The sequence below is a fragment of the Pinus tabuliformis genome, chromosome 5_2 (genome assembly GCF_031772625.1).
Source record: "Pinus tabuliformis cultivar Carrire ecotype Pingquan chromosome 5_2, CPIR1, whole genome shotgun sequence".
NCBI lineage: Eukaryota > Viridiplantae > Streptophyta > Pinopsida > Pinales > Pinaceae > Pinus > Pinus tabuliformis.
Genome location: NC_142306.1, coordinates 24,256,851 through 24,317,798, shown reverse-complemented (window position 1 = coordinate 24,317,798; position 60,948 = coordinate 24,256,851). Strand labels below are relative to the sequence as shown.

Sequence of the window (60,948 nt, the reverse complement as noted above, 5' to 3'; positions counted from 1 at the left end):
TTCCGCACTACTGCTAAGACATGTGTGTTACAAGTTCTCTTCCCATATGCACAAGAATGCATACAAGAGTTAGTTGATGCTTGATTGGATTCCATGGCTTGGACTCCATGTCAGTTAGCCCATAGTAAATAAGTAACCCGCTAATACCATTTTAATTCGTAATCTGAATATGCAATCTAATGCCATTTCATGAAGTTGATTCTATGACAACAAGCTGGATGGCTTCATAGTACCTTCATAGTACTACGTGATAATTAGTCGATCATAGTTGAGAGCCAGTAGTCACCAAGAAATCCACGTTGTCATTGCTGAGAGTCCCTTTAGAGTACTCGTCATATCCATGCCCAATCAAAGTTGATTAGATAAGTTCCCTTGCTCTATGAAGAAGGGCAAGATCTGTGAAACATTTCAATCCAACATACCCAATAATAGATAGAAGAGAAGTGTTACCCATCTCACAACTGATTTCAGACATTCATTGGAGAGCCATAGCAAAGAAAGCTAGCTCAACAGGCTTTCACAATGGCACTACCCATGATCCTTTCACAGGAGGGAGACTCTTTACCAGTTGCCGAGACCCTCCCCATAGGCATGCCAAGAAGTTGCACAGTTCGAAGTTAACAGGAAGGAGCTCAATAATATATGATATTGCATATCTGCGTTGAACTTGTCCATAGGATAGCGCCCTCCGGGTCCTTCTCATTTCACGATCCACACCACCCATTCTAAGTTATGGACCTTACTCCATGGTGGAACTAAGTGCATGGACTAAGCTTGTGTCTGTAAGGCTAATTGCCATGGCACACCTGGAAAGCTTTGACTCTTATGATATGATGGGGCTGGTACTAAGGAGGCTATTTTAGAACTAAGTAAGGCTAATAAGGAAGACTAAGTAAGTAAGGCTGATCTCTCTTTCTTATCCTACCCAACAAGAGGAAGGATATTCCCCGAGTTTACAACAAATGGAGACTGCTGAGACATAAGGAGATGAGAAGTTTTATTGGATTATTTCTTTCTCTTCTACTTTCACCCAGGGGGAGTAAGGAGAGTCGGGGTAGGTACACATCCTTTCACAGTGGGGCACCAGTGGGGCCATGGGAAGAAGCGAAAAATGAGATAGGCATTGTTGGATTGTCTCAAGAAGTTCCACATTAGCACCATCCATTCCCTAAATAAACAACCAGTTGAATCCCCATCCATGTTTGTTTGTTGTGGGGACACCCAAATATTTCAAAACCTTACTTATAGATCAAAGATCACTATCACTTGCATGATGATGATTAGGAGACCCATGCTTGATCAACCCAAAGAAGCACACTAACATTACAGAACACTGTTCCTACTTTGACTAATTAACACTGAACGGGACGAAACAATGTGGTGACTATTCCACCTAGCAGTAATGGGAATGGTAGTCACCTGGAGAGAGTGAAAGAATGAATCAATTCAATATGATCCTTTATAATGACAGTTATACAAGGGATAGAGCCTAAGTAGAGTTGATATGCTTAGAGCTACCATGAAATGGATACTGTTTTTTTCACACCACTAGATGGCGTATTTGCATACCAGGAAAGGGAAAGAGAAAGCTTCGTAGCATAGCCGAAGCACATGTCTATTTCTATATATCTTTGAGATAACATCGACAGTCGAGCCTACTGTAGCATCCTAGAGTTCAGGCGCTTTGCTGAAACTTGATTGAAATGACATATATAAGAAAGTGTTGGACTTCCGCTAATGTAAGAGGGCATTTCCCTACTGGAATGTGAGCCATTTTTTCATGCATAATGACATATGCCCATAGCAGCATTTTCTGGTGTCATTTCGACTATCGAGTCATGCCATAATGAAATATATAATACACTACGATCTGACAAAGAGAAGATGCGTAAGCAGGCTCGACCAATGGGAGAGGACATCATGACTAATCGAATCATCCCATAGTAGTATGGGGCCTTTGCTTCCTTCCCTCCTGGGCCCTTTTCCGACTCTTAGAAATGGCCTCCCTACTCCCTGAGCCCAGCGGAACCAGCCTACTCTTGCACTGATCTAACCTATGGAGGATGCATAAGCAGGCTCGAATGTTAAGGCAGCCATCACTAAAAATTGTCTGTGATTCCAGTATTTTATATATGTAATTACGCAACCTAATTTGAGGACCGGAGGGGCTCGACCATAAGGGAGAGGAACTTTAGTTGCTTGACCCTCGGGAGAGGAGTGAAAGAACTCACCCAACCTAAGAAGGTGAGGTAATATCGATCACAGAATAACCTATCTCATTAGTCCAATGAGGAACTTTAGTTGCTCGACTGATAAGGCCGCCATCACCGGCAATGTGAGGTAACTAACTCTAGGCTAAAAGGCCACCATCAGCTTGACTAATAAGGCCTCCATCGTGAGCCTGTCAAACTCTCAACCAACACCATCGATTGATCAAAGTGTGTTGGGCCTTACTAATAAGAAAAAGGATGTGATGTTGGGCCGCCATAAAACCTGAGCTTGCTCCCCCTTCAAATTTGGTCGGCCTTCGCTTGCTCCCCCTTCAAATTAAGGCCACCCTACAAGGCAAGGCCTGAGATGGATGGTAGAAATATCTCCAGGTTGGTCGATATTGAAAGGCCTAAGACCACCTTCTCTGATTACGCTTCCCTGATTGAGTTGGGGTACCGCAACATATATAAGAGATTGAAGTCATTCCTCTACTAGAAAGGGTCATTCCACCACTAGAATGTTAGCCATTTCTTCTTACACAATGACATATATACTAGGGTTGATGGTTGTCTTTGCACTATTGAGAAATGTATGAAATGACATATATAAGAGAGTGACGGCATATCTCTCCCTCTCTCACTCACATCTATCTGGTCTGGTCCTTATCTCACTTGCATCTCATCTGGTATGACTGGATGAAAATGACATGGAAATAGATCGACCATAATGACATATATAATGAATGTCACTCTCTCTAGTCTCGAAGTCACCTCTAAGTCATGAAATCTCAGGTTGGGAAAACCACAAGGAGGGCAATCTTAGGTTGGAAAAACCACAATGAAATCTCTCATGAATGACTGGAATCACTGGTCGAAAGGACATATATTTTTCGTAGGTGTTTCGAGCAAGAGCCAATGGAACAATTGATCATACCAGGTCGGTTGAGATCTCAGTCCTGGCATCTATTGCTCCCCTTTCATTCTATCCTAGTTGGTCGATATTGAAAGTCCTGAGCTTTCTCCCCTTTCAAATGAAGGGGGGCCTGAGCTTTCTCCCCCTTCTAATTTGGTCGGCCTTCACCCCCTTCAAATGAAGGCCACCCTACAAGGCAAGGCCTGAGAAAGGAAATCTCTCATGAATGACTAGAATCACTGGTTGAAATCACATACATAAGAGTAGGTTTTTCGAGAAAGAGCCAATGGAACAATTGATCATACCAGGCTAGAAGTCCCAAGAGTATATCAGGGTTCAAGTCGGTCGATATATCAGACCTGGCATCTATTGCTACCTTTTAAATATATCAGGGGCCCTGAGCTTTCTCCCCTTCTCATTTGGTCTATCATTTGGTTGGCCTTCGCCCCCTTCAAAGTGAGGCCACCCTACAAGGCAAGGCCTGAGCAAGGAAATCTCTCATGAATGACTGGAATCACTGGTCTAAATCACATATATAAGAGTAGGCATCTCCCTCCTTCCCTCCCTTTTCCCACTCATTGAAGGGATGGAGTCACTCACTATTCATATGGTGAGGAGTTGGTACCCACCAAGCCAAGTGATTCATCTAGAAAATCGTGTTTCATATAGAATATCTCGTCGAAATTTCGCTAATAAACTCAGTCATTTCACTGCTGAAAAATGATCCACTTCGATTAGATATTTCCATCATTTTTCTATGGTCATTTGAGGGCTGAAATGACATATATAATGAGTGTTTCCTCCAGCTGGAAAGAGAGTATATGGATCGAATATGATTGATCGATTCATGGCAGGCATGGGCATTTTGTAAGTGTGAAAGATGCTTCCCTGGCACAGAGCATTTTAATTCAGTGCCCTGCGAGGACCTTGGACATAGCGTCAAAGTAGCACTTCCATTTTTCCACCTACCTGGAGAGATTGAAAGGGGAGAATTCCGTTATCTCTATCTTGAAACAAAGGGGAGCGAGGGTGACTCGAATAGCTCATGTCGATGAGCCAGGCTTGACAAGATCATTTCGGGATGGAAATCCATGTTATTCTCTCTTGAAAGCCTACCCCTAGCATTCTATATACCTGAAATAGAAGCGAGACTTGAATGGGGGATCGACCATAATGACATATATAATAGATGCTATTAATATCTCTCCTTTCCCCAGAGGGACAAGCGGCTTCGCACCTTCTTTTCCTCCCTTCTTGGGAACGATGCATTAAAGAATCACTTCCTTCGACATCAAAACAAGTTTGGTTCATCGAACCACAACATACGTGGGTGCAAAAGAAAAGATGGATGGCACCTATCCTAATTTTTGGTCTAGCCTAAAGCACCCAGCGGACACCAAAATGGGCAGGATTATTGCACAAGCCCATGCTTCATGGGTGGGATAGCAAAGACATAGTCCCGCGAACGTGAGATGGGCCCTGCACGTCCACACATCAGTTGCCTTCATTCACAACCTGTTGTACCTCTTCACCCGGCTCGCCCTCCATTCATTCAGGAAACACCCTCACCATGTTACCTTACCCAACATTATCGTTCAGCGCAACGGTTCTTTCGTTCGGGGAGCACACATGCACCCGTGTTGCCTCTCGCCCGAAATCTCATTCATGGTTTCGACCTCCCTTTGTTTGGTGAGCCGCACATAGTACCACCTACACAAACTCCCATTCACGTCCTCCGATTCAACCACCCTTCGTTCAGCTGATGCCCTCATCATGTCATCTTGCATGAACCACCAACTAGCCATTCAGCCCTGCACGAATGCCCTACCCAGTTCACCTGTCGTTCAACCCTACATGAAGGCCCTACCCATTTTGCCTGTTGTTAAGGCCTACATGAACACCCTACCCAGTTCACCCATCTTTCAGCTCTGCATGAATGCCTTCGCTTGTTCTGCCTGTCATGCGTGAACATCTGCACTATAGAACTTTCACACTTCTTCACACTTATCACTTAGCTTGTCCATGTGATCTGCGTCCAAGTTCTTTGGTTGAATCACTCCTCTCCAACTCGTCCTCCATTTATTTATACGCTTGAATGCCCATCGTTCAAATGCCCAGGCAACCTGCCCATCAAATGCTCTTCCATAAGCTTTTCTCCATTTTAACACATTGGCCAACCCACATATTGTGTGGCCACCCCCATCGAATGTTGGCTTGCCCGTTGGCTCGCCTGCTCCTTGGGTTGCCAGGGACCGCTCATATGATATATACATACCATGCTCAACACTTCACATTTTTCACTCGCGTGACCTTCCACCGTGGCCGCAACTCGCACATCCATGTACCCTATAGCTCGTGGTCCTCACACGCCCAAATGAGTTTACATAGATGCCCTCGCCCAACCCACCATGTAACGCCCACAAGCTATGGTTGGTGGATGGGCGAGGGTGCACCGGGTGAGGCGCAAACAAGTGAGTCAAGCCACAGGTCGCATGAAGTGAAATGGAGGAAATGCAAAGTATTTTTGTGGAGGTTTGTTTATATCATGTGGGTGGTCTAGGGCAACCCGACGAGCGAGCAAGCTGATGGGTGAACCAACACACGATGGGCAGCCGAACATTGTAAATGAGTAGGCCAATGGGCAAACATGGAGCAAAGGTCGGCCGAATGCCCAAACGATGAGCAGGTGGGCATATAAATAAGTGAAGGAGAGTTTGTGGAGGCATCACTTCAATCAACAAAGAAGTCACTTGGACAAGCTAAGTCTGCGGCACAGGTGCGAAGTTCTGTGGTGTGGATGTGCCCGCATGAAAGGGCAGAACAGGCGCAGGTATCATCCAAACCAGGTGAACTAAATAGGCGTTCGTACGGAGCTGAACGACGGGCGAACCGGGTAGGGCATTCGTGTAAGGCTGAACGACGAGCAAACCGAGTAGGGCGTCTGTGCAGGGTTGAACGACGGGCGAACTGGGTAGGGCGTTCGTGTAGGGCTGAATGCCTAGTTGGTGGTTTGTGTAGGATGACATGGTGAGGGCGTCAGCTGAACAAAGGGTGATTGAACTGGAGGTCGTGAACAAGAGTTTGTGTAGGTGGTACTACGTACAGTCGACCAAACAAAGGGCGATCGAAACCATGATTGAGAGTTCGGGTGAGCGGTGACACAGGTGCATGTGTGCCCACCAAATGAAGGAACAGTTGGGTTGAACGATAATTTCAGGCTGGGTAACATGGTGAGGGATTTTTCCTGAACAAACAGAGAGTGAGTCGAGTGAAGAAGTGCGACTGGTTGTGAATGAAAGTGACTGATGTGCGGACGTGTCGGGTAGCCATGCACGGTGACACGGGTGGGTGCCCAAGTTGGGAAAAAGGCATGATGAGCTAAACGAGCATGTTCAAGGGTAAAAAAAGATTTGGACAAAACGTGCAGTGACCATTCAGAGGTGCCGATGAGGCTGGGCAATTGAGTTTTTCGAAGTTGAAAAATTGGCTAAGTGTAAATTTGGGGTTTCCTCCAAGATTTAACTTGCACATGAAATTTATGTATATTGATATATGGGCAGACCGAGATCAGGGAGTTGTCCCTCCCTTTATATTTTTGTGCAATTATTCATGTTACTGTTGTTATGATGAATGTTCATGGTTTTCATCGTGTATAGAGGATAAACTAATACTTGGTAACGAAAAATAAACTAAGTACGAATGTTAGGCATAGTGCACATCATAAATATTGGTGAAAAGAAAGTGGTCAGTGGTGTCGTACCTCTCTATAGTGCTATTGGAAGAGTACCGCCAGTGTAGGGGCATGACAGGTGGTATCAGATCTGGTGAACTAAATCAAGGAGTTGATTCTACGAAAGGTCGAAGACTTGAAGTTAAAGTTTTGCAGGTGACAAGTGGTATATCAGGGTGATTCAGGTGAATGATGAATGGTCTATACTAGATCACAAAGAAGGAAAGTGGATAGTAGAGATGGTAGACAGGCCTATGGCAGGTGAATCTATCCACAATGTAGGTGAAGCTTTCTGATACAAGTTTTTGGAACAGATGAGTAGATGGAGTTCTGAATGGGCTTCGATGAAGTCCTAGAACATGATGATTTGGGAAGGCTGTTCGAAGATCAAAGAAGAACTTGAAGAACTCAAGGACCAATATGAGGATGTGAAGATATGACAACGATGGAGGATGAACTTGAAAGTGTTCAAGTTGGACCAGGATCATGTAGTTTGCAGAAATTGGTGGATTAGGATACTCACATGGAGGAGCCTCATGATGATGTAAGTACTATTTACACTTGTGTTTTAGTTGAGCATTTGGTAGATGAACCATATGCAGGGAAGAGCAAAATCAATTTTCCAATGCAAGAGAGGATCTTACCATGGATGTCTACAATGATACCTTGTATGGAGAAGTAAGGACCATTGATTGTTGCCAGACTTGTTGGGTTTGTTTGTGGCCTTATGGTAGAAGGTGTAAAGTCCCGTGACAAGGGAGGAACATGATGATCATTGCGGAAACATAGGTCATTCTTTAGCCACATGGAGAATTGGCTAAGTGCCCACATGACTCAGGGATAGATTGGAGGAGGGCACGCACTTGAGTATGGTAATATTTGGGTGGACTTCTCATGGCCGTGACCAAGAGGAATTCTTGGTGGAACCTTTAGTGGGGGAGCTATGGTGGAAGAGACTCATGTGATGATGATATGGTTGGGACCAAATTCACTAGACCAAAGTTTGTAGGCTTGGATGCAGATGACCGATTATTGTGATGGGTCTACTTAGTTGGAAAACATGGGCAACTTGAGTCATGGACATCAAGTTGAAGACATGGATCATGGCAGCCTTATGCAAAGACATTATGTAGTGCACCTGTAGTGGTGTCATTTATAGGCATCCAATGAGGAGTGCCAAGGCAGGGATGTTGTGTAGGTGGATTTGCCAGTGTGACATGTAGATTTTTTGTTTATGAGACGACGGAGAGGTTGTGCACTTTTGTACAACAAGGCCATGGATTTTGTTGGATTTGTTAGTAGACTATGGAGCATTCCTACTACATGGAAAGCTGAGGCATCTTGTAGAGACCTTTGTGCCAAAAAATGTATGCTTGTTGGATGTTGGTTGGATATGAATCATGGAGCTCATGATGACATGAGGTTGTGACTTTTGGAGACTTCATAGAAGATGGACTTAGAGGATCTGATGCATTGAGGAGCTAAGGTCAAGTACTTTGATGTGGGATGGGGTGCATTCTTTTGAGTACATGTATGGGTGTGCTTGAAAGAATGACTTGATGTGGAGGATTGATACAAGATAATTTGGAGTGATAGAGTTGCAGTGATGATGATGCCTTGGTGACAACACTTTGGCATGGGTTGAGTTGAGAATTAATCACTTTTAACACATGGGAGTTCATTGATCTATGATCATGGGAAGCACATGGACAACATGTTGCAGATGAGATGAGGACTGCTTCATGGACCTGAGCATGGCTTACACTTATATGAAGATGGATTCTTGATTGAATTGATGATGTGATAGGATGTTTTGAGAAATTATTGATGATGGCGTGAGGATGTGCATTCTCATGGTTTTAGCATGATAGTTGGACTGATCACCCGACTAGTTCAAGTCAAGGGGGCTATAGCGCGTGCAGAGATATGTTAGCATTGTGTTGGAGTATCATGGTAGAAATTCACACAATGATGATACATGATGAGGTTTACATGATATGTTGTAGGATGCATGTAGCTTGAGATGGGGGAGGGGCAGCCTTCCACAGTGGAAGCAACATGTGGAGATTGCGATAGATGTGGTTGATGATCATGGATTGAGGAGACATTCCTATGTATGACATACAGATGGGGAATATGCCTTCGTATGGATATCTTGGTGATGGATGGTTGCCGGGATGAGAGATTGTCGAGGACAACAATGATTTCAAGTGGGGGAGAATGTAACACCCACGGGCTATGGTTGGTAGACGGGCGAGGGTGCATCGGGCGAGGGCGCAGATGAGTGAGTCAAGCCGCAGGTCACACGAAGCAAAATGGAGGAAATGAGAAGTATTTCGGTGGAGGTATGTTTATATCATGTGGGTGGTACAAAGCGACCTGACGAGTGGGTGAGTTGATAGGCGAACCAACACGCGATGGGTGGTCGAACATTGTAAACGAGCGGGTCGACGGTAGTAAAACGTGGATAGGCCGATGGGTGGACATGGAAGGAAGGTTGGCTGAATGCCCAAACGATGAGCAGGCGGGTGTATAAATAAGTGAAGGCGAGTTGGTGGAGAGGCATCACTTCATCTAATGAAGAAGCCACTTGGACGAGCTAAGTCTGCAGCAGAGGTGCGAAGTTCTGCGGTGCGGATGTGCCCACATGATGGGCAGAAAAAGTGCAGGTATCATGCAAACCAGGCGAACTGAATAGGCATTCGAGTGGAGCTGAATGACAGGTGAACCAGGTAGGGAATTTGTGTTGGGCTGAATGACGGGCGAACCGGGTAGAGTATCCATGCAGGGCTGAACGACGGGCGAACTGGGTAGGGCATTCATGCAGGGTTGAATGACCGGTTGGTGGTTCATGCAGAATGACATGGTGAGGGTGTCAGCTGAATGAATGGTGATTGAATTAGAGGTCCTGAACGAGAGTTTGTGTAGGTGGTACTACGTGCGGCCCACCGAACGAAGGGAGGTCGAAACCGTGAACAAGAGTGCGAGTGAGCAGCTACACGGGTGCGTGTGAGCCTGAAGGAACGGTTGGGCTGAACGATAATGTTGGGTAGGGTAACATGGTGAGGGTTTTTTCTGAACAAACGAAGAGCGAGTCAGGTGAAGAAGTGCAATGGGTTGTGAATGAAGGTGACCGATGTGCAGATGTTCCAGGTAGGCATGCACAGTGACACGGGTGGGTGCCTAAGTTGGGAAAACAGAGCTATGAGCTGAATGAGCACATTCAGGGGTAAACAAAGAGTTGGGTAGAATGTACAACAACCGTTCGGAGGTGCGGATGAGGTTGGGCAACTGAGTTTGCCGAAGTTGAAAAATTGGCTAAGTGTAAATTTGGGGTTTCCTCCAAGATTTGACTTGTACATGAAATTTATATATATATTGATATATGGGCATACTCACATAGGGGAGTTTCCCCTCCCTTTATACTATTGTGTAATTGTTCATGTTATTGTTGTTATGATGAATGTTCATGGTTTTCATCATGTATAAAGGATAAACTAATACTTGGTAATGAAAAATAAAATAAGTACAAATGTTAGGTGTAGTCCATGATCATAAGTATTGGTGAAAAGAAAGTGGTCAGTGGTGCCACACCTCACTATATTGCGGTTGGAAGAGTACCACCAGTGTAGGGGCATGTTATGCCCAAATGAGTTTACATGGATGCCCTCAAATGACCCACCCGAACGACCTGCCCAAAAAAGTTTACATGGACACCCTCAAATGACTTGCCTAAACGAGTTGACACAAACGCCCTCAAACAAATTGCCTGAACGAGTTTACATGGGTGCCCACATGACTGAATGAAGGCATAAGGGAGAGATAGGAAAACAAGCTACATGAACATGCACAAAACCCACCCCGGGTCACAACTTAGCATTTTTGATACGGGCTCATGTGCCTGGGTGTGTCGTCACACTCAACAACCCGCTCGAACGAGTTTACACAAATTCCATCGCCCAACCCACCCGACAAGCACGAACAAGTTTACATGGTTGCCCTACTCTGACTTTCCTGACGAGTTTCCCCAGATGCCCTCAAAGGACTCACCCAAAAGAGTTAACATGGGTGCCCACACGACCAAAATGAAGGTACAAGGGAGAGTCAAGAAAACGAGCAGTACGAACATGCACAAAGCCCACCCTGGGTCACAACTTAGCATTTTTGATACATGCTCATGTGGCCGAGCACACCCTCACACTGAATGACCCGACCGAACGAGTTTACAGACACCCTCACCCAATCCACCCGAAAAAGCTTACACGGATGCCCTCACTCAACCCGCTTGAATGAGTTTACACGGACGTCGTCAAACGACCTACCCAAATGACCCAACTAAACGAGTTGACACGAATGCCCTCAAATGAACTGCCCGAACGAGTTTACATGGGTGCCCACATGACCGAAACAAAGGGACAAGGGAGAGTCAGCAAAATGAGTTGCATGAACATGCACAAAGCCCACCCCGGGTCAAAACTTATCATTTTTGATATGGGCTCGTTTGCCTAGGCGTACCCTCACACTGAATGACCCGACTGAATGAGTTTACATGAACACCCTCGTTCGACCCACCCGAATGAGTTTACATGGATGCCCTTGCACAACCCACCCAAACGAGTTTAGATGAACGCCCTCGCCTAACCCACCTGAACGAGTTTACACAGATGCCCTAAAACAACCCTCCCAAATGACCCACTCGAACAAGTTGACATGGACGCCCTCAAACGACCCGCCCGAATGAGTTTACATGGGCTCCCACATGACTGAAACAAAGGGACAAGGGAGAGCCGGGCAAACGAGCTGAACGAACATGCACAAAGCACACCCCAAGTCACAACTTAGCATTTTTGATACGGGCTCGTGTGCCTGCGTGTGCCCTCACAATGAACGACCTAACGAAATGAGTTTACATTGACACCCTCACCCAACCTGCCCGAACGAGTTTACACGGATGCCCTCACTCTACCCACCCGAATGACCCACCCAAATGAGTTTACACCAATTCCCTCACCCAACCCGAATGACCTACCTTAACGAGTTTACAAGGATGCCCTCAAACGACCGACTTGAATGAGTTTACACAGACGCCCTCAAACGACCCGCCTGAACAAGTTTACATGGACGCCCTCAAATGACCCGCCTAAACGACCCACCCAAACGAGTTGACACGTATGCCCTCAAACGACCCGCTCGAATGAGTTTACATGGATTGCCACACGACTGAAATGAAGGGATAAGGGAGAGCCAAGAAAATGAGCTGCATGAACGTGCACAAAGCCCACCTTGGGTCACAACTTACCATTTTTGATACGGGCTCATGTGCTTGGACATGCCATCACACTGAACGACCTGACCAAATGAGTTTACATGGATGCCCTCACCTGACCCGCTTGAACGAGTTTACATGGACACCCTTGCCTAACCCGCCTGAATGAGTTTACACGAACACACTCAAAGCACCCGCTCGAATAACCTGCCTAAATGAGTTTACATGGACACCCTCAAATGACTCGCCTGAACAACACACCCACACAAGTTTACACGGATGCCCTCAAATGACCTGCCCAAACAAGTTTACATGGGTGCTCACATGAGTGAAATGAATGCACAAGGGAGAGCCAGAAAAACAAGCTACACGAATGTGCACAAAGCCCACCCCAGGTCACAACTTAGCATTTTTGATATGGGCTCCTGTAATCGGGTTCACCCTCACACTAAATAACCTGCCCAATTGAGTTTACACGAACGCCCTCCCCCGACCTACCTGAATGAGTTTACATGGATGCCCTCAAATGACCTGGCTGAACGAGTTAACACGGATGGCCTCAAATGACCACCCGAATGAGTTGACATGGACACCTTCAAACAACCCATCCAAACGAGTTTACACAGACGCCCTCAAACAACATGCCCAAACAAGTTTACACGAATGCCCTCGAACGACCCGTCTGAATGAGTTTACACGGATGCCCTCAAATGACCCACCCAAACAATTTTACATGGACACCCTCAAACGACCCACCGGAATGAGTTTACATGTGTGCCCACACTACCGAAACGAAGGCACAAGGGAGAGTCGAGCAAATAAGCTACACGAACGTGCAAAAATCCCACCTCGGGTCACAACATAGCATTTTTTATATGAGTTCATGTGCTGGGGTGCACACTCACACTAAATGACATGACCGAATGAGTTTACAAAAGCACCCTCAAACAACCTTCCTGAATGATTTTACATGGAAAACAACCTGCTTGAACAAGTTTACATGGCAAAGGACTCACCTGAACAAGTTTACATGGCCGCCCTCAAACGACCTCCACGAACGAGTTTACACAGTTGCCCTCAAATGACCCGCCTAAATGAGTTTACACGGATGCCCTCAAACAACTCGCCTGAATGAGTTTACATAGTCGCCTTCAAATGACCCGCCCGAACGAGTTTACATGGGCACCCTCAAACGACCTGCCCGAACAAGTTTACATAGCCGCCCTCAAATAACTTGCCCGAATGGGTTTACATGGCCAACGACCTTCCCAAACAAGTTTACATGAGTGTCGTCAAACGCCCCGCCCAAATAGGCTTACATGGCAAACGACCCACCTGAACGAGTTTACATAGCAAATGACCCTCCCAAACGATTTTGCATGGAAAATGACCCTCCCAAATGAGTTTACATGGGTGCCCTCAAATGACCTGACCAAATGATTTTACATGGCAAACGACTCACCCGAACGAGTTTACACGGGTGACCTCAAATGACCTGCCATAATGAGTTTACAAGAAAAACGACCTCCCTGAAAGTGTTTACGTGGGTAAATGACCCACCCGAATGAGTTTACACGGGCAAACGAACTACCCAAATGAGTTTACATGGCAAACGACCCACCCGAATGAGTTTACATGGACACCAACACCCAACCGAAATGAAGGCACACGGGAGAGTCGAGCAAACAGGCTGCATGAACATGCACAAAGCCCACCCTCGGTCATAGCTTAGAATTTTTTATATGGACACATGTGCCATGGGTGCCCTCATATGACACGACATGACCCAACCCGACCTGACCCACCTCAATGCATTTTCACGGGCACCCACACACGACATGTCTTGACCCACCTGAATGAAATTTGGGGTTTCCATGGGTGCACGACCCGAACACAGGCACAAGGGAGCATCGAGAAATAGTCCGCATGAACATGTAGAAGGCACACGGGGGGTCATGACTTAGCATTTTTGGCACTGCCACGTGTGCCCAAGCACCCATGCATGGCACGACCTGACCCGCCCAAACAAAATTTGGGGTTTCCATGGGCGCACAACCTGAACGAAGGCACGAAGGAGCATCGGGCAAATGGTTCGCATGAACGTGTAGAAGGCACATGGGCAGTCACATATTGTAATTTTTTGCATGGCCACATGTTCCTGAGCACCCACACATGGCATGACATGACCCAATCCAACTCGTCCAAACGTGTTTGCACGGGCACCCACATATGACATGACTCGACCCACCCGAACGAAAGTCAAGGTTTCCATGTGTGCATGGCCGGAACGAAATTTGGGGTTTCTATGGGTGCATGACTCGAACGAAGGCATGAGATAGCATCAGGCAAATCGCTGCATAAATGTGTATAAGACCCACAGGTGGTGACGACATAGAATTTTCGACACGACCACGTGTGCCCAGGCACCCAGACATGACATGACATGACCCGACCTGCCCTGGGTGAGCTGAACTGACCCTACCAAATGAAATTTCAGGTTTCCATGGGTGCACGACCTAAACAAAGGCATGAGGGAGGGTCAAGCAAATGATCTACACAAACATGCAGAAGACACATAGGTGGTCACAACTTAGCATTTTCGACATGACAACATATGCCCGGGCATCCACACATGGCACGACACGGAACGACCCGACCCGCCCGAATGAAATTTGTGGTTTGAATGGGCGCACGACCCAAATTAAGGCACGAGGGTAGGAATATCTTTGACTTTAATACACAAATATACCTGGTGTAACATGCCCTTAAGGTCTTCAACATTTTATTTTGACTCTTCGACTCACCTATAACACTTTAACATGTGCTAAGCCTATTTCAATGAGCAAGAAACTCAATGATATATATATATATATATATATATATATATATATATATATATATATTTCTTTTCTTGAATAAATACAAATACCAGAAGTGCATTTATGAAGACCGAACCCAGTTACACTTTCTTCAACACCCCCTCTTAACTAGGGAGGTATTCATAAATCATTACAAGGTGTTTGGCTATTTTTCACTCTTGAATAATTCACATAAGAGAAACCGGATTGGCAACCCATCCGTTATAGCATCATATTAGCCAACATTGTTCATAGAAAGGCCTTGACTAATAGTTTTATCTCTCATAATATCATAGCATAATGTTGGCAAGGCCAATCGCTTATAAACACCTTACTCATTGTCTCTCAAGGTACATACCCACCCAGGTGTTCCCTGAGTATGACTTTCTAGGACAATTCTTGTCTTGGGTTCCCAGCCCTCAAATAATATCACTCCTCTTGCCTACTCTTGTCTTGGATTCCCTACACATCCTCAAAGAGCATCAAATGCCAAATGATTACCCAAGCCTCCCATTCTTTCTTGCCAAGTGAAGACAAGAATGTTGTGTCTATCTCTTCCCCTTGATTGAGGAAGACATGCTCAAGTTTCCTCTGACAAGGAACTTGCCCAAGCTCCTATAGTTGGGAATTTGTTAGAACTCCCTCTTAGCTAGGGACTTGTCCATTCATCAACAACATCTTCTTTGTGGGTCCTTTAGCTACTTGATCTCCTTCTTTCTTTCGATGTCATGAAGTCTTTGTTTGAACTTCTTCTTTGCAGGGTACCAGCCATTTATCACTTTCACTCCTGGTTTGTCATGTCATTGCTCCCTTCATGGAAAGTGGCCTTCTTGATATATATCAGGTCCTTTTTTTCATCTAGCTACTCCTTTGTCATCTTGTCTGTCCTTCATAATAATTATCACGTGGATTATTAGTTGTGCTTGCTTGTTCCCATCGTTTGATTTAGTGGCCCTTCATGACTTCATCGTGATATTGCTTCAACATCAAATGGTGCTTTTGTTGGATGGCTTCTTCATAATGACATATTTGTAGAGTTGAGTCGGTTATCTACACCTTACTATCTCCAAGGCCTTCATAGGTGTCAAGGGTCCTTTGATATTTTTCTTCCTTTGTCAGAGTTGTCATGACTTCTTTCGAGAGACGTTGAGGAATCTTGTCAAATAGTGATTCTTTGTGACCACTATGTTCTTCACATGCTCGATCTCTTTCTTCATTTACTTCTTCTTGGATTGATTAGTCAACCACCTTATACTCCTTATGAGGGCACTTCTTCATTTTGACCTTTACTCCATTGTAGTACATGCCTCCAATCATATCTTTGGCGAAAGAGATCCTTTTATTCTTAATCATGATTTTATAACTTTTCCCATGACCCAATATATATGATGACATGACTTAATATTTGATTCATACATACCTCATCTTGATTATTCTTTTATCATCTAGGCTTTATTTGATAGTCCTCCTCGATTGGTGTAGCCTTTCTTGCTTCATCTTCTCTCACTTGTATATCATCCTTTCTTGAATCCCATAAATGGGACTCCCAATGAGACATCTACCCCCTTATGTACGAACCTTATTTTAAAGATTCTATCAAAGGATCTTGAAGACCCTTACCTTGCAAATGTTTCTTCCTTTGATCATGGAGACCTTCTAATAATTTTGATTATGATCAATCATTTTTTCATTGTTGATGAGACCCTATAATAGTTATGCTCCTTCTATGTGAATATCTTGAGCTATATCTACACCATGCTCCTGTATTCTAGAAGATATCTTTAACCATGCAATCTGTTCTATTTATACATGCTCCTATACTACTCAAAACTTTGAAAGAAGACTTTAACCAAAGAGGTTGACTTAGTCATAGGAGGATCTTCCTTATTTTGCTTCTTGTTGTCTTCTTTCACTTCTTGAGTTACATGAGCTTCTTCCCTTTTTCTATTGTTGTTGTTAAATCATTGGACTTTGGACATGTAGTGGTCCCAACCAATTTGTTACTTTCCTTGCAAAAAGACATAGAAGTATACTCAGAAGGGGACACATACTTACTTGATAGAGTTTGAGATGTAGTGGACTTGCTTTCTTCTTTAAGACTTGATGGCTTTCCCTCCTTAGATCTTGATGTTCTTCAAGTTGCTTTCTTCAAATGAACTTTCTTGATGACTTGACTCGTAGTGCCTTTCATTTTTCAAGACGGTGTAGCTTTATGTGGGTCCAACTTTGATTTGTTCTTCTTGTTGGTGCCTTTATACAAGGTGTTTCCCCTTGCTTCGTAGTCATCCATGAAGAATTATAGATGGTAGACCTTCTTGTCCTTGATGTGATTGAGACTTCTTGGTGTGATGCTTCAACCTTGCAGATGTTCTTGAGATTCTATTTCCTTGATGTGTCACCGTAGCTCTGATACCGCGTTGAAGAATCTGGGGCAATGGGGTATATCAGGATTCTTCTAGACTTGATAAAAATTTGTGAAGCTCTTTTACAATTTATCTTGTTATCTTAATCTTCTTCTCTTGTTATTAACACATGTGTGTTTTCTTCATCAAACTAGTGCCTAAAACATAAGAACAAGAACACAAGATGTTGGCTCTCTGCCATGGGAAAAACTCTCTCTCTCAAAGAGGAAAAACCTTTCGTAAATTTATCTTATTGAAGCTTCTTATTGGTCATTGTGAAGCCCTAGACCCTTAACAAGAATATCCTCCAAGCACAAGTCAAGTCCTTCCTCCTCTCTGCACTTCGTTTCTCTGGCACTTCGTTCCCCGGCATTGTCTCCTTCTTCCAACTTTTGATAATCCTTGATGGACTAGCTCTAGAAGAGACTCCAACCTTTGATCCTTAGCGAGATACTTTACTAATGAAGAAACCTTCATTCTCTTGACCAACTGAGCATTTTTCTTGATGTGAGGTTGCAGAATCGATGTACACCAAATTTACTATACCTGGGGTGATTTCCATTGTGACTAGACATGGAAACCCAAAATTTCCTACACTTGGGAGGATTTCGACAAGGGAGGACATGGAATCCCTAGGTTCCCCACAATTTGGTGAATTTTGCCGAGGAGGGACTGGGAGACCCCATGTCGCACTCCTATCCTAGTGGTAGTATTTCAACTACACATAAGCAGGTGCGGCACCACCGTACTTTTTCCTTTTACCAATACTTGAGTACACGGTCTGCGCCTACTTCAACACTTAGTCAATTTTACAATAAGTGTTCTTAACAATGCAATGAAAATAACTTACCATCAATTTATCTTCTTCAATTATTCTTTCAACCTATCATGTCTTGTGGTCGTGTTTCACTTCCCGCGGCCTGCACAACACAACTCCCCACCTAAACTGCAAACCCGTCCGCCCGAATTTCCATTCCGCGGTGCCCATATTATGCCCATCAGTGCAATCCATAGTGAGGGCACATGGCCCGCACCTAGTGCAGCCTGCCTGCCCAGTCGGTAACCTACCCCGCTCTGCCTGTCCACACTACCAAGCCTTACCTACCTACTGTAATTAGCCCGCCGGTGCGACTCTCTTACCTGCGTCCTTCTCTTCCTTCTGTTTTCGCCCAACTCCTTCCTTTGCACTTGTTCTGCGGTGTGGAAGTTTGAGTTCGATGTCTCTTCATCGAATTCCATCCTCCTTACTTATACACATCCTTTTTCCCAAGGGCCGTGTCTCTCGGGGATAACAAGGATCGGCTCCATCAACATGCATGCTCGGTCGAACTGCAACATAACCTTGAAACACCCCATTCCAATGAACCGCTGCGTCCCTTCATGTGCATCATCACACCCATCGGTCGGCTCCAGCACATATCCAATTACACCCTTCTCTGCACGTCGCACACCTGCCCGTATCCTAACTCATCCGCACATGGTCACCTCTTTCATCTGGGCACCCAACAAGGGTTGCTTGCATCCCTTCCGCTGGTGACTCACCCATCGTACATGTATCAAGGGGTGTGCACCCTGTCCAACATGGCACACCTGCTATGAGTGTGCCAATCACCATCCCACATAAGCGAATTCCTTGCCAAGTCTTCTTATATAACCAAACACTCACCCGAGTCACATATAACCAAACGCGGGCACCCGTACTATGGGTTCAGTCTTTCGACTCTCTCAAGCACTCCCAACTCGAATACCTGACACCTCAGGCCCCCCTCATACGTGATAGAGGTTTTTGGTGTGATGTGACATCGAAACCCTAGATTTCATGCACTTGGGCAGCTATCGTCATGGCGAGGTAGGGAAACTCCACTTTCCCCGCACTCGGATGGCTCCTGTCGCAATGAGGCAAGGAAACCCCAAGTTCTAGAGATAGACCACGCAAGTGGTTTCCACCTTGCTGCAAAATGGAAACCCCGAGTTTGCAAGAGTTGGGCGGTTCTTCATCGTTGCGCAATATCGAAACCATGAGTTGCATAAACTTGGGTGATTTCGATCGTGTTGCGACATGGAAACCCAAGTTCCCCGCACTGGGGTCACATTTTATACCCGAGCGAGAGATGGGGACCCTAGAGATTCCCCAAATTAGGTGATTTCCCTCATGCCACAAAACAGAAGCTCAAAGGTTCCATGGGATTGGGTTGTTTTCTGTCGTTCCGCAGCATGGAAACCCGAGTTCCCTGCACCAAGGTCACGTTTCTGTCGTGGCAGGACATGGAAGACCCCGAGTTTCCCATAATTGGGTAGTTTCTGTCATGCCACGGAATGGAAAGCCCCATGTTTGGTAGACTTGGGCGGTCGTTCCCTGTCACACGATGACATGGAAACCTAAAGCTCCCCAAACTTGGGCAGATGTTCCCTATCGTGTGATGACATGGAAACCCGAAGCTCCCTAGACTTGGGCGACATTTTTACCCATGGTGCGAGTGACATGGGAACCCTGTGTTTCCCAGAATTGGGTAGCAATTTTTTTCATGATGCGAAATGGAAACCTCGTGTGTCCACTGACTTGGGTAGCCATTTCCATCACATCGCGACATGGACACCTCGAGTTCCCCAGAATTTGGAGGCTTTTCAACACCCCACAATGTGGAAATCTGAAGTTCCACAGACTCTCAAGAAATTTAGGGTGTGCAGCGACATGGAAACCCTTATAGGTTTCCTAGAGTTGGGTGGCTTCTGTCGGTGGTTCCGGTCGTGCCATGACATGGAAACTGTAAGTTCCCCAGACTTGTGCAGTGGTTTTGAAACACCCCAAGTTCCCCAGACTTGTGACCTGGTTTGCATCGTCATGGAAACCCCAAGTTCCCCACGATGGGGCATTGTTGAAAACCTAGCATTTCCATCGTGTCGTAAAATGTGTAAACTCACAGTTCCATCAAGGGAGGGACATGAAAACCCCAAGTTTCCCCAGACTTGGGTGCCGTCGGTTTCGGCTGTGGCGCGACATGGAAAGCCCAGGTTTCCTAAGCTCGAGCACTAAGGCCTGACATGGAAACCCCAAGTTTCCCCAGGCTTTGGCATCACTGGTTTCGGTCATTGCGTGACATGGAAATCCCATGTTTACCAGGCTTAGGTGCTAGGGCATGACATGGAAACCCCAAGTTTCCACAGGCTTGGGCGCCACCGGTTTCAGTCATGTCGTGACATGGAAACCCCAAGTTTCCCTAGGTTTGCATGTTGGGCGCCACTTAGAAACCCAAAATTTTGGGCGTGACATGGAAAGCCCAAATTTTTTGCGCTGGGAAGAAGCCCCAAATCTTAGGCACTGGGTGGAAATCCAAAATTTTGAGCGTGACATGGAAACCCCAAATTTTGGGTGTGACATGGAAACCCAAAATTTTTTTGCACTGGGTAGAAGCCCCAAATTTTAGGTGTCAGGTGGAAACCCAAAATTTTGGGCACAACATGGAAACCCGAATTTTTTTTACGCTGGGTAGAAGCCCCAAATTTTAGGTTGCCGGGTGGAAACCCCAAATTTTGGGTGCCAGGGCGCGACATGGAAACCCCAATTTTTCCCATGCTTGGGCACCTTTTTCCTCGCAACGTGGAAACCTCAAATTTTGGGCACTGGGGGGCGACATGGAAACCCAAAAATTTTGGGCGCCAGAGCATGACATGGAAACCCCAATTTTCCCGTGCTTCGGCACATTTTCCGTCATGGCGTGGAAACACCAGATTTCCTGCCCCCAAGTAATAGAAAATTATCATCTGGAGGAAGAGTGACATGCATCGCTTCTAGCATGGATTCTGACTTAGAGGCATTCAGTCATAATCTAGCACACAGAAGCTTCGTGCCACTAGCTTTTCAACCAAGCACAATGACCAATTGTGTGAATCAACGATTCCTCTCGTACTAAGTTGAATTAATATTGTGGTGCGGTTGATCAGTATGGTAAAACTAACCTATCTCACGACGGTCTAAACCCAACTCATGTTCCCTATTGGTGGGTGAACAATCCAACACTTCATGAATTCTACTTCACAATGATAGGAAGTGCCACCATCAAAGGATCAAAAAGCAACGTCGCTATGAACGCTTGGCTGCCACAAGACAGTTATCCCTGTGGTAACTTTTCTGACACCTCTAGCTTCAAATTCTAAAAATCTAAAGGATTGATAATCCATGCTTTCATGGTTTGTATTTGTACTGAAAGTCAAAATAAAATGACCTTTTACCCTTTTGTTCCACATGAGATTTATGTTCTCGTTGAGCTCATATTAGGACACCTGCATTATATTTTAACAAATGTGCCACCCCAGCGAAAATTCCCACCTAACAATGTCTTTCACTCGGATTGACCCACTGAAATGTGCCTTAAGGCCAAAAACAGGGCCAGTGCCCCATCTCTACCTGATGGAATGAGTAAAACAACGTTAAATGTAGTGGTATTTCACTTGCACCAAAAACGGCTCCCACTTATTCTACACCTCTCAAGTCATTTCACAAAGTCGGACTAGAGTAAAGCTCAACAGGGTCTTCTTTCCCCACCGATTCTTCCAAGCTCGTTCCCTTGGTTGTGGTTTTGCTAGATAGTAGATAGGGATAGTGGGAATCTTTTTAATCCATTCGTGCACATCACCAATTAGATGACGAGGCATTTGGCTACCTTAAGAGAGTCATAGTTACTGCCGTTGTTTACCCACGCTTGGTTGAATTTCTTCACTTTGACATTCAGAGCACTAAGCAGAAATCATATTGCGTCAGCATCCACAAGGACCATTGCAATGCTTTGTTTTAATTAAACAGTTAGATTCCCCTTGTTTGTACCAATTTTGAGTCGACTGTTCGATGCCTAGGGAAAAGCCCCTGGTAGGGGGCATTCTACGCCCATAGCCCAATTGGCACGCGAATGCCCACCCTCGCCGTGAGAGTAGCTGGGGTAGACTGCTGACAGCCCACGAGTTGAGGGTACAGACCCCTAGGCCCAACCCTTAGAGCCAATCCTTTTCTCGAAGTTATGGATCCATTTTTCCAACTTCCCTTACCTACATTGTTCTATTGACTAGAGGTTGTTCACCTTGGAGACCTGATGCGGTTATGAGTGCGACTGGGCATGAATAATACTTGGTCCTCCAGATTTTCAAGGGTCATCAAGGGCGCACCAGACACCACAAGACGTGCAGTGCTCTTCTAGCTGCTGGACCCTATCTCTGGGTGAACCGATTCCAGGGTGGGTAAGCTGTTAAAAAGAAAATATAACTCTTCCTGGGGCCCCTGATGACGTCTCTGGATTTCCTAATGTTGTTGCCCGTTGCCATGTCCTGGTTCAAGAATATTAACCTGATTCCCTTTCGATGCTCATGCAGAGTGCACCCTTGATACAAGGCTTACCCATCCCTTAGATCGACTAATCCATTTCCAAGTGTTGTTCACATGGAACCTTTCCCAACTTCAGTCTTCAAAGTTCTCATTTGAATATTTGCTACTACCACCAAGATCTGCACTGAGGGCCGATCCACCCAAGCTCGCGCTAGAGGTTTCTCAACGACGGCCACATCCTCCTACTCATCGGAGCCAGGAAGTTGCTCTAACGGTCGAGGATAGGTTTCACGCTTCAGCGCCATCCATTTTCGGGGCTAGTAGATTTGGCAGGTGAGTTGTTACAAACTCCTTAGCGGATTTCGACTTTCATGACCCCCATCTTGCTGTCTTAATCAACCAACACCCTTTGTGGGATCTAGGTTAGTGTGCAATTTAGTACCGTAACTTGAATTTTGGTTCATCCCGCATTGCCAGTTCTGCTTACCAAAAATGGCCCTCTTGGAGCTCTCGATTCCATGGCATGGCTCAATGGAGCAGCTGCACCCTCTTACCTATTTAAATTTTGAGAATAGGTTGAGGGAATTATGCCCCTGATGCCTCTAATCATTTTCTTTACCCGATAAAACTCACGCATGAGCTCTAGCTATCCTGAGGGAACTTCAGAGGAAACCTGCTACTAGATGGTTCGATTAGTCTTTCGCCCCTATACCCAAGTCAGACAAATGATTTGCACATCAGTATTGCTACAAGCCTCCACTAGAGTTTCCTCTGGCTTCACTCTACTCAGGCATAGTTCACTATCTTTTGGGTCCCAATAGGTGTTCTCGCACTCGAACACTTCGCATCAGCTCAAGTTCAGTCGACGATGAACCACCCCAAACAGGGGATCTCGCTTGGCAACTTCCTTGCACCTCGTAGGTTTTCAAACCCGTCGACTTGCACACATGTTAGAATCCTTGGTCCGTGTTTCAAGACGGCTTGAATGGAAAGCCTGCCAACCAAAACCACGAGTGTGTAGGTGCACATGGCTCACCACATGGGTGCATGCTTCATTCCTCGACCATTGCAACAGCAAACCGATAAGCAGTAATCCACCCGTGCTTGTGACGATGCGGCAGCCCGTGTTTGTTTTCACCTCAAGTCGAGCGGTGGACTAGCCTGAGTCATTCCACATCCGACTGAGATGCATCGACAGCCTCCATCCACTTCCATCCCAACAATTTCAAGCACTCTTTAACTCTCTTTTCAAAGTCCTTTTCATATTTCTGTCACGGTACTTGTTCGCTATCAGTATCTCACCTGTATTTAGCCTTGGACAAAATTTACCACCAAATTAGGGTTGCAATCCCAAGCAACCTGACTTGCCAACAAAACCTCATGATGCAGCAAGGTCTTGGCCCAATGGGGCTATCACCCTCTGAGGTGCTGCCTTCCAAGGGACTTGGCCTGGGTCCGCCATTTAGGATGCTTCTACAGACTATAATTCAGATGACGCTGCCGCCAAATTTTCATGCTGGGCTCTTCCCAGTTCGCTTGCCGCTACTAGGGGAATCCTTGTAAGTTTCTTTTCCTTTACTTAATTATATGCTTAAACTAAGCAGGTGTTCTCACCTAAGTTGAGGTCACAAATTTGGAGCTAAATCTGTCCTACCTGATGGGAGGACAAGAGAGATCAAAGCAAGTTCGAGCAATCTCACACAAAGCCTATATCAACTAATGCCAACTGCCCATCTAAGGGGACAACATCACTGCTCGTTGACGCACACCAAGAAACATTGCTTGAGCTATTTCAGCCAACCGCACCGCATTGGGCATAGAAAACCAGCTCTGCTGCTCCGTAACATATTGTAGGGAGTGTGTTTGAATGGGATGTGATGCCCAGACATACATGCCCTCGACCGAGGCCTCGGGCGTGAATTATGCTCAAAAACTCGATGATTCATGGGATTCTGCAATTCACACTAACTATCACGTTTCTCTATGTTCTTCATTGTAACAAGAGCTGAGATATCCATTGTTGAGAGTCATTTCCACATATTACCAAAAAATCCACCACAACACTAAATAGGGGCACCCCCCACAACAAATTTAAGGCTAAGGGCCAAAAGGAGGAAAGGAATAAAAATGCATGAAAGAAAGAGAAACCAAGGTGTCTACCCCCCTCATACAAGGAGGCTCAAACAGAGAACAATCACCTCAAGCCCCATGCCCTTGCAAAACGGGGGGAAATGCATGGAATAGCAATCGAGAAGGACTAGGGTGGCCACCTCGGGAGCTCACACTGTTTTTAATCCTTCCCAAACACCAGTCCACAACAATTCCCCCTTTTCTCCGTAAAGATAGGGACAGAAAAGAAGAAGGTAAGAAAACAAGGTGAAAGAAATAGAGATCAAACGTGGCTACCAACTCACAAGGGGAGGCTCGAAAAAAGCACAAGCCTCCCAAGCCCCAGGCCTTCGCAAAAAGGGGGGAATTGAAGGGGACGACATCGCGAAGGACTAGGGTGGCAACTCCGAGAACTCACACTGCTTTTTGTCCTTCTCAAACACCAATCCAAAACAATCCCAGCTTTTGTCCATAAAGCTAGGGGCCAGAAGAAAGTAGGGAAGAAAACAACATGAAAGAAAGGGATATCAACGTGGCTGTTGGCTCACAAGGGGAGGATTCAAACAGAGAACAAGATTCCCCAACCTTGTGCCTTGGAAAAAAGGGAGGAACTCTAGGGGATGATTATTGAGAAGGTCTAGGGTGGCCACCCTGGGGGCTCGCACTACGTTTTGTCCTTCCTGAACACCAATCCACAACAATCCCACCTTTTCTCCATAAAGCTAGGGGCCAAAAGGAAGAAGGGAAGAAAACAACATGAGATAAAGAGAGATATCAAATTTGTCTACTGTCTCACAATAGGAGGCTCATGCAGAGAACAAGCTTCCCCAACCCCATGCCTTCACAAAATGGGAGGAACTATAGGGGAAGACTATCGAGAAGGACCAGGGTGGCCACCCCCAGAACTCGCACTGCTTGTCATCCTTCTTGAACGTCAATCCACAAAAATCCCACCATTTCTCCATAAAGCTAGGAGCCAAAAGCAAGAAGGGAAGAAAATAACATGAAAGCAAGAGATATCAAACGTGGCTATCGGCTCACAAGGGGAGGCTAAAATAGAGAACAAGCTTCCCAAACCCCATGCCTTCGCAAAAATTGGGGTAACTGTAGGGGACAGTGATCAAGAAGGACTAGGGTGGCCACCCTAGGAACTTGCATTGCTTTTCATCCTTCCTGAACACAAATCCACAATAATCCCACCTCTTCTCCACAAAAGCTAGTGCCAAAAGGAAGAAGGGAAGAATAAAACACCAAAGAAACAAAGATCCCAAGAAAAGAGAGAATATCAATAACACATCAAGAAGATGTCCACAAACCAAAAAGAAATCAAACAAGGCACCCAATCAAAAAGCATCCCACCTCTTCACACCCTCCCACATACATTACAACACAACACCCTCTCTAGCTTACAGCATAAAAAACAACAATCAAACAACCAAGAAAATAAATCACAACCTAAACTTGACCACTAGAAAAGACAAGGGCCACAATGAGACCAATGTCTAGAGCATATTAGTGAGAGGTAAACAACCCCCCAACCTAGAACAAGGCTTCAAATGACAAATATACTACTAATAACAAACCCACCCCGCTATTGCACCCCTCCGTGTACAAAACAACCAAAACCCGTTCTAGCGAGAAAGTCAACGGGGGTCAAGAATCAAACTCCAAACAGGAGTTGTCACGGGCAGACACTCAATGCTGGAGAAAGCCATGGGCCACAAATATATGAATGGTGCAAGGCCAATAAATAGAGGGACATCCGCAAAGCACACACCACGAAACAAAGAAATGACCAAGTCCCACAAAAAACCCACAATCCAAAGGGAGGAAAAAGGACACAACCTGCTACTTCTTTTTTCCTTAGAAGGGGAGTGGCTCATGAGAGGACGAGGAATTCCCTCGACGGCAAAGGCATAAGATAACATTGCCACCCTCATGCCCATTGGCAGGGAAAATTGCAATCTCGATGGAGCTCAGACCGAGGGAGGGGTTTTTCATTACCTAGACACCCAATCCTTCCATGAGGGCATATCGAGGAATGATCAGGAGGATTAGGGTGGCTAGTCCAATATTTTTAACCACTCTTCATCCACCCCATACTGACCCCACCCCAAAAATTTCCCCTCACAGAAGGTTTGAGCTACTAGGTGTGCACACAACCACTCCCTCGACGCAACCACCAGTAAAAAAGCTCAGCCCCACACCCTTGGCCCATGCCTTCCAACAAACAAAAGATCGAGCACTGTCACTACGAAGGAGTCTAAATTTATCCATCATATTTCCCAAGCACCTCAACTGCAGCAACCATGCCCAGCGAATAGATCATCGGAAAGGCTCCCAAGAAACAAGCTTCCGAACCCCCTACAGAAACACATTGGGGGAAAGAAAAACAAAGGATGGGTGGGACAACCACAAGCATGGCTTGCAAGCACACACATGAAAAAACAAGCGTTACCTCAAGACAAGAGACACACTTCACAGTCCCACATTGCAATCGAAACCCAACCAACCCAAACCAGAAAAGGAAACCCCTGATATCAATGATCCTACCACAGGTTCACCTACAGTAACCTTGTTACAACTTATCCTTCCTCTAAATGATAAGGTTCAATGAACTTCTCATGACGTGGATGGTGGCGAACCACCATCATCGACGCAATTCGAAAAACTTCACCAGATCATTCAATCGGTAGGACCGACAGGCGGTGTGTACAAAGGGCAGGGACATAGTCAACACGAGTCGTGTTTACTAGGAATTCCTCATTGAATACCAATAATTGCAATGGTCTATCCCCATCATGATGCAATTTGAGAAGATTTCCTGATCCTATCAAACCAGGAAGAAAAACTCATTGGCTACATCAGTGTAGCTTGCGTGCAGCCCAAAACATCTAAGGGCATCACAAACCTATTATTGCCTCAAACTTCCATGGCTTAAATGGCCATAGACCCTCTAAGATGTTGGCCGCAAAGGGGAACCTCCACGTAGCTAGTTAGCACGCTGAGGTCTCATTCATTATCAAAATTAAACAGAGAAATCGCTCCACCAACTAAGAACAGCCATGCACCACCACCCATAGAATCAAGAAAGAGCTCTCAATCTGTCAATCCTTACTATGTCTGGACCTGGTGAGTTTCCCCGTGTTGAGTCAAACTAAGCTGCAGGTTCCACTCCTGGTGGTGCCCTTCCATCAATTCCTTTAAGTTTCAACCTTGCGACCATACTCCCCACCTTGATGATCACCAGGGATATGACTATAAGACTGTCTTCTGCACCAAATTGATTATTTTGACTCCATTTGATGAAAGGTAGTAGCATCTCGGCAAATTTTAGGGTTCACGACATCCCTTTGAGTTACACTTCCAGATAAAGAGCGAATAATAGTTCCGATTCCATTTGAGCGAGCATTCCTACCAATTCCATTTATAAGGGTAGCAGCAGTTTCTACACCCTTCCTGAAGCAAAACGTTCATCCGAGCCATCAGGGGCAAAGGTAGCAACAATAGCTATAGGTGGTCAATAAACCCTAAGAGCCCAAGCAGCCACAGGAACCCGTTGCCCAAACATCTATGGGTCTGAATTTGGCTAGAACGAGCTATGAAACTGGCTGCTATGGACTTCAAACATATATATGTGCTATAGCTGGTGGGACTGCTTATTTGACCAGATAAAGAAAAACCTGGTAAGCTTCTAGCTCTAGGTCTTATATATAATCTGAATTTAGGGGATATGCAAGTGGGTCTGCTCGAATAGAGATTAGGTACGATGAATAGCACTTAGTACAATGAATAACAGGAAAACAAGACTATCCGTAGGTCGATCAAGGCAGGAGAGCATTATATAAGTGTTAGTCGAGGAAAATTGCTCAACACGGTCTTGTTACAATGAAGCATAGAAGCACTACTATTACCCATACTTAACCAATGAAGACAGGGAAATGCCATCGGATCAACACTAGTCAAGACATAGTCATCTATTTATTAGCGATGAATAGCCTCATCCCATGTGAGCTCTTGATGAGCCTTAGTTGAAGGGGCTTTCCTTTTCCCTTTCCCCTTAACCTTCACCTTACGTTACCCCTTGACTAGGTTGGACTTCTACATGATGGGTGCATCCGGCCATTCTTGTTAATAATGGTAAACCGGGGGCGCTACATGTATATATAATAAGCCCTGCTATCATCTTCCACCTTTGCTATTCCACCTTTGCTATACGATTTGTGTAATTTCCTATGGCCTTCTGCGTCATAAACTTGGTCAACTGGACCCGGATCAATGGAATAACTCTGATGGAATAACTCTATAGCATCAATTCTAAGTGTAAAGGCAGAAGTTATGCATAGGCATAGGAGATACTTATCGACATATATGAGGAACCCGTAGCTTACCCACTACCCTCACCTGAACCAGTAGCAAAGTGCCAAACAAAGGCATAACAACCCATCCAAGGTATTCCCCCACCGTGGTACGCCAACCAAGCAAGCAAAGGGAAGGGCAAGCCTCCCCACCAGTGGAGACTAAAAAAACAAAGGTAGAAAATAGCATAGTATTACGGGCAAAGAAAGATAGGACTGAGCTAGCGAAGGCAGAGCCCACATCGCTTCCTATTCCTTATATAGTTTCATCTCCCTAGCCATATCCAATCACAGACCAAGTCTAACCTTGAATAGCATCAGAATCAAAGCCAGCATTCAAACCATTTCTAGCCCAAGATTGAGGCAATGCAAAAAAAGGTAGGTAGTAAAAAGGCAGAGGTAGCATAAAATGTAGATCAAGATGCACCAAGAGCAAAGGTAGGAGCATAGGTTAGAACAGAGGCGACAGTAGTAAGAGGAGCTAGAGTGGCAGTTCGATAGCCAATTTCATAACCTCTAGTTGAAAAACCAATAGCCTCAGTAGCAGATCAGGATGGAAAACCCGTGAATGTGTCGGTTTACCTATAACATATTGATAAAGCTATTGATAGGTATCGGATGCCTATTGAGAAATGTTGGACATTATCACATTAGAACCAGATATCCTTATAGATAGACACTTCCCATATGCCTCAGCAATAACAAAAGTAGGCAGAGGATACTTATATGCTCTACCTATTTCTCATTACGGGGATCAACATGCCCTGTTGTACACCCGGTAGGCTACTCCAAGCCCACCCTACTTTTCTTTCTTTCATCGGCTATTGTTGCCTTGTTACCCCCTTGAAGCTAGTACCCAGACGGACCTCACTTCATACATGTATACCATCTATAAGCGCTTCGAGCTATTGATGTATGGTAGTTATTCTCATCTGGGGTGGAGGTCTGAGCTTAAATTGCATTGAAGAGGGTGGGTAGAGATTTCACTAATCGTTTTGTGCACAACGAACTACTCACTCAATTACCATTATATACGAACTCACATAAATGAAGAAACAATCGTGTTTCTCTGGTTATTGATCGTCACCCCTGCCCGCCCACCTACCTGTTAGGGAGGGTTGAGAATAATAAGAGCAGTATAAGCCTACTAGAAGTCTTTAAGTGGAGTCACTGATTTCGTGGAATGGGAGTGGGTACTCGAAACCCCTGTCCCTTTCTCCTATGTCATAAATGAACCTTACCTGCCATTCAAGCACTCACTCCAAGCACCCGACAAGCACCCGGGAGGGGCTGTTTTCATTTCAATCCTTGGAAAACTCAATAGAAAGGCAAGCTCTCATTATATCGCTCGAAATGATTATTAAGTGAGTGAGTATTGGGTTTCTAGTTAAGGCAAATGCATGTTGCTGGAACATAGATCCATACCATATAGATAGTCCCAGTCCGTCCCTCATTCCTACCCTTAGCTGCCTTCTACGCTGATTGATGGGTGGGAACGCCTCTCTCCCGGTGCCAACCAAAATTGGTTGTTCATTGCATGATGACCTAATGATGGTCAATCAAGGTAGGAGAGCAAGGAAGTGGGGCTAGAGTTGAGTGAGTAGGTTGCAGTGGAGGAAAAGCGGGAGGGATTGAGGAATAAGGAAGGCAGATAGGTAGACAGATCTTCACCTACCTCATCTCATAGCGAGAATAGTTTGTAAGAGCTTGAAAAGATAGCGAAGGTGCAACACCACCGGGTTCTATGGGTCGGAAGGCAAGCCCAGATCGATCTATTCACTGACCTTTCCCACCCCGGCCACTAACGAGGAGAATATATTCTATAATCTACATAGAGGTTGGTTGGTAGGTTCTGTTGTTGTTTTCAAGTCTATTATAATACCGTTCGCGGAGTAGCCGTAGATGCGGGTGGCCCACCTGAACCAGTATTAGATATGATCATCTGATATGACGGTGAAAAGGCAGAGGATTGAAATTTGTAAAAGGAAAAGAAAAGGTTAAGGACCTCCCACTTCTTATTGATTATTGGCTGGGCCAAACATGCAAAGCAAAAGATAGTCTTACAGTCATATCCCAGGTGATCATCAAGTTTCGGATGAGCGCATTCATCTAAATTTGAGGCGTTCGAACCCTTCAAATTGATATTGCTCCATTAGCCACAGAATACTGCAACCATCCCGCTATTTTGTGCCAGCAACTAAGGATTTTTTCTCTCCCGTACCATCTTACCTGTCATTCCAGGGGGGTTGGAGAGGGCTAGCCATGTAATCATTGAACTCCAGTCAATAAAACCTTCAAAGTTTCTAGAGTTGCTAATTAAAGGTAGGGGTGGTGCCATGAATGGGTTGATGGTTTTGAGGGTGGAGATCAAATCACTCAACCAAAAATCATTCGTACAATCACTCGTATGAACATAGGTACTGTGGGACGAGGGAGCCCATGTGAAATAGGAGCATGTGTTTTAATCTCTAGTTGGGCTGCTGACTGTTTAGACTTAAACAACATAAGCGTTCTCCTTGAGCAACCAACATCATGAGCTTTCGAAAGGCACGATCGAGTCTCAAAATTTCTAGTATCCATATGTGAAAAATGTTATGGTGATCTCCCTTCCCTTCTCTACGTGGAAAGGTGTCTCTCTCTTAAAGACCCTTCCTTATGAATAAGAGAGGAAATAACTTACATAGATGCACTGTTCGCCCTTTGATGCTTCATTCTGCTAGTGATCCTCAAGTTCAAATGTGTGGTCATGACGGTGGAAGGGGAATGGCTGGGTCAGGGTATCTTGACTTGAAAATCCCGGGTAACTGAAATAGGTGGGTACCTTAAAATTTCGACCCCTCCCATGCTGCTTGTTATTAGTGAATTGGTCAGGGGCCTGGGTCACAAAAATAGGATTCGTTGGGAAATTCCCTCCTCTCGATGGGCTCGCTCTCCAGTGGATAGTGCTCAGTTTTCCCCTGCTTATTTGTCTCTTGGTCCAAGGTCTTTGGTGGTAGAATGTTCAGCTCATCGTGTCGATGGAGAAGGAGAGTCAGTGTCTAGTGGCAGATACCCACTTCTTATTACTTCCTCTACCAAGCCTACTACTTACTAGTTCAAAAGCTAGAAAAAGATGGAATGAAGTCCTAGATCAAGGGCATCAAAGTGGAGGGCGACATCGGTGCTGCAAAATGCTACTTATACTCTAGGGTTTGTCTCTAGTTGAAGGACTTTGTCCCTTAGGCCGATGATAGGTGTTTGGTAGGAGTTGTTGGTCCCTGTATCTGATTCAAGAGCTAGAGTAGTAATGAAACAAGAATTCCATTATAAGCTATAGTTCATGAATAAGACCTGGAATTGAAACTATTGTTTGATAACAACACTAAAATTTTCATCAACAATACTTTTTCTATTCCTAGAATCTCAATCTACATATACCTTTGAGATCTCAGATACATATAGCTGTTATATCTCAGTAAGAGGGTTCCTTCCATTAGAGCTTGATATTGAGGTTGGTTATATGTTAAAACATCTCTACGTGGTGTTGAGGTTCTCATGGATCTCATATAGAACCTGTTGTTAGAGCTTATATTAGGATTGTAGTAGTATGAGGTTGTATTTCTCCTTGTTGTTAGAGATATCATAGTGATTAGTTAGTAATAGATTTCATCTATATCCTCTATACTTATATCCGATCCTCTATACTTCATATTTCTGCTTTGACATCTATTCTTAAAGAGAATTCTACTCCTAATGGTTCTCATCTAAGAATCTAAATGACTATTGAAAGATAACAACAATCTTAATTTCCTAATCCTCCTGCTCTTTCACATAATAACTATCTTAAACTGGTTCATCAACAACTAACAAATTTCTGATGTATCATAATGTATAAAGGTTTTTATAGGTGCTACTATGAAGCCCCATGCATTGATAGTTGTAGCTTCCCCCTATGATCCCAATGAGAATACTTAGCTGGAAAACCAAAGGCTAGAAAACACTAATTTTGTTTCCCCAAATCATCAAAAAAATCCAAAACATGAGATTATAAACATGAATGATCCGGCCGGAACAAAGCCCCACTGAGCAATTCTTATCAGGATAGGTAGGATGCCAATGTGACCGAGGGTGACTCCAGGGTGGTGAGATTTGTTCACTTAGCATTCTCCTTTGGTATTTAGTATTAGAGCTAACCTAGTATTATTGTTGATCAAAAAGTAGTTGTGTTGTCTCCTTTCATGCCTCCTATTGTATATGCGACTAGAGTTGATGCCAATGGTTAACCAGAATTATGAATCAGATGATCCCGTGCAAATGAATTCCAACATTTCTTTGAACTCTCGGAGTAGCTACTAAACACAGCACATGGAAACTGCTCCCATCTTCCTCAGATATGGTGGTTCTTTTGATCTTGTAGATTTCATTCACCTTAGATATGGGCCTCCTTCCTCTGATTCTCCTCTTGTTTCAACTGCGCCTAAGAATGATGATAATATGTCAGTAGTAGCAGAGCTTTCTCTTGATCGGAACTTGATCTGTTGATAAAAGAAGTGCCTTCCTAGGAAAAAATGGGAATGAATTGATTAAAGCTTATGAATTGAAACCTCCAGGAAAAGCCCTACCTACTGAGTAATTCTTATAAGGATAGGTGGGATATCTACACAGTGATGACCCGCTAGTTGAACTCGGTAACTCCCTATTGGTAGTATAGTTTAGTTTAGCTAGCTGAGCCTTCTCCTCTGGTCTTTGGTCTTCGACCGCCTTGATAGCACATACTAATCGAAGGTCTATCCACTCCCATTAGTTCAAGCTTGTATAGATATAGAATATTTATGCTATTTATGGAGAGAAGAAACTCTTTCTTGTGAGAGCCCGGTGAGCAGAGGTGCCGTGGGGTTGCCCTCCCAATCTTAGTCCACGTACAACTCTTCATGTAGCCCTCCATCATGTTATTAGTCATTGATTCCGGGTAATCACGTCTTGAATATGAGCTCTAAACACATTCAAATGACATAGCCTCTATCGTGGGGACTACCATTCAAAAGATTAGAGAGGTGGTATCTGAGTCCATGGATCTAGTACTTCACTACCATAAATTGAATCGGAGGGATGAGCTCCAAACCCCAATCAGAGAGATAGATCTACAGATGCCTTAGGTATGGGTATTGAGATGGTCTATTTCAAATGCTCAGTATTCATCATTCATGCACAATAACTGGTATGCCTCTATTGATCCCGATAGGTGGGGCGGGCTTACCATAATCAATAGTTGCTATGTCCCCACGTGCACACTATTATAAACGTATCACGGTCTTGTTTCCTATACCTTGATTCCCAGGGTATTAATTGGTACGTGGTTAAGTAGTGAACAACCAATACCTTGACCATATAGGTAAATGACTTGGTTCAATCTGTCTGGCATGTTCCTTCCAGGCTAAGGTATAATGCAACTAAGTTGTCCCAATGACTTTTTTGAGATATAGAAAATATAATATATGGCGTATCAATGACAACATAGCACTGGTAGGGATCAATAAAAACAAATCCAGTGGACAATGGAACCTACTGAAGTTATTGTAATAGGCTAGTATTCTCTGAGGCAATCCACAACTATATAATTCTAGTAGTTCAAGTACATTGTAGGGTAGGAATGGAATGATTATAACCCTCGGCTGGATACAGCAGCGTTGGACCTTATAATGCATTATCCGGGGTGCAAAGTACGGTAGGGATCTAGGAACCAACACTACTTTTAGCTCCTCTCACCACCTGGGCAGTCGTCCGCTCCCAAATATGACAGGAAGGAGTCAACATACAAGCGGAATCTTAGGGATAACCTCACTCTACCTCTGTCACCTCTAGCTAGGTTTACATAGAGAATTGATTGTTGCACGTAGCGAGAAAAAATGCCCATTTGGCAATTAGAGGTAGTTGTGGAATTGTACCAATGAGAAATACTACAATTTGAACTATAAATGAGAGATAGCGTAGAAAATTCACTTCACTTACTTTATATGTTTCCCCGCTCATCACTTTGGAGAATCGAACCCTTCATATGCTACACCCTGATATTTCGTTGGATCAGACTTCAGGTCAATTAGCAGACCTTTGAGATTCAATCTTTGTATCCGTGGTATAAATCAAATCTTCGATTCCAACTAGTGATCGTGGTGGCGCATATTATTTTGTATCGATAAGACATATTACCTGTTTATGATCATTGGAAGTTGAGATCAGGAGCTGGCATCAGAGTACCCTTTCTTCTCTCTAAGTATGGCTATTTATATGAGTGTGGCATTGAATGAAGCATATATATATATATGTATTTTGAGATATTTTGGGGTCTTGGGATTATGGTAGGCCCTATAGGTGACTAGGGAAGTATGCGCACGTAGCAACTTATGTTGGTCAAATGAATTAGTAAAATTTTGATGGTTGGGTAGATGGGCTGGGTCGATAAGTAAGATGTGCACTGGGTTCATGAGGGACGTGCATGTGGGACGTGTGGTGAGTGTCCGTTTCCTTAGTCTCAGTGTCTGGTGTCATTCTCTTCTTCCATAATGTTATATATGGATAGATGGTTTCACTCGAATAGAAAGTAGTATAGTAGTTAATTGCTTCCTTCATCATCTCTGTGTGGATCTCCTAAATATAGAGTAGGTAGTTCTAATTGCAAAAATGCATCAATGGCGGTTGAAATTGGTTGAAATACCAAGCCAAGCGGTTTGTTCTGGTGTGTGAAGAGATAATTCTTAGCGGAATCGGCTCTGTCTATTATTTATGATGCGCCTACCGTACTTAATAATCCGAGCATCTGTCTAAGCGTAATGAATGAGCTTATGAAGTAGGGCCCTAAATATTCAATCTATGGATGCATAAGCAAGCTCAAATGATAAGGAGAGGATGCGGAAGCAAGCTCGACCAATGGGAGAGGATGCGGAAGCAGGCTCGACTGATAAGGAGAGGATGCGGAAGCAGGCTCGACTGATAAGGAGAGGATGCGGAAGCAGGCTCAACCAACGGGAGAGGACTTCATCATTTTTCTCTAGTGTAGGAGTACCGCTTACTCTTGGGCAACACTACAAGTGCCCATTCCTTGTGAGGATATAAAAAGGATGCACATCACCCGATTACTAGATGCATCAGCTGTTGGAAGGAGAGGGTTGTAGAGCCTATCTCGTTCTTGGGTAAAATACCCACTTGTCATTGACAATGGGCCCTAGCCTTTTGCATGTCTCCGAGTTATATAAAGAAATTGACTTTGATGTCGTATCTCCCACCACACCGATCCATGGTCTCTCTTATGTGCCCCCTATGGGACCCCCTCTTTTTGGCTTGCCTATTGCAGGGTCCTTTTTCCTTGTCTCTTCCTCTATTCCTCCATTGCTCGGGCCCACCACTTGATGGCCCACTTGATGTGGTTCAACATCATAATGAAGTCTAAAACCTCTACTTATGCTTCTAAATTGATGCCATTGTCCGCTAACCATAGCAACATATGATAAATGTGGGGGACTCAAAGTTGAGCTAATTAGAAGTCTCATTTTAGGAACAACTTTCAAGAACAACCAGGATGGGAGTTTCACTACAGCTTCTTCCGCACTACTGCTAAGACATGTGCGTTACAAGTTCTCTTCCCATATGCACAAGAATGCATACAAGAGTTAGTTGATGCTTGATTGGATTCCATGGCTTGGACTCCATGTCAGTTAGCCCATAGTAAATAAGTAACTGGCTAATACCATTTTAATTCGTAATCTGAATATGCAATCTAATGCCATTTCATGAAGTTGATTCTATGACAACAAGCGGGATGGCTTCATAGTACCTTCATAGTACTACGTGATAATTAGTCGATCATAGTTGAGAGCCAGTAGTCACCAATAAATCCGCGTTGTCATTGCGGAGAGTCCCTTTAGAGTACTTGTCATATCCATGGCCAATCAAAGTTGATTAGATAAGTTCCCTTGCTCTATGAAGAAGAGCAAGATCTGTGAAACCTTTCAATCCAACATACCCAATAATAGATAGAAGAGTATTTTTACCCACCTCACAACTGATTTCAGACATTCATTGGAGAGCCATAGCAAAGAAAGCTAGCTCAACAGGCTTTCACAATGTCACTATCCATGATCCTTTCACAGGAGGGAGACTCTTTACCAGTTGCTGAGACCCTCCCCATAAGCATGCCAAGAAGTTGCACAATTCGAAGTTAATAGGAAGGAGCTCAATAATATATGATTTGCATATCTGCGTTGAACTTGTCCATAGGATAGCACCCTCCAGGTCCTTCTCATTTCACAATCCACACCACCCATTCTAAGTTATGCACCTTTCTAGATGGTGGAACTAAGTGCATGGACTAAGCTTGTGTCTGTAAGGCTAATTGCCATGGCACACCTGGAAAGCTTTGACTCTTATGATATGATGGGGCTGGTACTAAGGAGGCTATTTTAGAACTAAGTAAGGCTAATAAGGAAGACTAAGTAAGTAAGGCTGATCTCTCTTTCTTATCCTACCCAACAAGAGGAAGGATATTCCCCGAGTTTACAACAAATGGAGACTGCTGAGACATAAGGAGATGAGAAGTTTTGTTGGATTATTTCTTTCTCTTGCACTTTCACCCAGGGGGAGTAAGGAGAGACGGGGTAGGTACACATCCTTTCACAGTGGGGCACCAGTGGGGCCATGGGCAGAAGCCAAAACGAGATAGGCATTGTTGGTTTGTCTCAAGAAGTTCCACATTAGCACCATCCATTCCCTAAATAAACAACCAGTTCAATCCCCATCCATGTTTGTTTGTTGTGGGGACACCCAAATATTTCAAAACCTTACTTATAGATCAAAGATCACTAGCGCTTGCATGATGATGATTAGGAGACCCATGCTTGATCAACCCAAAGAAGCACACTAACAGTACAAAACATTGTTCCTACTTTGACTAATTAACACTGAACGGGACGGAACAATGTGGTGACTATTCCACCTAACGGTAATGGGAATGGTAGTCACCTGGAGAGAGTGAAAGAATGAATCAATTCAATATGATCCTTTATGATGACAGTTACTACAAGGGATAGAGCCTAAGTAGAGTTGATATGCTTAGAGCTACCATGAAATGGATACTGTTTTTTTCACACCACTAGATGGCGTATTTGCATACCAGAAAAGGGAAAGAGAAAGCTTCGTAGCATAGCCGAAGCACATGTCTATTTCTATATATCTTTGAGATAACATCGACACCCGAGCTCTCAATTAGGAGGGAATTAGCTCTAAGGGAGTGTTGCCTCACTGAGGTAGTGCTTTCTCATCTCAAAGTTCCTCTCCCTTATGGTCGAGCCCCTCTGGTCCTCTCCTTAACAGTCGAGCCTACTGTAACATCCTAGAGTTCAGGCGCTTTGCTGAAACTTGATTGAAATGACATATATAAGAGAGTGATGGACTTCCGCTAATGGAAGAGGGCATTTCACTACTGGAATGTGAGCCATTTCTTCATGCATAATGACATATGCCCATAGCAGCATTTTCTGGTGTCATTTCGACTATCGAGTCATGCCATAATGACATATATAATAAACTACGATCTGACAAAGAGAAGATGCGTAAGCAGGCTCGACCAATGGGAGAGGACATCATGACTAATCGAATCATTCCCATAGTAGTATGGGGCCTTTGCTTCCTTCCCTCCTGGGCCCTTTTCCCACTCTTAGAAATGGCCTCCCTACTCCCTGAGCCCAGTGGAACCAGCCTGCTCTTGCACTGATCTAACCTATGGAGGATGCATAAGCAGGCTCGACTGTTAAGGCCACCATCCCTGAAAATTGTCTGTGATTCCAGTCATTATATACGTAATCACGCAATCTAATTTGAGGACCGGAGGGGCTCGACCATAAGGGAGAGGAACTTTAGTTGCTCGACCCTCGGGAGAGGAGTGAATGCACTCACCCAACCTAAGAAGGTGAGGTAATATCGATCACAGAATAACCTATCTCATTAGTCTATTGAGGAACTTTAGTTTCTCGACTGATAAGGCCGCCATCACCGGCAAGGTGAGGTAACGAACTCTGGGCTAAAAGGCCACCATCAACTTGACTAATAAGGCTGCCATCGTGAGCCTGTCAAACTCTCGACCAACGCCATCGATTGATCAAAGTGCGTTGGGCCTTACTAATAAGAAAAAGGATGTGATGCTGGGCCGCCATAAAACCTGAGCTTGCTCCCCCTTCAAATTTGGTCGGCCTTCGCTTGCTCCCCCTTCAAATGAAGGCCACCCTACAAGGCAAGGCCTAAGATGGACGGTAGAAATATCTCCAGGTTGGTCGATATTGAAAGGCCTAAGACCACCTTCTCTGATTACGCTTCCCTAATTGAGTTGGGGTACCGCAACATATATAAGAGATTGAAGTCATTCCTCTACTAGAAAGTGTCATTCCACCACTAGAATGTTATCCATTTCTTCTTACACAATGACATATATACTAGGGTTGATGGTTGTCTTTGGACTATTGAGAAATGTATGAAATGACATATATAAGAGAGGCTTTTCATCTCCCTCCTTCCCTCACTCACATATATCTGGTCTGGTCCTTATATAACTCGCATCTCATCTGGTATGACTGGATGAAAATGACATGGAAATAGATCGACCATAATGACATATATAATGAATGTCACTCTCTCTAGTCTCGAAGTCACCTCTAAGTCATGAAATCTCAGGTTGGAAAAACCACAATGAAATCTCTCATTAATGACTGGAATCACTGGTCGAAAGGACATATATTTTTCATAGGTGTTTCGAGCAAGAGCCAATGGAACAATTGATCATACCAGTTCGGTTGAGATCTCAGTCCTGGCATCTATTTCTCCCCTTTCAATCTATCCTAGTTGGTCGATATTGAAAGTCCTGAGCTTTCTCCCCTTTCAGATGAAGGGGGGCCTAAGCTTTCTCCCCCTTCTAATTTGGTCAGCCTTCACCCCCTTCAAATGAAGGCCACCCTACAAGGCAAGGCCTCAGAAAGGAAATCTCTCATGAATGACTAGAATCACTAGTTGAAATCACATACATAAGAGTAGGTTTTTCGAGCAAGAGCCAATGGAACAATTGATCATACCAGGCTAGAAGTCCCAAGAGTATATCAGGGTTCAAGTCGGTCGATATATCAGGCCTGGCATCTATTGCTCCCTTTTCAATATATCAGGGGCCCTAAGCTTTCTCCCCTTCTCATTTGGTCTATCATTTGGTTGGCCTTCGCCCCCTTCAAAGTGAGGCCACCCTACAAGGCAAGGCCTGAGCAAGGAAATCTCTCATGAATGACTGGAATCTCTGGTCTAAATCACATATATAAGAGTAGGCATCTCCCTCCTTCCCTCCCTTTTCCCACTCATTGAAGGGATGGAGTCACTCACTATTCATATGGTGAGGATTTGATACCCACCAAGCCAAGTGATTCATCTAGAAAATCGTGTTTCATATAGAATATCTCGTCGAAATTTCGCTAATAAACTCAGTCATTTCACTGCTGAAAAATGATCCACTTCGATCAGATATTTCCATCATTTTTCTAGGGTCATTTGAGGGCTAAAATGACATATATAATGAGTGTTTCCTCCAGCTGGAAAGAGAGTATATGGCTCGAATCTGATTGATTGATTCATGGCAGGCATGGGCATTTTGTTAGTGTGAAATATGCTTCCCTGGCACAGAGCATGTTAATTCAGTGCCCTGCGAGGACCTTGGACATAGCGTCAAAGTAGCACTTCCATTTTGCCACCTACCTGGAGATATTGAAAGGGGAGAATTCCGTTATCTCTATCTTGAAACAAAGGGGAGCGAGGGTGACTCGAACAGCTCATATCTATGAGCCAGGCTCGACAAGATCATTTCGGGATGGAAATCCATGTTATTCTCTCTTGAAAGCCTACCCCTAGCATTCTATCTACCTGAAATGGAAGCGAGACTTGAATGGGGGATCGACCATAATGACATATATAATAGATGCTATTAATATCTCTCCTTTCCCCCAGAGGGACAAGCGGCTTCGCACCTTCTTTTCCTCCCTTCTTGGGAATGATGCATCAAAGAATCACTTCCTTCGACATCAAAACAAGTTTGGTTCATCGAACCGCAACATACGTGGGTGCAAAAGAAAAGATGGATGGCACCTATCCTAATTTTTGGTCTAGCCTTAAGCACCCAGCGGACACCAAAATGGGCAGGATTATTGCACAAGCCCATGCTTCATGGGTGGGAGAGCAAAGACATAGTCCCGTGAACGTGAGATGGGCCCTCGCGTCCACTCCAACAATGAGTGTGTGCAGGAGAAACTGGTTGGGTGGGTTTGACCCTCCTGGTGGGGTGCGGGAACCACCTCCGGCCCAATTAAACAATGAATCTACATTACGGGAAGTAGGCGGCCCATATCCCACTCACATTAGCACTCCATCCCAACGGCCAAAACTTGGTCAAACGAACATGAAACCTATGAAGGAAAGGGTAGCATCAGGAACCTCACATGCCAAGGATCCCACCTATAAGTGAATCATCCAAAACCCATGCCCTATTCATCTTCAACAGCCCCCAGGAGAAAACCTAACACAAAAGAACCGCTGAGTATCGCTCGGCATGATTCTGAGTCTGGCCATGGTAGGGGGATACCTTAGAACAGGCACATGAGGAAATAGGACATCGGGAAAGATGAATTGAGTAATCAAAGAAGGGGACGGGATGCGAGGGTACAAGTGGATCTCATCGAATTGATTGGATTGAATTTTCTTGCCAATTTCGATCAAGAAAATGTAGTTGATAGCTAAGGAACCTATCACTTGAGGGCCAATTTCTCTGCCCCTCTCCTTATTAGTGGAGCGTGCTTACGCACCCTTGAAGGTACGCTTCCAATCATTAGATGAGCTCCAGTGCTCCGGGATAGGAGTAGTCCTTGACTGGACCTTGTTTCACCTGGATTCCTCCTTGCCCCCCCGTCTGATGGATGGTACAACTCGGCTCAAGTGACTTGACTTGGACAGCACTTTCCCTCATAAGCAGCCAATTTTCTTGCTAGGGTGAGCTATGGGCTTGACCAACCCTCTTTGGTCCATTAGGCCCTTCCCATAGTGATTCTGCAAGGATTCCTATGACCAACTAGTTTGTAAAACACAAGAATTTGATCATAGGTGGTGGGTGGCGGGGGAACAATGGGTAGGTCTGGGTTCCTGCCTTTGTGTGTTTTACCAACTGCTTGTGACTTACCGATATGTAAGATGATGTAGGAATTTTTCTACTGCAAAGAGAGTCATTAGGGAGAAAATATGACCAATGAATGGAACGAAATGGAAGAAGAATTACACCCCCCAACTTACAAGTCTCATCGTAACATATAGAAAATGACATATATAAACCTAATTGGTTCATTTTGACCAGTGATTCCAGTCATTCATTATATACTTAATTATGTCATTCGAGATATGTCATTCTGCATGAATGAATTATATATGTAATTACGCATCAAAACCTCCGCCTCCCAAAATGGCCAAATTAGTAGGAAAATATGTGAAAACCTTTGCCTTTGACTCATTCCCTCCTAATCGATAGCCCGGTGAAATGGTGGTAGTTATATATGAGCATGTGGTAGTTGCGGCTTCATAAAATAGAGATAGAGATGTGCACCTCGGTGAGATGGCGTAATGACATATATAATGATATTGATTTCTTATTTGAAGAGAAGAGCGAAGAAATCTCTCTATTTTTTCCTACCTATAGATATGAGTGATAAACTATGTCAAAGGCCATTTTCATGCACTGTATTTCCAATTTCACCCTTTTCAAGTACCGTCGGGTGTACTGATTCCTCGTGACAGACTTCATTTAGTGATACATCAATGACTAGTCCTCAATCTAGTGACTGTACTATAATGAAGTCATCTATACCGTAATGAACTTGACCTTTGGATAGTGGCATTCCTCAGACAGTCCATGGGCAGTCTAAAATATTAGGCAACTCTATCCATGCTCCATAATGAAAGGCCCAGAGGGGATCTCATGGAATGCTAATGACCTTCCTAACAACAGCTTGAAATGGGAATTTCTATTCAATAGTGGCAAGATATTTGTTCTTTATAAATACTAGGCCTCCGCCCACCCCCATGGGATAACCTAATGAAATGATGCGGGGGCAATGGATGACTAGCTCTTTCCTCACTAATGAATGTGGTGAGATTTTCCAACAGAATGCTACCTATTCAATGCATTCCCCAAGAACTAAGATGGGAACGAGGTTTCAACTGTATAAAACCACAGTGATTAACCAAGACTTTCCGTTCGATATCCTTCCATAAGCCACTCCTTATTTCTCACATTTATTTTGTCGATCAAAGAAATCGAAAATCTATCAATTCATTTCTGTACACAACCTTCTTTTTCATGGAGATAAATCGTAATGCTTATATTGGATATTTTATATGCCCAATCAATTCAGTTTGATGCGATGCCATTCTTTTTGTGGATATCTATTATTGGGCCTATGGCCCATTGCTATTGCGCCTATGACCTATGGCCTGTATGTATTACATGGCCTATTGCCATTAAGTGAAAAGTGTCACAGAAGCGATCGAGGTGGCCTTTTTAATCACCCCCAAACTGGAATTTCTCTTGCAGAGAATGAAAATCTGGTGAAATTTATTGCATGGCTTACTGCTATTACATGTAGTATGTATTTGTATGTGTATTTGTGGTTCGAACCTATCAGAGTAACCCCTTCCAGAATATGACCATCTTTCTAAGGATAAGATATAAGGCCTTTCCTCCATGGGGCAGGCCAAACCTATCAGAGTAGGTCACCTCTGCCTAAAGGTGAGATTCATCGGTAACTCATACAGTGATAGGCGAATGCTAGCAATGAACACAAGTGACTAGGTAAATTGAAAAGTTATGCCCAATCCTTTCCCATATACTAGACTAACCACTTCCTTACTTCCCCACTGAGCATCAAAGCATAATTACATATATAATCGAATGACCAGCAACACAATCCCCAGGGACGTCCTAAGAGGGTGAGCGCAGTGTCTTGGTTAGCGAAAGCACCGACCCACGAAGGAAAGGCCTTCATCAATCAAATTTTTCCCCCATACCTCCCTTAAACCTATAAGGCCCTCCAATTCTTTCTAGACCTAACCAATGTCGAGACAAAACGTTAATAGAGGAACAATGGTCTCATCACATGCCTTGCAAAGGATACACCAACCCTTGCCTCTTTTTTTTCATATCCCAGGCAGGGCAGGTAAGAGCCCTTTTTTAAGAGCCAGCCACATAATAATATGAACTTTTCAAGGGCATTGTAACTTCCATAGACTCTTCCACCACCATACCGATTCCCCCACCCCTTCAAACGTGTATGATAGGAAAGTTGAAACGTCTTGCATATTTTGCATCCCAGGAGCATGCTCCCTACCATCAGTAGTGTGACCCTATATAACATTGTATATCCCACTTCAACATGACGTGAAGATTATGTGCGTCACCCTGACACCAAGTGATCACTTGTTCCCACCACCCTGAACTCTTCATCTCAACCTCGCTTCTTCACCAACTCAATATCTAACCTTAACTTTCATGTAATCTTTAGTCCTTTATCCCTGTGTTGCTGGTCAACCTGTTCATGGCTATGCATCTTATACTTATGCTGGAACTGGCTATGAATACATTCCTGTCTAGTCTTTGCTATTGGTATTGTTGGATTCCACTTCATCATCTGACATCCCTGCTTCACATTTTGACATACATGGGTCCCTACCTACCCATTTGAACATACGTGGGTTCCCCCAAATACATCTATTTCTCTTGCTAATTACTACAGTGTACCCTAATGGTCATGTTGGCCCCTAAGCCTTTGTCGAGATGTGTACCCTTCACGTAAAAGCTTGCAACACTGGCTATTTACCTATTCGTTTTTCTTGCCCCTTACTTGGGTTTTGTCGTATACACCTACTATTTCTCTTGTTACTTATACCTTAAATACTAGGGACAAAGATTGAGGTTGACTACACATCCTTTTCACCATACCAATCACCCTGTGGAACGTACTATCCATCATGCACCATGTCAGACCATTACTACCATGCTTATGGACCAAGGCATATATCCCACCAACCAAACTATAGGAATTCATTATGTTTTGACACTACAGGAATTCCTCTCCTTAACAATCGAGTGTGCTTACGCACCCTTATGTTGGCCATCATATTCACCTTTCACTACTTCGACATTATGCTTCATTCATATCCAACCAAGCCAACCACCACCTCGCATGTGAGTGAGCCCAGCCTCATCATTTATTCCTTATCAATCAACCACTCATTAGCAATGTTTAGAAACCGGCTACAAGCACATCTTTCACCTATACAAAATGCAAGGAAATAAAAATCATGGCTTGAGATACCTACACCACACAAACTAGCCTTGAGAGCTTAGCCAGGATAGCCATGACACCAGGAGAAAACTGTCTCTTCTTACATATACCATATTATCCATAAGTATATCATAAACCACTACCCTTTGTACTTAGCTTTACCACTACCAGCCGTGTACCTAGTTTTGAAAGGAGAAGACACTTACCCACACTTTTACACCATCATTTGGACAACACTTCAACCCTTTGTACTCAACTTTAACTACTTACCAGCATTCTCAATTCACTACCCAGCCATTCTCCATTAGATACACAGCAGGAACCAACACATCACATATACTGCACAGTCAAATAACCAATCAGAACATCACGTACATAACAACATGAAATCTAAACCACAGGAACTCACTCAATTAGATACCTTCAACACAGCAGGACTTTCTAATACTTATACTCACTCATATCTTGTACAGCTAGATACTAAAAGTGGGATACTACTAGCTTACTCCTTATCTCCAGGATAGAAAGCTTACTATACTCTGACTCCTCATACCCAATAGTAGGACGTGACATCTCCATCTCCATCTGGTCATGCTACTCCTTCAAAAACACATAGGCATAGGAACCTCGATCACCCTTGTTGGAGTGGTGTTGCTTCCCATCTTATACTAGACTTATACTTTTCTTATTTAGATTACTTATGGTATCAGTATCAAGTAAGCATCTTATACTCCATTATTCTCCCTTTCATACTCTAAGCATTCTATGATACTCTCAACAAAATATTCTACTTCCTTGCCCTCAGAAGCGCAAGCCCTTGGGACCTTCATTTGGGTTGCTTATTTGGTGATGGGCTGGTTGAGCGTTCAAACGATGGCGGCTCCCCTCTCAAATAAGTAACTAAAGGTAGTCGAGCGTGCTTTCCTTTATGCTTATTGGGTGGTGGGCATATGAATGACTGAGCGACCCCTCACCATATGAATAGTGAGTGACTCCATCCCTATGAAAGAGTAGGGGTGATGGCAGCCTTTTAGTCGAGCATTCGTACCTCTCCCATAGGTTGAGAGTTGGACAGGCTCACGACGGCGGCCTTAGAAGTCGAACCGATTGCAGCCTTATTGGTCGAGCATGCTTATGCACCCTAACGGTCCTCTCCCATAGGTCAAGAGTTCGACAAGCTCACCCTCACCCATATGATGGATGACCGATAAATCGATGGCGGACTTGACAGTTGAGTGTGCTAATGCACCCTCACCCATATGAATGAGTGAGTGACTCCGTTGATCGTGGCCTTAGCAGTCGAGCCCCTATCAGTCCTCACCCTCCCAGCCCTCACCATCGGAATAGTGAGTGACTCCATCCCTCTCCTTACCAGTCGAGCAACTAAAGTTCCTCTCCTCATCATTCGAGCCAATGGCAGCCTTAACAGTCGATCATGCTTACGCATCATGCCGGTCCTCTCCTTACCAGTCGAGAAACTAAAGTTCTCTCCCTAACAGTCGAGCCGATGGCGGCCTTAATATTCGAGCATTCTTACGCATCTTGCTGGTCCTCTCCTTACCAGTCAAGCAACTAAAGGTCCTTGATGCTTATTGGGTGCCCCCTCTCAAATAAGTAACTAAAGGTTGGTCGAGCCATGCTTCGCATCCTCTCCTTAACAGTTGAGCCATGCTTACGCACCCTCTCTTTATCAGTTGAGTCATGCTTACGCATCCTTGCCCGATGTGGACAAGCTACTTCATTCCTTACCCTTGGACTTTATTTACTTATTCATCCTAGGACATGGAATTATGCCCAACCCATTACCTTAGATTAGAAGTACCGGATTGGATGGGGTAGAATAGCCCAGGAAGGACTTTTAGTTGCATGCTCCTGCAAGGAAAGGATTATGGTACCAAGGAGGGAAGGATGGCTTTACCTTTAGCTTAGATCATGTAAGAACTGCTAGAACCTTTAGTTTATGGGATGGATGGGAGGGGAGATCCTGGGAACTGAAGCTAATATCCTCGGAATTGCTGGATGGATAGATTTATTGATTGATTACAGCTAGAACGAAACACGGATTGAACGGATGGAATGGATAGATGGGATGCATGGGCCATTAGCCAAGAGGGAGAACTTTCGTAGCTCACCATGCTCCTGCAAGATAGGATAGTAGCCAATAACATAGGGTTTACTTTAGCATATAGAGTGGAAGAACTGCTGGATTGATTAGACACATCCTGAACTGATTAGAACATGGATGGCATGGTTGGATGGACGGATGGATAGGTTGAATGGATGGGTGGAAGGAGGGGATTGTTGGGATGGATTTTTGAGTAGCCCATAGCATAGGACAATTTACTTTTAGCTGATATCATCTTACTCCTGGCCGGATTCAATTAAAGAAGGCGCGGTTCTGAAGATCCCACACCAGTTGGTCCAACTTGTCTAACTGACATAGCTAAAGTAGGCACATGATAAGTTGAAGAAGAGAAGGTTCCTCTGGCATATTCAACTGAAGATTAGGTGAGTTTCCCAAGAAGTGAAGTGGTTCCGGTTGATATCAAAAACCTGATCACAGATGCTGTTTGTTCTCCGGTCATACTAAAAACCTTGAGGTTTAGGCTCTTCCTTAGTTGTGATGCATTTCAACCTTTTGATACTCGAATTCATCGTAAGGTCCACCCCATTGAATGTTGGTGCATAAGCCTTTTCTATCTCATGAAGCTTGCTTACTTTAATAATTCCTTGGGCCTGGGCACCATAATCGGAAAGTCAAGGGAGGCTTCCTTAAAATCTTATCAGATGCTGCTCCGCTCCTCGCTCCACACCTAGTTTCTCTGGGTTCTGAAGTAGAATCCTCCACCAGGGTATCAAACTTGAACAATTTGTATTAAGCCAAATCAAGGTGTCATAAGGCTGCTTGACTGTAGGGGAAAGGAATTATTACATGTAAGGTGATTCCTTCCAATCAGGCGGGTGGCCCATAAGAGGCTTAGGCAGTACAAAGAGCATAGAGATATTTCGGTGGCAGGGAGCTTACTTAATAGGCTTAATAAGGGTTCAGAGTCATATTCATCCATTGGGGTTGATAACTCACATTGTAACTTGATTCATTTCGAATTCCCAACACCTTTTTCCTAGGTTCCTTAATCCATTGATTGGTATAAATCAATAACTTCTATAAAGAAAGACCCACCTGATCCGATCAACCTATTCAATTATTTCTGATTCTGGGCTCCGTATTCAGGCATCCAGGTTCGGTGGGTCCGGTGGATCCTAAAAACGTATCCAAACACACTTTGGACAAAGGCACATTAGTGTTCAGGTTCGTAGGCATCTGATTCATCTGGGTTCTCGAACTCCCATTTGAGAAGGGCACCCTTATCAATTATAGTCCCATCAAAAGGTGAGGTAGGTAGTGAAAAGCGACTCCATAAAATGATTTCGGTTTTAGAATGTGCGGTCTAGGCAGGAGAATGAGGTTGGTTCAAAAGCAATCCCTGCCTCTGGTCAATTTCAAAGTTTGGATCTCTGGCTTATATATTCTTTGGTCATTCCTCCCACCTTACTCAACTAGAGATAGAACTTACCCAACCTTAATTAGAACCCATTTAGTTAGGAAGACCCTTTGAGGGAGGCCACTATGAAGAACCCCCCGCCCCTTGCTTTCCAAACAAGTTACCCACCTGAATGACTTCATTATACCTACCTAGTTTCCCTATACCATGAACTTCATGAAGTGGGAGGTATCTCTAGGAACTCCTTTATATTCTATGAGCTGGATGGCATTACATGAAACATACTTGCTGAAGTGTGTTTAAAAACTACCTACCCATAGACTTAGAACTTTTATCTGCCTTAGACCACTGAATGAATGAAGTGCTTAGGAGGTAGACTATAGACCCAGGATGGCATGAAACAACCCTTCCCTTTCTTTACCTTCAGTCCACACGAATTTACCAACTGCTTCAACCACCTTCACCCTAAAAAAAACACAGCTTCACTGGCTTACCCTTTACCCTACTGAACTTCTTTACTTTTACCTCACCTTCTCAACTTAACAATCTTTTAGTAATTTACCCAACCATTCCAACCTTTTTACAGGTTTCACATAGAGCTTCTTGTACGAGCGTTCAATACAGCTAGGTGTTCATGTCAAAAATATCAGAACATAGGTGCACATGCATTTGGATAGATACAACGCCTGCGTTCAATAGAAGGAATTAATAGCTTAGGAGCCTTAGAACTTCTCTTATAAGCACTGGATCTACCTTACCCTTCCCTTCTCTACTACCCAACATAACTTACCAAGAAAAACACCAATACCCAAGCTTTCATCCACACATTAGCTTATTTATACTATATATATGTAATATTATTCAATATTGTTTTATGCCATTTTTTTACTTACAGCCTGGGCTTCACCTGGTCATGTTACTTCTGCAAAATCTAGGTCACTGAGGCTATGCACGTCACTTATAAAATGGAAAGAGGCAGGTTGGATGTGATCGGAGGGCCCATGACTATTTGGTAGCCAATGGATGGATGTCCATATGACACAGCGAGATAGACACACACTGCTTCCTAAGGACCACTATTCTGTTAGCTCAGCGTAGCCGTATACGACACTACAGAAATGATGGTGCTTTCAAAGCGATGGATGAAGGCAAGGCGGAGGGACTATTACTAATAAATCGATTTGGCAAATGAAAATGATATTTTTGAACCTCAATGGCCCCAAATGAATAATCTTACCTAAAAACCCCAAACAACAAATCTTTTCTTATTCAAATGCTGCTCACCCTCCCTTTGTTCGAGCAAGTGACTGAAGGTTTTCATGACCTCATCATGGGGAAGCAGTAGGGATCAATCAACCATGAGCATTATCGAATAACTGGTGACCATTCCAGCAAGCGTTAGCGATCAACCACCAACAAGGAGGCAAGGGTAAATGCCTTCATGCGGGAAAGAGAATGCAAGACTGAAACTATCCTTCCATTCAAGGGTTCATTCTCTCATCGTGTCAGTTGGTCACGCCGGTGTATTTTTCCCTCCTCTCTTGTGCGGGAATGAGACTCCTTCTTTCTAGGTGAGTGTCCAGGGAAGGCGAACTGAAAGCGTACTGAATGCGGGTAGATTGGTTAATGTGTGAAACTGGCCAGCAGCAAACCTTCGGAGACATCATCTAGGTACCATCCCTCTGTCGAAATATCTAGGTAAGCGGCATATTCTTTCATTTTTCTATAAATCCACCTAACACGGCTACATCATCCTTCCATTGGTCGAACCACCAATCTCGAACACCTACCCAGGCATGCCTAGTCCCACCCCCCCCCACCCAATAAGTAAAATAAAGTAAATAAAAGAAAGAAATTTCCAACACAAATAAATCGTTCATGGAAAATCAACATCAACGCCGAACTCGAAATGATCGTGTAACCAACATATCATGCACGAAACCTCTTTTTATGTACGAGGGAAAAACAACTGGTTACATCGAACTGGTAAAACATGACCATTTCAATCTAGGGCACGGGGTATCATAACTGATGGGGACAAGAACCCTCCTAGGCATGCAAAACTGTTCACATCAAATAGGGCAAGGGGCATCGATCAAATACCACACAGATAGTATACCCCACCTCCCTGACTGAAACTACCTGACTAGCATGAATGAAACTAGCTAACCTGCATGAATGGCTCAACCTAGTCTCTTTCGCTGAAGGATCTATCTGCCCTCCCCTCTCTGAATATCTCTATGTGTCTAGCGTATGATCCTTACCCACCTGGTGAATCGTATATAACAAGTTGTAGTACCTCACTCTTGGTGTGAAGATATCACTGCTGCAATAGCCCCCCTGTCCCATGCACATCGTCGTTCACCGCACCCCCTATTATATATCTGGGTCCCCTTGCCCCACCCACGAGCTATTCAACTCACTCTATCAACAGCACAAGCTAGGCAACTAACTCTATCAACACGTCTATCCATTCTCTCATATGTTGCATGGGGTACATCTCCTTAGCTATGATGGGAAACTTCTCTCATTGTCTGTTGGCAACATGGCTCAACCTCATCTCCACCTCTCTTGTCCAAACTCATCTGCCTTACTCCCGACAAGTATCAAAAATCAAGCAATCCACTTCCATTTCCTTGCGCCACCCACGAGCTAGTCAACTAACTAACTCTAGCAACAGCACGAGCCATTATTTTCTCATATGGAAATGGGGTACATCTCCTCTCTCGGGTAGTAACGATGGGGTGGTTCTTTCTTCGTGACTGTGTGACTACTCTGGGGGCAGGGAAAATTTTAAGAACCCCCCCTAAATTTATAAATATAATAAATGGGCGAATATCCATGGTATATAGGAAAAATGGAAGGCGATTTTATCAATAATATAATATGTATATATAATTTTTTGGCGAATCTCTCACGAGGCATGGCGAATATTTTACTCAATTATAAAATCTTGTAAGATCTTGGCGAGTCTTTTACTAAATAATAAAACTTTGTAAAGTCCTAGTGAATCTTAGCATAGGCTACATGTTGGTTTAATTCCCCCATTTAAATAGGCTACATTCCAGGTGAATACCATGGGTCAATACCATGTGCCATTTTGGTGAATACCATGGGTCAATACCATGTGCCATTTTTATTTTTATTAATTCTAATATTAGGGTTAATAATGGTTTTTTGCATGGTATTAATAACAATCTAGTCCATGGTATTTGTCCCATAGTATTTTGGCCATAGGTTTCACCTAAATATAACCCATTTTTTGTGTGTTCGTAAATATAAGGTGACTTATGGAGTAAATATAAAAAAATGTTTTATTTGTTTACCATACCTCTCGTTTATTTATATTTTTATTAATTTACCATACCTCTTTTACAAATATGGTATTTGGCCCATAGGATTCACTTAAATAAAACCTCTTTCTTGAGCCTTCATAAATAGAACGAGGGTTATGGACTAAATATAAAAAGAGGTTTTATTTATTTACGATACGTCTAGTTTATTTATATTTTTATTTATTTACCATACCTCCACTTTACTTATATTTTTATTTGTTTACACCCTTACATGTATATAAGGTGACTTATGGAGTAAATATAAAAAATGTTTTATTTATTTACCATACCTCTCATTTATTTAGATTTTTATTAATTTACCATACCTCTTTTATAAATATGGTATTTGGCCCATAGGATTCACTTAAATAAAACCTATTCTTGAAAATGGGCGAATGGATTCACTTAAATAAAACCTATTCTTGAAAATGGGCGAATGGAAGGTTGTAAGTCCTAATTTCAAGGGCTAAATTTACCTTTTTTACCCTCTCCCTTAAAATAAGGTGGGCTATTTGAGGTGATTTGTAAAAATGTACTATGATACAAAATATTCGCCCACTAAAAATTTAAAACCCCTTAATTTCGCCAAAGGGCGAACATTCGCCCCTAAAATTATCCTTGTCTGGGGGACTTGGTTGGTCTGGTTCTCTCAGTGATCTGTTTGGTTCTATCTCCACCATATGGAAGGGGAGCTTGCCTCATTACTTGTCCCATCGCATTATTACATAGATAAAGGACAGGAGTTTCATAATTATACATTTAGATAGATAAAAGGAGTAGCTCAATAAACTCCTAGGCTCTCTTAGCCTTGTCAAGACTAATCTCTATCCTTGTCAACGATGGAATGAACAAATTGACTAGTTTCACTTTCTAGCGGAATTTCATAATTTAGCAGTTAACTCAAAAATAGAATCCCTGCTTATCATCCGTTCTATTCTATCACATTCCAAAAAAAGAATATTGAAATATTTCAATCTCTAACTCATAGAGGGGGGTCCTCTCTCACTTGACGCTGATAAATAAAGGTGCGAAGCCACCAGAGAAGAAAAAGGATGGGTAAGCACTCTTTGAGATATTACCTAAGGGGATTCGGTGAGACCTACCTAATGATGCTTACTATCCTAGCGACACCAAGCCGCGTGGACCCACCTAGTGAAGGCTTACTAAACCTAACGACAAGGAGCGGCCAAGACAACCCTTAGGGATGAGGAGAAAGATATCTTCCTTCCCCCCCGGAGGGACAAGCGACTTTGCACCTTACCTGATTCGCTCATCTAGTCATTTATCAGTATATCTGAAGTCTATTCTTGTATATGGGAAGTGGGTTACACAATCAAGGAATGGGTTGGTTGCCCAACGGTCTGTATCCTTCAATTAGATGACTTGAACACCATATCAGAACCATAACTCATCTCACCCAGCAAGAAACACACGCCTATGCCCATTGGAGCTAATCGGGTCAATCATCGGGTCAATCTTCCATTTCCATCCATCATATAAAAAAAGGTCAATATATATAGATCCGAGTCTCTCATTATCTCCGTCAAGAGGAAGGATGCCGAATATGAGGCTATCAAGACTGCCATCCAAGGCTGATGATACTGGAAATGGGATGAGGAATAGGAATGGTGTCCAAGAGGGGGGGTGTGGTGATTCCATCTGGAAGCAGTATAGAGAGAAGGGCCTGCTAAGAGAGATGAAATGGGTGGGGGTAATATATGAAGAGAGTGGAGGGATACCTGAGTGAAAGGGAGGGAAATAGCGAGCGAGCAGTGTGTAGTAAATAGCTTGTAAGTAATTAAAGACTCTTAAAAGGTCTTACTGGAAGTCCTTGCCCCCCAGAGGGACAAGCAGCTTCACACCTTATAGGGCCTTTTTGAAATCAAATAGATTGAACAAGACCTTCTGGTCAAGCTTGTAGGTCGTTTAAGTCATTAAGGACTATAACGCTTGGTTTATTTCTATCGGGAACTACTAAGGACTTATATTGGATGTATATGAGTATCCGGTTAATAGCCTGCCTGATATCTCTTGGTATCCAGCTAACTAATTTCTATCAGTATTCAGAACTAGGCTATTTTTCTTGCTACCTCAGCAATCCCCATCCCAACAATCAAGCAATCTCACCTGCCAAGCTCTTAAGTCATTAAATACTAGCTGCTATTTTTCTTTCCTAGCCTGCCAATGGTAGGTAGCTTGCCTAATCACTTTCCTAATAACTGACCTAATCCTTGCCCCCCGGAGGGAAAAGCGACTTCACACCTTGCACTTTTATTCTATTGTAACGCTATATAGCCTGAGGAATACTAGTTGTAACGGGCAGTTACTCGAGGACCCGACAGGGGGCTCAACTGATAAGGAGAGGAAATAATCTGAAATAGGGGAAAATTATAACTTGAATCTAAATGTAGGGGCAACTATTCCCCTCTCTGCGCTTCTATATAAAAGAATGACTATCGGACCCGTAGTCATTTTTTTTAACCCCCCACCCTCTCCGGACCCCTTGATTCTTCATTCCTTTCCTTGCTTTCAATAGTGGAGCAGAAAGAAATAGTAGTGACCTAATAGTCAACCCACTATTTCCCTCACCTAATAGTCTTCCCTTTAGTAGTTGCTTCCCTGGGCAAGACAAGACAAGTTGTAGCCTTTCTTGGAGGCACCCTGTCTTCGGACCTTCTTCTATGGGATGACTGGTATTGAGACTTACCGCAGTTAGTTTAGTTCCACAATTGAGAGATTCTTTAAGGTGCGAAGCTGCTAGAGAATCAATAGGAGGGGCAAGGACACTAGTTCAGGAAAGCTATTCACTGAAAGCCAGTCCCACCTACCTGCTAGAATAAGAGATATTATTGTTGCTTGCATGTAGAGAGAGATCTTATTACTTACGCTAAACAGACCTATGGATGATGTTAACCGGTATGATAATGTTGACAACAACACGATAGATAATGTGACCCATTTTGACTAGATGGTATCCCCCCCCATGTTCCCAACAACCATTCACCGAAATACCCATGGTCCCACCAGAGGATATTGAGCCATGTATGTTGTTTCCATTACTTGACTAGAGCCATCATAGTTGTCATCATAGCCGCTGATCACTGCCAGAGATAGGTTCATTTCTAGCCGGTCATTGCCAATCAGTCATTGCTGAGAAAAATGAGAAGTTCCCTGTCACATGGAATGAGTCGATCTTGCGGACAAGATAGAACTTCCTAGAATATAACTATATCTAGTGACAAGCAAGCCAATCAAAAACTATCTTTCTCTAAATATGCATTTATAAACAAAGACAATCAAGTGTTTAGGCCTACCTTGGGTCCAATGCAAGTTTGTGGAAGCCTCGCTCCTTTGATCCAAATGGGCTCCCTTGTTGCGAATCTATAAACACAAACAAGCAAACAAATTAAATAGCACCTGAAAAGCGAATATCATAAAGCATACTTAACATGATGATCAAGGAATTCATGAAACAAATGACATAAGACAATTTGTTGAGAAAAATGAATCTGATTGTATTAATTCAAATCAAAGAAGAACTTTACAACCTGTGCCTTGATGTTGTACAAGCTCCTCCCAGGGTCCAACAAGAAGTCTCCTCTACTTTGACAAGTTTCACTCTCTTCCCAATGAAGCCAAAAAGGTATGTGATCTCTCCTCTCAAGCTTAACTAGGAATTCTCAATTCCACCAGCATTTACTCTCAAAAATGTTCAGCTTCTAACCTCCCTAGCAACCAGCCCAATGCCTTAATTTATAGTGCAATGGAGGGAAGTTACTAGGTCCTCCTTTAAAGGGATAGAGCCCTCCTTCAAAGGGATAGCTCCTCTCATCAAGGGATTAGCTCCTTCTCTTTTGGGATGCATGAACCACCTGAGAGCGACCAATCCACGTCAAAATTCCTTCTAGAATCATCTAGAATTAACACAAAGTGAGTTTTTTAGAATAAACTTGTGCCTTTTTTACTTTCACATGGGTCCGCACCCACTCCTTTAGGGACAGAGCCGGCAGGTCCGCAGGTATTGTGAACAGGGGGTGCGGGACCGCAGGGAACAGTGAGAGAAAGTGCAGAACCAGAGCTTTGTTGATTTTCAATGTCTTTCTCTCATTTTCAAAGCTTGACTTGAAGAGCTGAGATCTGAGACTTGCTTAGGAGGACAGTACAAGTGATGATAGACCCATACTAACTACAAATAGTAATTTTTTTGATCCCCCCCATCCTCTCTGGACCCCTTCATTCTTCGTTCCTTTCCTTGCTTTCAATAGTGGAGCAAGAAAGAAATAGTAGTGACCTAATAGTCAGCCCAGTATTTCCCTCACCTAATAGTTTTCCCTTTAGTAGTTGCTTCCATGGGAAAGACAGGACAAGTTGTAGCCTTTCTTGGAGGAACCCTCTCTTCGGACCTTCTGCTATGGGACGACTGATATTGAGACTTACCGTAGTTAGTTTAGTTCCACAATTGATTGATTCTTTAAGGTGCGAAGCCGCTAGAGAATCAATAGGAGGGGTAAGGACACTAGTTCACGAAATTTGTTCACCGAAAGCCAGTCCCACCTACCTGCTAGAATAAGAGATATTATTGCTGCTTGCATGTAGAGAGAGATCTTATTACTTACGCTAACCAGACCTATGGATGATGTTAACCGGTAGGATCATGTTGACAACAACGCAATAGATAATGTGACCCATTTTGACTAGATGGTATCCCCCCGTGTTCCCAACAACCATTCACCGAAATACCCATGGTGCCACATTGAGCCTTGTATGTTGTTTCCATTACTTGACTAGAGCCATCATAGTTGTCATCATAGCCACCGATCACTACCAGAGATAGGTTCATTTCTAGCCGGTCATTTCCAATCAGTCATTGCTGAGAAAAAGGAGAAGTTCCCCATATTCCCCCCGGCAGGAGGGCTTACCCCTATAAATACACAACTTTCGACCCTAGAACCTAGAAACTCGTCTTCTACCCACCACCAAACACACATTCCTACCTCGATTGATTGAATGCTATGATGAGGCATTACATATGTTAGTTCAACATTTGAGGGTCAGACTCTTTCATACAGAGCTAGATGCCAGAAGGTCAGAGCTTGGCTTGGGCTTGGATAAGAGGCTACTCGGCCCGGATACTCAACTGTGGCTGGTTCACTATTTGAAGTGGCTAGACATTAGGTTTAACTGGTCAAAATCACTCAAAGCTAGAAGGTAGGAAGAACCTTGAAACTAAGAGCAAGTAAGAGAGCTAGCTGATATGGTGGAACAATCAAAATAAGGTTGACCTACTACCCCGATGAATGAAATTTGAATGCAGTAGGTAACAACATAGTTCGTAGCTATCCTTAGGGATACCCACGCTTATACTCACTCCACCGTAGGACAGCTACAATGGGGGGAGATGGATCAGTCATATTATAATTTGTGGAGAGGGGGAGGGTCCTTCTATTTTCAAAGATTGACCTTTATTAATGTTGTGAGAGGAGATAGCATTGATCGCACTCGCTTTTCATTCAAAATTTGGAGAGGAGAGACATACACATATGCTTTATATACATTGCTGCAGCCCACAATGGGAAGGGAATTTGATCAGGGGCAAGCCATATGGACAAGTTCAAGGGGTGAATCACTTCAAATTACACTTTTGGGAGGGACAGAGTCACTCACTATTCCTATGGTGACGGTGCATTAGCACACTCGACTGTCAAGGCCACCATCGACCAAGTCACTCACTATTCTGATGGTGAGGACCAACAGGATGCGTAAGCATGCTCGACTGTTAAGGCTGCCATCGGCTCGACTGTTAAGGAGAGGGACGGAGTCACTCACTATTCCAATGGTGAGGACCGACAGGATGCGTAAGCATGCTCAACTATTAAGGCCGCCATCGACTTGACTGTTAAGGAGAGGGATTTCTCTGCCTACCTACAAGATGACTTTCTTTTGGACAGCTCAGTCATGGTGTGGGTGGGAACTACTACCCTTTTTTCATATAGCAAGACTCTTTAGATTGCAAGGGCTTGGTCAATTAGAGCACATTTACCTTTCTTTTTCAGTCTACACTTTGACTTTCTCTTCGCCCTACGACGAAGCGACCAACAGCCAATCATGTTAACAACCAACTTCGATTGAATATAGTTAGGAGACAGATAGCCAGAATCCACATTGGTAACTTACGGGCTTGGGCATAACCCACATGAAGAATTATGTTTTGTTTCAGATGCAGCACTCACGAAGAATCTATTACACAAACCAAACCGGGTGACAATTTGATATGGGGATCTTATTGCTCCGCACCTCACTGCTCCGGGCCTGGCCTTTATATATGGTCTTTCTCCATACTACCTATGTCATATCGGGCCTTTATCAATATGATGTTTGGATATAGGATGCACCCCTTTTCATTATGCTGGCCTACTGAATTCATGTTTGTCCCATGCTACCAACAATTGTGTTCACTATCCTTTCTAGACCGGCTCACAAACCAGAACTTAGAGATTGAACAGGCTTGCTTGGGTGGGTTGGCACAACATTTCTATTAAACCTTTATCCTATTACCTTACCTTACCTTATGACTTCTTATGAGTACCACATATCACCTTCTGGGTACCACTATGACCTATTGTTCTCACCGAGGAGCCTTGCCAATACTTGGAATCACTTAGAACCCACTGCATTCTAGGAAGGAAATCTCTGCAATCCTTTCATTTTAGTCCTACCAAATCATATAATTACCCACATGGTGGCAAGCTGGCTGCTAGCTATATGTTTCTATATGTGGTTTTCCACTGGACTAAGGAAGATGATGTGTAGGGGGATTGTACAACAAACGGGCCACACAGACCAATGACATAGCAGGGAGAGACAGTTCTATGGGATGGTCAATTTGCTATTGAGAGGGTGGCCTATTGGATGTATCCACTGGATCAACAGAATCCACTACTACTAGAGAAGCTACAACATTGACTTATTTTGAACCAACCTGATGAGATAGAAACCTTTGAAATGGACATTCTAGTTTATTATATATTACATATTTCTAGAAATAGTGTTCTCATGGATTCCGAGTATAGTATTAGCTCCTCGGTGGGAACATGGGTGCCATAAGTTCTTCATACGTGGTACCCAGAAGACAAGGGTAGGATAAATAGTCAATATCCTAGTGACCTAGCTGATTGGGATCAATTAATCAATACCCTGGCAATGAATGTTGGGTCTTAATTAATAACTGCCTAGGGCCCGACAAGAGAAGTCTCTAATGGTATAAGCAAGAATATGTCTTAGCAGCAAGTGTTGGTTATCAAGTTGAATTGCTGTATCCGAAGCCTACCCATCCATCCATCCCTTCATTTTTCTGAATTTATTTCTGGTTGTAATTAATCAATGCGGCAGTTCCCAGTATATCTGCTAAAGGTTCTCTCAGTAATGAATGAATAAATAGGGCAGTTCCGATGATGCCACATCACACAAACAACAGAGCTTTCCAACTATGCAAAGGGTATGGGTAAATGATAGAATCCATGTGTTTCGTGCCATTGTGCCTAGAGACTAGAAGGGTTCCTAGCGCTTGATATCTATTAAGCTCCCCATTCATCCAATTGGTCCAGTGCATATAGTTATGAAACACAGAAGTAAGGGGGAGGTAAGGGTAAGAAGGTTTTATCATGCCTGTAATTCCATTCAATCAATCTACTCGAGTCTATAGTTGTACCTCACCTCCTTTTTCCTAAGATTCATTCATCCGATGGGTATAGGCTTAACAGGTCTATGTCTATGGGTGGGTAGCAGGTAATAAGTTACAGAAGTAAGGTATAAGGGTAAGAAGGTTTCATGCCATTCATGCTATGCTAGGTGAATATTTGTACCTCCCTCCTAAGCGCTTATTAACTAAGTGTGATCTATCGGATCAAAGCATCTCCTGGCAGTGTTGGTCTAGGCATCCATCATATCCTATCAATGTCTGAAGCCCGTCCAACCTCTCTTCTCTACTGGACCATAATAAAGAAGCTATCTGGTGGCAGTTCAACAATATCAGTGGGTAATGGGAAACTCACTTTCCGCTAATTGACCCATCCATCCAGTGCTTCTAAGATCAAGTCATGGGTGGGCAACACTCCATCTATTTATCAACTATGTGAAGTAAGGTTAGGTAGTTCAAGGAAAGTGAGAGGTTGGTAGCATGGTCACACGTGAAGTCAAAGTGCGAAGCTGAGAAGGTTCATAGAAATGTTCTTCATGCCCACCCACCTCCATAAGATTTCTCTTAAGGTTTGGCTTTAGTGAATCAATCCATCCGGTAGTTGCGTGATATCTTCTACTAAAGGTTCTAGAATTAATCCAAGCAGTTTCCATGATCCCATACCAAAACAGAGTTGTCCAACTACGCAAAGGAGTGAAAATGAGAATTCGTGTCGTGCACCACTAAGAAACTAACAAAAGCCATCCTCCATTATCATGAGAATTGTGAGAAATGGTAGTGATGTTATTAGTTGGTATCTAGGTTCATCGATATGATCAAAGTGGGATTTCGTATAATGAAATTAGCCAATCACGTCACCACCAGCCAACGGAAAA

The 60,948-nt window shown here is 43.8% G+C and overlaps 2 non-coding genes and 1 pseudogene across 2 annotated transcripts; all 3 read right to left on the bottom strand.

The window, feature by feature from the left end:
• Positions 1-20,760: 20,760 nt before the first annotated feature.
• Positions 20,761-24,321, bottom strand: LOC149157438 (25S ribosomal RNA). Its single transcript, XR_016262126.1, has one exon. It is a non-coding gene; the product is annotated as a 25S ribosomal RNA (ribosomal RNA).
• Positions 24,322-24,568: 247 nt separating this feature from the next.
• LOC149157437 (5.8S ribosomal RNA) lies at positions 24,569-24,722 on the bottom strand. Its single transcript, XR_016262139.1, has one exon. It is a non-coding gene; the product is annotated as a 5.8S ribosomal RNA (ribosomal RNA).
• A 2,621-nt stretch (positions 24,723-27,343) lies between these two features.
• LOC149157436 (18S ribosomal RNA) lies at positions 27,344-28,057 on the bottom strand (annotated as a pseudogene; the record flags this gene model as incomplete).
• Between the last annotated feature and the right edge of the window lie 32,891 nt (positions 28,058-60,948).